This window comes from Oryza glaberrima, chromosome 7 (assembly GCF_000147395.1).
Source record: "Oryza glaberrima chromosome 7, OglaRS2, whole genome shotgun sequence".
Classification (NCBI taxonomy): domain Eukaryota; kingdom Viridiplantae; phylum Streptophyta; class Magnoliopsida; order Poales; family Poaceae; genus Oryza; species Oryza glaberrima.
The window spans coordinates 18456386-18518501 of NC_068332.1; the positions used below are offsets into that span (position 1 = coordinate 18456386).

Here is a 62116-nt window from a genome sequence, read left to right on the forward strand (position 1 = left end):
TTTCAAGCAAACTCGGTTCGAGCTCAAGTTAAACTCGAGCATATAATAATGTATATTAGTACCTGGTAAAAAAAATAATGTATATTAGTATTCTTTATAAAATAAAAAAGGTTAATCATATTAAAAGAAAAAGACAGGGAGAATATATATATATACCAACATATACTAGTTTATTTTGTTTCCCATATTTTTCTAGGACAACATTTTTGGTCTACACTCATTTGCGGATCATAGGCAAATGCAACGACGTCTTCATGGACTGATCAGGATCCTCTACTGATGAAGGCTGTGTTTAGTTCCCTTCAAACTTTCAACTTTTCCGTCACATCAAATGTTTCGATACATGCATGGAGCATTAAATGTGGACGAAAAAAACCGATTGCACAGTTTACAAGTAAATTGCGAGACGAATCTTTTGAGCCTAATTACGCCATAATTTAACAATGTGGTGCTATAGTAAACATTTGCTAATGACAGATTAATTAAGCGGCAAGGCAGCATATGATCCAAACATTCGCTCGCCAGTTGTTTCAATCGCTTCTTTATTTATTCTCAAATCATCACCGGCAGGTACCGATAAAATAGTCACTAATGCCCTTCTTGATCATAAGTTGCCTCTCTTTGTTTAATCCCATGGCCCCTTGTAGGCCATCTCTATTTCGTAGGTTTGACATAGTCCCTTTATGTTCGTACCTTCAAATGGAAAAGGCTTGAGATGCCCATTATCGAGCGATATAACAACGGTTGCACAATTTGCCTCTGCTCTCGATAAAACAAGTCAGAATCAATTGGCAAGGGGTCGACAATTACGAGAATTGCTTAAACAATCCCAATCAAACCCTCTCCCAGCGGAAGAGCAGATAGCTCAAACGAAAGTCAAAAAACCTCTAGCTCATAGTTCGATTGGACATGTAGGTTATATTCGTACTGGTTTCTCATGTAGAACCATAGAAGGAATTCAATCACTACTAATTGGTATATTTATTTATGCATTAATGATGATAGATGCATTCGCCATAGTTCCAGCATTACGGCAAATCCGTGTCAAATATATAGCGGATTTGGGCGAGGGCCGGCGGAAGAAGTTCTAGATACTTTTCTGTAATAGATTCGTCTCACAATTTATAGACGGAATCTATAATTTATTTTGCTATTAGTTTACGTTTAATACTTCAAATACGTACCAGTACACGTCAATTTTTTTATCAAAACAACTAAATACGGCCTAAGTCACTGGATTTGATAAAAAGACCGTGCATTTAACCTCAATCCTTCGTGGACACGGCGACCGATCAGGCGATGACAGCAGCTAGCAGGCCGAAACAATGGGCTACGGCGCTATGCCACGCAGGAGTACGTACTAGTAGTGCGATAGGGACGTCGCCGCTGATCGCGGTCGGTGTGTGTGGGGGCGGGGGCGGAGGCAGAAAGCGGCCGAAGTCGTCGTGCCGCGCCCATTATTTTCCTCCCAAATCCACAGGCCGCGTTGAGGTCGGCAGGGGCGGCGGGAGATTGGCGGTTTTCAGACGCGCGTCCGCGTCTCCGCGAGGTCTCGGCGCTGACTGCCGCAGAAACGGTGCGTCTCGCTCCACGTACGGCGCCCGCGTGTGAGCTCACCTGCAGGCGAACACGGCTGCTGCTGCAGTGCTGCTTGGGCGCAACGCGGCAGAAGAAGCGGCAGATTTCTGTGCCGTCGACACTGCATGCGGCTCAAGTCTTTGTTGCCTTGGGGCCAGGCTACCGATGATATCCTCGTGGCTTCACCTGATGTTGTCATGACATCAGTTGCTGGAAAAATGTCTTGTTCAACTGGCGAGAGGGATGTTGAGGTATTGGGGTCTGGGGATTTGGGGGGTGTAAGCTCGTGACGGAGGAGTTGGATATGACCGGAGACGTACTCCGCGTCATCCTGTGTGCCAACCGCTAGTAGTAAAACCTTCGCACTTGGCACTTTGGCAGGGCGGGCGCAATCGAGAAAAGAGAAAAAAGGAGGATGCTGATTATGCAATTGCAACCGGCAAAGGTGATAATGTTTTGTTTTTTGCCACTGTTATATTTTACTGCAGCTCCTTACGTAGTCATAGTTGAAGAGCTCAATTCAGCGGCAGCATAAGATTTTTTTTTTCATTGTTTTGTTTTTACTGAAAATTTTAAGACAGAATTCCTTCTTTGTCACAATTGAGCGACAAAACTATACATTATTATATTTATAACTGTAAGGCACAATATTGTTTGTGCGATAATATAGATTGTATTTTACGTAAGAATTAACATATTTAGGAATACGAACCTTTTAAGACTTGGCTAATATACTCTTGGAGTCTTGGAGTTAGAGGGGCTATCTCTACAACTTTCAACACCTTGATGTATTTACGTACTAACGCTAGGCTTAAAATATTTTACCGGCATAAATTATTATTGACTTAAGAGAAAAATGTGCAAAATTATGAGGTTGGAAAATACACAGGGTTGCTTCCTGACCTTTTATTTGGCACAATACATACTCTATCCGTTCTAAAATATATATATGTATCTATATTTTACTACGAATCAGAAACATATTTTAAAACGGGGGAGTAGTACATAGCAAACAATATTTATTTATTTATTGAATTACTAATCAACAAGGTGTAGTGATAATTTATTCTAGAGATACTATCATCTTAGCTACCGTGAAATCTAGGACATGTCAAAGATACCCTTGGAGGAATATAGGCCGTCCACTCGATTCAATCAAATGGACTAAATCTCTTTCTACATCCCACTTGTAGTATGTGTAGTAGAGATGAGCATGGGTACAAAATAGTAAAGAAAAACTAAATATTATCGGTGGTTAGATGGAATCGGGCACAAACTGCGTATTGAGAGTGCAACAGTGACGATGGAACTGATGGACAACCCATTTGATTCGATAGAATCCGCGTCAACATCGTCGATCGTCAGGCAGCTGTCGCTCTTGCACCGCCGTTGATTGCCATATCACTGGTTCGACGCATCGTGGCCATCGCAACTAGATCTTGCCATCAGCTTAATACATACCAACTTGATTTTATGTGGATGTACATGAATTAACTTGTTGACGAACAGTTGATACCCCGTGAACTCACGCTTGCTGAGTTGATGTATTGAAGAGATTTTGTTCCTAATTAAGACGTTTCATTTCTGAGATGGCGAGAAAAATGATAAGAGACAACACATGACCCAGTCTCTGACGCGACAGTTAGTCATCGACTGAACACACAAGAAACAAGGCCAACACCCTTGGCCCCGACATCATTCAGCCATATTTTTACCACAAACGCACAAATGCTGCTACAGGGTTGAGGCTTCTCCGGCCACGAATTTTTCAGCGGCAACATTGGCAACTAAAATCTTTGACAAAAATATGCCTACGTTTTAATTGATGGAGGAAAAAAACACAAGATAAATCAATGGTTAGATTTAAATTATACTATACTACTACCACCAAGTGTACTATAAAAGGATCCAAAATTTAAGTTATATATTACAGTATCGAATTACTAAGTCTTGGATAATACTCAACCTTAGGACCTCACTTATACTTGGTATTAAAAAACATCACAAACTTCACTCTGTCACAACTGTGTTTGGCCTACATGACTTTTGAATCACGGAAACAACATATATGTGGGTCCAAGTCCAATTATACTCTCCAATAGAACAGGCGTATGCGTATCCATATCTAACGAGCCGTGGAAGAGAGGACACATGAACGACGAGTGTATCAGCGGAGCAGAGCCCTGATTCCCTGAAGATCCATAAAACCACCCGCATCCAATCAACATGGTGACGGGCTGACGCACTGACGCCGGAGGCCAAAACAAAGAACGAAACCACCACCGCTGTACGACCCGTGCAAACGCACGCTGTCCAGACCAGATTCCAACGGCAAGCAGAGCAGACGCCGAAAAACCAGCTCGATCGTCTGGAAACACCAATCATTTCTATTCATTCCGCTAGTCGCCGAGTCCAACCCCGGTGGCGCCCGGTCGGCGTCCCACGTTTTTCCTCTCTTTTCACCGTCGTCTCGGCCATAAAAAACGCCGCGCGCCTCACAACCCCACCCAAACGTCGTCGGCTCGTCGCCAACACGAAGCGAAAACGAGAAGAAGAAAAAATCCCTCTCCTCGTCGTACGGTCGTCGCGCGTAGTAAGCTCAAGCTCAGTAGGGGAATCGAGGATGTCGTCGTCGTCGTCGACGTCCCCGCGGTTCGGCTCGATGATAAGCGCGAAGCTGGCGTCGCCGCCGCCGTCGCTGCTCCTCCCGCCGTCGCCTCGCCTACAGGGCCGCCGCCTGACGCCGCCCTCGTGCACGCCCGGCACCCCCGCCGCGCTGCCGAGCCCGGGGCCGGACAAGGAGCCGGAGCGGGAGGCGGCGGGGTCGGGGTCCGGGTCGGCCACCACCCCGCGCTCCCCCGCGCAGCTCGGGAGCTCGCAGCTGCACCGGTGGTCGCGGGCCCGCGCGCACCGGTCCGGGCGGCGGCTGGAGTGGCCGACGATACGGGACCGCGGCAGCGGCGGGGCCTCGTCGCCGCCGACCCCGACCAGGCCGCACCCGTCGTCCGACGAGGCGGCGTCCGCGGCGGCGAAGGTCGCGGTGGAGGAGGAGGATGGCTACGGGGTGGTTGGGAGGGACGAGGCGGCGAAGTCGATCTACATGGTGTCCGACGGGACGGGGTGGACGGCGGAGCACTCCGTCAACGCCGCGCTCGGCCAGTTCGAGCACTGCCTCGTCGACCGCGGCTGCGCCGTCAACACACACCTCTTCAACGGGGTAAAGATCCATTTCTTTCTCCTTGTCTCTTTTTTTTTTATTTTTTTTGCCGCCCTCTATTGACTTGATTCTTCAATTTTTGGGATATATATGGTCTCCACTGTCCAGCCAGATATGTCTGCTTCGTACAATAGTTTAATTTTTTTCGTTCTTGCTGGAAAATCATGATATGCCAACATAGTGCATAGAAACTATATCAATTGTTCTGGGAATAAAGGGGATTTTGGATTTTAGCTGTAGATTTGTGCTGTATAACATAAACTGTTATCCTTTACCGATGATCGGTGCACATGTACACTTTATTCTCTCGGATTGGTTGCTGCATACCTGTCCCTTGCCTTGCTGTACATTATCAGGATTGGCTAATTGGGGATTTGAGATACTTGATTTCACTGTTAATTATCAGCATCTAGCTTTCGAAGAACCAGCTGAATCTTCTTTCACAAGCTAGACTATAGTTTAATTGAAAGCATAATTTTATTTGTTATACAACTCTTGGGTTTACTCTGAAAATACAATTGTATAATAAGAGCGATGTTCTGTATATATATGTCTGATTAATCTACACCATAATCAATGGTGTGGAGATAAGTCTCCTGCTTCTTTTCAGCTTGTTTTAATAGCCTTATACATCAGATTTAGAGTAAGGTCAGTAGCGTGTGAGTACTTGGGATTACTTCACATTATATTTGCTTGAGAATGGAAGAAATAAAATTTATTTCATGCTATCACTACTAGATGATAATGGCTGCTATTAAAATATGCTCGCAGTTAGAAGCACAGGTTGCTTGTGTTCTAACGGAGGAAAGACTTTCCAGTTAGAAGCACAAGTTGCTTGTGCTCTAATGGAGGAAAGACTTTCCACATGGAACTTAAGATGAATATTGATGCGGCATACTTTTATTAAATAGTGATGCAGACATTGACATTTTTGTGGATCATGGAGTTGTGTATGGCTAAAAGTTGTGTAAATTGAGAACTGAATGGTTGGTTACTCCTTCATGCACTTCTATTTGTTTCATCGGTGAAAATTTAGTGTTCACTTGTTTGCACGTATCTTAGGACACAGAACAAATGAATACCATAGTACTTTGGATATTCAGGCATGGAGGTGTGCTTATTGCCAATTTGCCATGATCATTCGTATGTCTGGTTGAATCACTATTGCACAAAAGGAGTTATTCTGGTTTCCTAGTTTAGAAACCTCGCGTATTAGTCACTGACCCTAATTTGCACTTGCATTGACTGATAAATGAAGTTAGCTGTGTAGTTTTCTTGATATTGATTATTTTGTCTTTTGCTACAAATTTGCTTTAGATTGATGACATGGATAGACTTATTGAGATAGTAAAGCAAGCAGCAAAAGAAGGAGCACTGGTTTTATATACTCTTGCTGATCCTTCAATGGCTGAGGCAACTAAGAAGGCCTGTGAGCTTTGGGGTGTTCCATCCAATGATATTCTTCGTCCTACTATTGAAGCCATAGCTTCCCATATTGGTGTTGCTCCATCTGGAATTCCACGAAGTTCTCCTAGCCGGAAGGGTCAACTTACTGAGGATTACTTCCGACGAATTGAAGCTATTGATTTTACCATCAAACAAGATGATGGTGCTCAGCCACAGAACCTTAACCGTGCACACATTGTACTTGTTGGTGTTTCACGTACTGGAAAGACACCATTGTCAATATATCTGGCTCAAAAAGGGTATAAAGTGGCAAATGTTCCAATTGTAATGGGAGTGAATCTTCCAAAGTCCCTTTTTGAGATTGATCAAGACAAGATTTTTGGATTGACAATAAACCCTGTGGTTCTTCAAGCAATCAGGAAGGCAAGGGCCAAAACTCTAGGATTTCATGGGCAAAAAAGCAATTATGCTGAAATGGAACATGTCAGGGGGGAGTTGGATCATGCCAATCAAATTTTCGCCCAGCATCCTATATGGCCAGTCATCGGTACGATCAATTTAATTGTCTTTGTGGAAACACTTTTCTTTGTACTTTCATATGTTGAAGTGTAGTTTGTTTTGTGTTTGTGCAGAAGTCACTGGAAAAGCTATAGAGGAAACAGCTGCTGTCGTTGTGAGGATATTCCATGATAGGAAACAGAAGTGCGCCATGCCACGCATATCAAAACGGTACTAGCACCACGTTCTATCTCTTCTGCGTCTTGTAAAGTACATGCGTTTTGATAAATGTCAAGAGTACCTTAGCCCGCACTTATTTTTATTAACTCTTAATTTGTGTTACCACCTTCTAGGTGGCTTCTGTATCTAAATGAATAAGGCATAGTGCACAGCAAATAAATGTATATTTCATTGTCTGAGTTATTCAACAGCAGAAATTGTTTTGGTCATAAGTTCATTGCTAATTAATCAGGTAAAACACTAGGTTGCACTGTCCAAAATTTGCCAGATAAACTAGACTCATAATGCTTTCAGAGAAATAAGTAGCCATCAGTAAATATGTTTACATGTGGACCAAATATCCTCCATGACGAATTTCATTGTGATGTCTTCTAGTTTTGACCACTAGGATCTTTTGTTGAAGAATCACTCTTGGATTAGACAGGAGGGATTTTTAGAAGTTGCCGAAAGTGGGTCTAGTTTCCAATTAGGACACTTGAAAGTTGAAACTAACCTGTGCTACTTTCACTCTTCTTTTTCTTCTTTCTGTTGTTTATTTCCCTATCATTTTCCTGACACATGTTGCATTCATTCCGGTGGGTGTTATTGTTTGGAGTGACATCTATTTTGTGGCTGCTTTTCGCACTACGCAAATTATCTTGTGGATATGTGGTTGTAAGTACCAGAATGGAGCTCTGGTAAGATGTGCTTCAACCAATATTGTAGTTTGTCTGCTAGACCAGGGCCATCCTGAACCATACCTCCAGTCACTGAAGTCTGGTTGAGCTGATCAGAAATCTGGTTAGATGGAAATTGCAGCAGCAGCTCAAGGGGAAAATGTTCCAAAGATATAGTCCTTGTTGCACACTTGATACTATGTTTGCGTCTGATAAAAAGTGGGAATAAATTCACAATTCAGTCTTTTCAAATGGCAAACTACATACGTTTATCATCTATTTCCTGAGTAGTATGTAATGGCAGCTGTGGCTGTCAATCAACTGCATGGTTGCATCCTGAAAAATGCCGGATATAGTCATTGTTATTTTCATTGTGTTGAAAAATCTTCTGGAAAAAAAGCGTTCATTTTAGGTTGCTAAGGTAGGTGTCCTGAATTTGTCTGCATTGAGCTGAATATCTTAAGAAATCTGTTTCTGTTCTTGCAGGGTGGCTCCAATTAGAATCTACGATTATCTGTCAGAGATGGTTAACACTCACGTTGAGTATCAAAAGATTTTTGCTAGGGACTTTTAAGTCTATTCTGCAGCTGTGAAGTGAATCCAAAAGTCTAAAAAACTACCCACTATCCGGCATTTTTCACGTGTCCCATATTAGGTTAGCATCACCTGTGCATAGAGAGGGTTTTAATTCATTTTGTAGATCATCACCACCTTGTGAGCTGTGTGTCATATTCTTTGTTCGTTCGTTTAACTCTTTGTTGAAGTCATGTACTACCACTCTTACGGAAATGACATATGAGTAAAAGACAATTCTTTCAAATACATCTGTGTCCATTTGTATTTTTGATTGTTTGTGTGTCTGCAACAACATCAAGGATGAAAAATCTAGTATCATCGCTTCAAAGCGACATGTATGATGTACCCCTTTTTATGCAAAAAAAAGAAGAGAAAAATAACTGAAGAAATCATGACAGCAACAGAGAAGAGAATGCAACTACCATCGCATACTTCACCATCAGACCCCATTCAGCCTGATCTCTTCACTGCCATTCACTCTATATTCTTCCTTGACCCTTAGAAGAGCATCAGTTTTTTTGATGCCTGGGTCTTTGTAGCAACATCATGCCTCCTTTACAGATTGCATTGAGGTTTGAGAACAAAACGAAAATTTTTCTTCAGTTTCAACAGCCGGCGTTTCACCGAGCATCGCTGCCGCCGCCGCCGCTGCTGTCGCCGCCCATCTTGCTCATGGAGAGTGTGAAGTAAAGCAGGATCAACGTTCCAACGCTTGACCTGCAGAAAAGCAGAAAACCTACATGAGCATTCACCATCTCTGAAGAGTGCAGTACTGATGAATGAAACGATTTCGTAAATTCAGAGTTCTACCTACAAGATCAACCAAACCAAACCAAAAAAAGGAGGGTTGATAAATGTGACGATGGCCGCTCCATTATCTGACTTACCGAATAGGTACACATTGATAAATCGCTCGATAACTAGTCAAGTTGAATAAAAAAAATCAAACCAGAAGTCAAACTTTTTGGTAAAATTGTTCAACTTTATACTGTTTTCGTCAGTAAGGTTGAGTTTGCTAAAATTGTTCACCTCCATACTTAGGAACTACACCTTCTCACACGAAAACGGTGTTACCCATTAATACGTGATTAATTAAGTGTTAATATAAGAAAATTTGAAATATAGATTAATATTATTTTTTAAGTAATTTTCTTATAATTCTTTTTTAAAAAACACATCATTCCATAACATGAGTGTGGAAAAAAAAAAGGTGAGTTGGCAAAAAAAGGGGAAAGAACACATGTAACCAAGGGGTTATCACAGTTATCAACAAAATCGCTCGGAAGCAGTATTCAGTGACTTTTAAAGGTTCAGTAAACCTTGTCCAAAAGTCACTCAAAAAATGAAGGATTTTCTTTTCTAAAGCAAGGGTCATCATACTGTACACGAGAACGGTTGTTCGTCAGTCGCCGTCTTTTCTCCCGTATATCGCTGTAACCAAACCGGAGCTGACAACTAAAACTAGTTCTGACACGTAGACTCGCCAACGAGAAACCCGGCCGCTCTTTGTGCAGCGAACCTACTACGATCTGAAAAGGCTGCAGATTAATGCAGCCGCTAATACGAGGCCATGTTCCACATTTTTTTTGCGTTGTTGGGGACAACAGGACAATTAAACTCTTGTGCCCTACGGTTTAGGAAATTCGTCAATTATTTTTCTTTAAGTACCACGGTTTTCGCCTAATCACTAGCAAGAAATTAGCAAGAGTGTACTTGTAGCAGCTCAAAAGAAATGGTTCTACTTCTAGCTATTGGGAAACTGCACAACTCGTAAATATTTTATTCAGATATTTACCGTTTTGAACTTATTCTTTTTCTTATACTATCAGTATTATCACTTGTAAATGATTAGAGCAAGTACTATGGACTTCTTAGCTCTTGCATCAAGATACTATGAGAATGGATAACATGATGAGGTGGAAAAGATAAGTGGAAAAGAGAAGGGAAAAAAAGGAGAAGTCATCCGGACAAATTCTATACAAACTTACAGAGAAATAAGAGAAACAGACCAATGAATTAAGTGAAAACAAATAAAGAAAGAAATATTATGGTAAATTGGAGCAAGTGTATTAGAGATAATTTGTTGTATTAATTAATAATAAGTAAATGACGTGAACAAAATTAGAGATGAGTATCACCTCTGCTATACAATTTGCTAGAAGTGGCTATTGCCAGTTGACTTACAGTGTGGCGAAGAAGAAGACCACCCTCCGGGGATCGAGCCACGGCGCCGCCGGCTGCCGCCCGAGCCGCCGGGACTTCCCTCCCGGCGTGCCGGCCACCGGCGTGTGGACGAGCCGGCCGAGGCCGCCCATGTCGTCGGCGGCCGCCACATGCACGAAGAGCGGCGACAGCGGCGGCCTCTTGCCTGTCCCTGCACATGAGAGTGCCAAAAGTCACACACGGCCTCGATTAATCCTGACCCGTACGTAAACTAATTCGCCATAGGTGTCACTTGTCAGCTTGGATTACTAGCTAAATCCTGTGACAAGGTAACCGATCTGTCACTGTCAGGATCGAATTCAGTATTACAAAATCTCCATGGAATTGAAAAAAAAACCCAACAAATGCCAAGCGAAAAGAGAAAACTCTGAAGATATTGATATCAAAAGTGATGAAATCTTTGATTGGATGAGATTTATAGGTGGACTGACCGGCGGCGCCATTGCCGTCGCCGTCGGCCGGCTTCCTTTCCCCCTTCCTCGACAGCGACCTCACCACCTTCTGTTGCGTCGCGTCCGCGGCATAACCACACAAAGAGGAAAGAATCAATCAAATCTTTGGAAACGAACGGAAGAAACGGAGGCTCGTATGTATGTACAATTGTACATCGCCGACGTCGCCATCGCCGCGCGCGCTCGCGTCTATCCAACTTACCGGTGTCCGTGGTGGCGCCGCCGTGGTGTCCGGGCCGTCGCCGGCGAGCGAGGAGAGGGCGCTGACGTCGAGGGCGATGAACCCGCCGCCGCCGACTGCTCCCGCGCCGGCGCCGGCGTCCAAGTTCGATTGGCCAAGATCGCTCGCCGCAAGAACCTGCAAACACCCAACAAAAAAATTCAGCAAAAAACACACAAAGCAAAATCCTCCATCCTTTCCAGTAAACACAAGGTCAAAAAACTCGTTCACCTCTCGCAATTAATCAGGACGAAGAACCACACAAAGCAAAACGGCAAAAACCAAGATGAACTTACAGGTTGGTTGGAGGCGGCGTCGCCCATGGTCGTGTGCTGCTGCTGCTTCTGATGATTCCTTTGCGTCTTCTCTTTTGTTGTATCCGGGGCTTTGGTTAGTTCGTTGGGAAGTGGTAATAGGAACAATGGAATACTACCAAAACGAGGAACCGGAGGGAAAAGCACTGCCACTTTGCTCTTTTTGAAGGGCAAAAAGATTCTATCTCACACGGGCACACTCAATCTGCCGCGAGCAAATGGAGAGCAGAGGAGAGGATGGGGAATGGGAGAGAACAGGTTATTTATACATGATGGATTTTTCACAGAAGCCCATGGTAGTTATATGGAAATTACAAAATGTTTCCATGTACTCCATCATAAGATATTCATTTTGGAGGAATTTTAACACATATGAATAGGAAAGTGGAGGAATAAGAATGCCACACTTTAATTCATAGGAATTTTTCAAGATGTTTGAGTGGATGAAAAATTTGCTATGTTTTGTCTCTGGGAAAGAAAATTTTCATTTGGTTTTTTCTATATTTCTACCTTAGCCCCATAATAATTGTATTTCTAGGTTTTGAATTTGTCCCAAAATAGTTGTCACGATAAAGTACCAATGGTCTCGTTAATCACTTCTCATTTAAATTTCTCCCTATTTTACCCTTTACTACCTTTCCACTCTTACCTATACACCATTTAATAAGGATATTATAGTCTTTCTTATGAAATCTTAATATATGCTAAACAAACTAGAATTACATTTTTTTGGACGGATGTATATTCCTATGAACCGAATGATACTCATAAGAGTTAATTCTTAGGAATCCAAATCTTTTGGTTTTTCTTCAAAATGAATAGACCCTTAAAATATATACCCCTAAGTTCTTCACAAAGATTAAGGAGGAATAAAAAATAAATTCGGAACGGTTATGAGAAATTTTAAACATATTTAGAAATAGATCGAGTAGAAAGATTTAGCATAGAAGCTCAAAGTTTGTGCGGCGTCTTTTTTCCCGTGGCTGCCCATACTGCGAAAGGATATGATTGAAGCAACGGGAATGACTTTTTTAAGACAAAACATTTTTATAGAAATTTAAAAGTCGAGATTAAGCGAAGAAAGTGAAAAAAAAAGTAATCCTGAAATTTAAAATTGGTTATAACTTATAACCTGTAGCTTATCCCAATTTCATTTTGAGCGGCTAATACTCCTACCTTACTAAATTAAGCAAGAAATGAATATTTAGTGAAGCATATACGATGTTATTCGTATGAAACATTGTATACTCAGATGGTTTCCAAGACGTTGAAAAGTAATTTCAGATCTGCAAATTCCAATGTTTGTTGGGGACTGATCTATTAAAAGAGTCAAAAGAGATAATGCACTTATTTTTATGGGTCCGAGGGCGTTCTCGGGAGAAAACATTTGGCACTTTTGGCAGGCAAATATCCTCAGGCATTCGATGGCTACCACTTTTCCAGTTTGCCTGCCATCACTTTTCCTTCAGCAAGCGTGTGAGTATTTTCCCCAAACCCACCAATTTCCCCTTTTCTTCTCTCACTTTTCCAGGATGCAAAAGCAAAGGAATATTTGATTAATAAGAAAACATTAAGCGCATTATGGATATGAAACACCACAGTCAAGTATTCGAAATAGAGATAAATAAATTCAGTAAGGTTAAAGAGTTACCATTGATCTCTATGACTCTATCTCTTTGACTGTGTGTTAGGAGACAATTATTTGAGTGCCAGGTGTATAAGGGCAGTCCCAACCCATAATGTCTATAAGCAGTGTCTATTGTGCCATGTCAATAAGACATCACAATAGAAACTACACTCTACAATCCATGGTTTTTTAAAATGGGTCATTAATAAATACATCATCTCTCTTCTCTACCAATCATATTTATACTTGATAGTGTCTAGTGCATAGGTTCTCGTGTTGAAGCTGTGTTTTCCATGAGACCCAGTTTCTTTCTCTCTTCACTCTCTCTTAATTAATATAGTGTCACATAAGTTAAAAGTCCTACATGGCAGTGTAGTTAATGCCATATATATCATCCTAGGTGGAGGGTTGGGACTGCCCTAATGGTGTGTGCTTATGTGTTTTCCTTCTGATAGAAGAATTAATGCATGTATGTACTATCTAGTGGCTAAATTGGTTTGAATACAGTTAGTTTTCTTTATATAAAAATACACTCTGGGACACTGCAATGTCCTCTACATGGATTAGCACAGGACAGCTTTGAACATGGATTAGGAGGTGACCATATTTAAGAAAATTACTAGAGGAAATTAATTAGATTGACATGCAAAATTGGTACTTTATCATGTTCTTTTCTTTTCTAATTAAGATATAGATTTTTCCTTATTTCCGTTAGCACATTTTTCAAACGGCTAAACTGCACGTCTCGTACGAAAACACTTTAAAAATATAAAATAAATTCATTTTCTACATTTAAAATAATTAAAACTCAATTAATTATAAGCTAACGATTTTATCATTTACGTGCACGGACTTCTTCTCCATCTTAATAAAAAAAGAAACACCTATATGCCTATATCATCGTTCCAACGAATGAAGTAAAACCGTGGCCGAGACCTACATGTACATTTACCAATTCATGTACTAACCAGAGGAGTATGCTAGGATTGCAATATTTCTTCCTTGCCGCACGCTTGATCTTTGCTCTGGTCTGACAGGCTTGGTGGCATTCTCAGGCGTGCGTTCCCTGAAGAAGAGGGGAGGATGTTTACGTTCACTGCACTTGCGGATTTGGTGGGGGCCATTCTAGTGCACCCCAATATATCCACCATGGTGGCGCTCTCTACTTGGCCATTCCGATAGCGAAATGATCATGAAGGGTCATCTTATCCCCATCACTAGCTTTCTGATAGCCTCCATTGCATTTTATTAATATATAGTACAATATCCTAAAATACCTGCATTTTATTATTTCTTTTTCTCCCCTGGCTTCAAAAGCTAATTAATATGTGCACTTTTTGTTAACTTGTTAGGACCAATACCAGGCATGTTATGCTCGTAGCAGCAATTAATCTCAGCATCTCGTGCGGCACTCATCACGGGGGCTAGTGCCTCACAGGTTAATTACAGGGAACAATTGTGTGTGCGCTTTACAACTGTAAGATCGAACAGACAGCACAGCTCAAATCCACGAGCTAGCTAGCTGCGTACATACATACACCCTCCATTTTTTAATACTTGATGTTGTTTGACTTTTGAACACATATTTAACGATTCGTCTTATTAAAAAAGTTACGTAAATATATAAAATATAAATCATGTTTAAAGTATTTTAAGTAATAAAATAACTCAAAACAAAATAAATTATAATATGTAATTTTTTAATGAGACGAATTGTCAAACGTATGACAAAAAGTCAATGATGTCATCTATTAAAATAATACGGAGGTAGTACTCCTATATAAATATTTACTGTATATGATATTATGATAATAAACATATGCTTAATCAAAGTGGAATGTATGAAATGCTCAGATGCACATGCGTACGGGGCCACAGCGCTCGTGATCTTAGCGTATAAACTTCGCCGCATCTCGTGGCTGGACTGAGAGGGCCTCTGGCCTTTGACTTCTCTTGCAGTTCAGCTCAGTTCAGTTCTGTGATAGTGTGATAATGATATGCAGTTCAGTTCAGGGAGGAAGACAAGAGGAAATCGCAAATGGAAGCTATCGATCTGTATCGTCTGTCACGTACGGGTTAATCATTGCCAGATAGGCGACCTCGATCTGATCAGGATTCATGGAGATTATTGATTCTGAAGATGAGATATAAAAGTATTCAGGGATCTCTTGATCCATCCCAGGGATGTGGACAAACAGAAGTAGTCTGTATAAAACTCTGCTGAAAGCCAACACATATCTTCATCTTCTTCATTAATTTATATGGAATTACATATCGCCGGCCTCTATACTGGAAGGAATTAAATTTCAGTTGCTGAAATGCCTGTATGTATCTTCTGCTGCTTTGACATGTCATCAGGATATGGATAAAGGTGAGCTTACACCATAGGAAAGAATTGATTTTGGAACTCTTTTGAGGCGATGTGCATGGACAATTACGTCAGTGGATTAAGCTAGCATGCAGATCGAGCAAGTAATCTTTCACCGTTAATTTGTTTTCATATGCATGGCTGCTGTCACTTTCTGACCTTTTCTCCTCTTATCTAAACCATGAGGTGCCCTCTTTTGGAGCTCACATAATCACATTCTCTTGGACTATTGTCATATTCTGGAATCAATCCCAGTATCTTCGGCTTAAAGCTGACTCATCACCGTTTACCTCATACTAGTATAGGATTCTTGATTATCTAGTGTTATCACATCACCATTTCCAATAATTAATATGATTGCTTACATGATGGCCTTCCAAAACAAACATAGGACTACGTGGAGAAGTCGTAGAAACGTGTGCAATAAAAATAATCCCAACTCCACAGAGCCAGTCTATGGGTCTCTAAGCACATTCAGCACATCAACAGCTCTGTTTGAGGTTTCGTCTGCAGTACACCACCAGTTTACCAAAGAATAAATAGAAGGCCACAGTTAGCCTCACAATCTGGTATAATAGCTTGGATTCAAAGTGTAGTACTCCCTCCGTTTCACAATGTAAGTCATTCTAGCAATTTCCACATTCATATTGATGTTAATGAATCGATTCATTAACATCAATATGAATGTAGGAAATGCTAGAATGACTTACATTGTGAAACAGAGAAAGTAGCTTTAAACTTGTGCATAAGTATTAATAAATTAGATCAATTGGTGTTCTTGCTCTTTAGTAAAAGCATATGCTAAACTCATTTATTCATGAAAGAATAGCGTAAACAAATTAAACGACTTGAAATTTCTGGAATAATTCACATTTGAAGGAGTTGAGAAGACTAACTCATATTTAGAACCAGATGGAGTAGTAGAATCAGTAATAATAAGCCAAGCCTTTTCCAATCATAGCTTTACCTCTTGGTACTTTCAGTCCATTTTGGAGCTAGGATTTTTCCTGGATTTTCGCAGAGATAAGAGACTGTTTCCAAGGTCATTTCCTGAAACAGGCCACACAGAACACAGTGACACAGATCACTCCATTACTTTCATGTGCTACACACACAGGGTTACCTGGCATATGTAGCAGTGAGCAGTGACTGTTTACCAAGTAAGCGGCCGGTGTCCTCCAACGAATCCTAGTGCTCCACTATGGCCATATGGAGACAATTCAGAATTCGACCGGCCAGAAAGGTTCAGAGAATCTGAAATTGTAGGTCGACTGATAAAACCAACGCCTGGGCGATCGAGGTATGCTCATGGTGCCTTTCTTTCATGGTGCTTTTCGTGCAGCACGATAACGAAACCGATCAACGAGCACGAAATGAATGGCACTTTTGCAGTGGCTTTCTGCTGTCTTTCTTTATCATGGAGCCAAAAAAGAAAAACCCAAAAGGGATTGATCTCAAGTGGTCGTTTCAACTCTGAATAATAACGTGCACCAAAGAGGGTGGTAGAGCAGCCGTATCTATATAATTCTTAATTCTCGTGTTCATCATGCTACTAGCTAGCTGCTCTTTTATGTCCATGGCTGAGAACTTGGTGGGGTGTGAGGAAATCGATTGTGACACCACTATCTATCACCATGTGGCATGATAAGAGTGCCCTTGCTCCAACTGCACTAAGCTTTATTCAGTCGGAAAAAAGAATGGGCACTTCATAGAAAATGAAAGAAAATAGAAGTGGCCTAAGAGCACAGAGATATATAGGACCAGTTTGGCTGGGCCCCTAAGCTTGCCCGACGAAAATTGGTGAGTGAAATTCCCTTCACTAGTGGAGTACAGGAACTGAAAATTACTTGGGAGTTCAGGAACTGCAAATTACTGTGGAAGTGAGAAGAATGGGATTAAATCCATGTTCATCCACATCAGTCTTCATCACCTGGAAGATTTGGAAAGAAAGGGGACGATAGAGTGTTCCGTGATGAGGAATCCACAACGGCACGCATCATTGACCGGATCACGAAGAAACTTGGGCATGGTAAACAGGAGGTTAAAAGGATTAGCAAGCCTACTAACGGGCGAGGGTGAGGATATTTGATTCCTGAGTAATCGCAGTAATATGTTGCAACTTTATTTTGACAGGAGCATATGCCAAGAAGACTGACTCCTTGTTATTATGTACTCTTTGCTTTCATCTATGATATAATCCCAACCAAATGTTGGTCAGTTTCGAAAAGAAAAATGGAGCCTGAAAGTTACTTGAAATTTTGATCAGATGACTGATTTTGCAATTATGTACTGATCGTTTTTTTTCCCAACCATTAGATCACCATACAAGAAAAAGAAAAGAAAGATAATATGTAGAAACTTTGGATCAGATTAAGCAATAGTACTCAAACATTGGTGGTGGAGGGAGGATACGTGTTTCTCAAACAGCTCTGTTGGCAATTCCTTCCTGTAACTAAATTGGTATCTCAAGAAACTTACGTAAAGGCGTTCCAAGGCATCCGAATTATTCATAACAGATATCTGCATAGATAATCGAATAATAATGGTTATGAGCCATAAAAGGAAAAAAATAAAATGGAAGAACTCAAGAACATATGCTAAGCGTTAGTTTCAGAATACAGAAGGGAAAAAAAATGGAAGCATGATGCATGATGCTTGCCCCCTGTGCGGGAGGAGCGCGGCGGTCGTCGTCGTCGTCGTCGGCGGCGGCGGCGGTGTGCGGAGCGGGAGCGTGTGGCCGGTCGATGGCAGAGAAGGATGGTGAAATCATGGGCCGGGCCGGGATGGGCCAGGCAGGAGGGGTCTTCCAAGTTAAAGCCCATTAAACTTTATAGGCCCAGGTTGACGTATGCACTTGCCTGACCTGCTCAAAGTTTTATGGTGGGCCGGGCCGAGATATTGTGGAACCGTACGATCCGAACTTTTACAAAATACGCCCTGTTTTGTAGGGAAAATAGGTACTCCGTAGCGATTAGCTCTGACCAAACTCAAGCCATAGAACATGAGAAAGGAGTAGTTAGGAGTCCAAGTTACAACATAGTGGCTCATCTCGCCGGAGAGGAATAGAATAATTTTTAAAGATACAAGCCAAAGTGAAGAGCAGGTTGATTTTGCAATTATGCCAGAATTAGACGCTCACGGCCTGGCACAAAGAAACTACTGGTTCGAACACAACTTTTGTCTATGGCTTTGGCGAAAGATGTTTTGTTGTTTCTTTGCACTGCATGTAACAGATATGTAAGACTGTAAACCTTTTTTTTATCTCCTCCTATACCAATATAAAACGACATAAACTCAATTCCTTCCTTAAAAAAAAAGGTCATGTTATGTAGGGAAAATATATAATGCAAACTTTATATATGGTGTAAACATGTAAACTACCGTAGGATGAAATGGTAGTTTAAAGGTTTACAATGTATATACTATTACATATTTACACTACATATAGGGAGTTTACATTACGTATTTCCCATATTTTGTATCACAATTATTGGTAGCGATCCAAAGGTTTGCAAAAAGACCCTTAGTTTTGCATTGTAACCAGTAGTGAAATGAAATTTTACAAACAAACCCCTATTTAGGATTGTGATTAGTGGCAATAATCCAAGATGTAACGACGTTTTCCTCGTATGGATAGGAAAACTTAACGTTGTGTATCTTCTTTATCTTGTCCCTCTATAGGTTTATTCATATTTTATTTATGCTATGTAATGTATGAGTAATTAAGTGTGTAATATAAATTTATAAATTTTAAGTGAAACTTAAAGTTAGTATTGATATAGTCCAATATAAATTTAAGGTTGCTTCATTAATTCCGTTATTGGAGCTTATATCCGCTACCCATACACTAATATAATATGCTATTAGCCCGCTATACACTACTTTATTACCTTGCTACATGAATATATTTCATGCCTATCAACCTATATCTATCTTTAATTTTTTTCGTGAAAATTGAGATAACTTTTTAGACATGACTTTCACAGGGTATTTCACTTATTTGAAGTTATCATTAGATATTTCCCATATAAAAAACACAGAAGGAATATGCTACTCCCTCCGTTTTAGGTTATAAGACGTTTTGACTTTAGTCAAAGTTAAATTACTTTAAATTTTATAGATAAATATAGTAATATTTATAATACCAAATTAGTTTCATTAAATCAATAATTAAATATATTTTCATAATAAATTTGTCTTGGTTTGAAAATATTATTATTTTTTCTATAAACTTAGTCAAAGTTGAAACAGTTTGACTTTGTCCAAAGTCAAAACGTCTTATAACCTGAAACGGAGGTAGTATATATCATCACAGATACCAGTACAAAAATGTACATGTGCACGCGTACACATCTATTAGTATATACATATCCCCTAATTTCTACCTCTAATATAGCATGATACGTACGTCCTACAAAACTTAACTAGAGCAAAAAAAAGATACAAACAAGATCCAAAACAAACAGGCAGGCCAGCATGCATGCAAAATCGGTGAAGAAACATCCACCGTCCATCTCCAGATGATCGATCCATCTGACGATCTCACGCTCATCTCCATCATATCCTCCTCCATGGCTGCTCCTGCTACTCGTCCATGTCTTCCTGTATCGGCTCCAGCTTGGACGGCGACGGCGGCGGCCGGCGGCCGCCGCCGCCCTCCTCCGCCTTCACGGGCTCGACGTGCACGTCGCCCATGCTCATGATCTCCGCGACGACGTCCTCGACGGCCGCCCCCCTCCCGGCGCCGGCCAGCAGCCGCCGCAGCTGCCCCTTGGTCATCCGGATCTTCACGCGCCTCGTCGGCGAAGAAGAACCCTCGCCGCCGCCGCCGTCCTTGATGATCTCTTTCTTCCTCGTCGACGGTACACCACCTCGCGCCCCGCCGCCGCCGGAGAACTCCGCCGCCGTGGCGCCCCAGAATTCGTCCTCGCCGCCGTCGCCCTCTTCCGCGCCCCACGCCGTCACCTTCGCCCTCGCCCTCTCCAAGCAGTTGCAGTTTCCCATGGCAAAGAGACCAAAGCTAGCTCAGATCGAGCACACTAGCCACTACAAGGAGACGATCGAAGGAGATGATGCGTTGACGCGTGGTGCCTAGCTTTGAGGTTTTCACTTGGTTTTTCTAGCTTTGCTTGCAGTGGAGACGAAGAGTATGGTGGTATACATATTTATAGCAGGGTTTGTTTGCTGGAGCAAGTTCTACGAAAGCGAAATGAGACGGCAGCGTACGGACGAACAGTGCATGCCGTGTATGCTTTTGCACGAATTTTTATGAAGATGGATTAAGAGGATCGGAGGAGCTAGCTAGTTTAATTAAGTATATTTAAGTGTACATGCTCAGGCTTTGACCAGGATAGATGTTTCCTCGCGGGAGATTAATTAATGTGGTACTGTATGATTAAATACTTTCATGTCGGCTGATTAAGCTGTGATTATGCGTACGCTTGCTGCCTGCAGATATATATGAAAAATAATAGATGCTTAGCTAGTGAAAGTAATGTTGGGTGTAGAAATGAAGGGGTGGCAGAGGATCGGAGCAAGATTAACGTATAGTACTAATTTTGTTGTGTCGCCGTTACTTCTACGTCCTTCTCACCAATGTCAATGAGCACCTGCTTGATATATAAAAATAAACTTTGAATTAAGCTAAGCATGGATAACGTTATTTCACGTACGTATGCAATATGTTAGTTATATTATCAGTAGATCGGCTTGCAACTGGAAAGATTAGAAAGAAGTCATGGTTTGCAGCGAGAGATAGTACTGCTGCTGTTGGATGAGTACGTTTTAATTTGGTCTTGCGTACAGTATTGGCACTGCCTGTTGGATACTACTCTGGATTCGATCATATCGATCGTAGATCGAGCGGCAGAAAACTCTCACAGCACACGCTTCTGAATTTTTTTAAGATAATGGAAACTTTATTAAAATTCAGTTAAATACACCAAAATGATACATTCCAACTGAGTTCACCTCCGGCCTCTGCATAGAATGTACACAGCTAAAAAACTGGACCTAAAAACATTTCCTCATCACAAAACACAGAAACTAGTGGCTATCAATCGTAGACTAGATCGCCACCCATGCTCCTAGGTAAAAAAACTCCTATGCCACCTGATCTAAACGTTACGATACCACCGCAATAGTATCCCGAAATCTCAGTTTGTGGAGGATGGCCCAGGTGACACGCTTCTGAATGGACGTACATGTCATACATATGCATCACTCGCCTTGAAAAAGGTTCCTTGTCGACGTTCATTATCTAGTCGTGATCGATGTTCGTGATTACAGCTGGTTAGTCGCACTTACCCACATCAATTTTCCTGCCATTGACAGACATGCCAGTCAGGCCTCTTGCAAGTGGTAAATTTGCTTTCAGAAGGTGTGGTAAATAATCAAATCAAAGCACACATCAACTTTTTCAAAAGACCTATACTCCTATAATCTGCTAAAATCTCTTACTATTAGATGAGACACATCCTAATAATATAAATTTAGATAGCCCATATATCAAATTCGTAGTGTTAAGATGTATTTCATCTATACCAATGTTGGTATATTTTGAGACGGAGATAGTATATATATTATTATCCCCATCTTATAATATAGTATCATAAGTTCAGATGATACTTAACATGTACTACTATGAATATGGACATATCCTATGTTTATATTACATTCGTAGTATAATAGGTTAAGTTTCATTCAATCTTAGGTTACAAATTAAAATGGAGAGAGTAGGGCAGTAGTAGCATGAACTCGATCGCCCATAGTAAGCGATGTATCGATCGAATAATCGAATGCCGTGTGGTCTCAGAAATTCAGAGAACCAATTAAGCTTTAGAAAAAAAGAGCCGGTGCTAATGTGAGCAATGACATCGGCAGTTGCATTGCCGTCGCCCGCGTGAACGCAGAATGGCAGATGAAAACCAGCCTGGCTGACCTCCACTTGCAGCTAAATTATTTCATCGCTACAACTGTTTGATCACCCACAGTTAGTTCATCCCCCCAACCGAGGCCCGAGATCCATGACCCGTGCGTGTCCGCCACGCGCCTTTGGAATAATTTAACGATAAAATTCTCGCTTTTTCAGAGCTACTCGATAGATCAGGTGGATCTGACCGACCGAACTGATTCTTTCTGGACATTTGTATATGAAGCACTAGTTTCCCAGCAGGGTCGTCGTGACGTCGTCTTGCATTGCCGGGGGGAAGAAGACGACTTGGTGCCCTCTACTCCTCTCTACTCCAATGTCGGCCGGGCAGCTGGCATTTCTGGCGTGTGTGCTGTTGCTCAAGAAAGAGACTGATGATTCTAAGTGTGTGTAGCTTTAAAAACTATGGAGAAAAGTTGTACGATCGACGACGTCTTTGTGTGTAGCTATCCGAATTGGTCTCTTGTACGTCTCACTGTTCATGCTCAAGACCTCCATCCATATAATAAGAGAAGGATGGCACGGTTTGCGGCTACATCCTACAGTAGCATATTGTTAATTAATAACAGTACATGTTGGATATTATGATCAAAAGACATACTGATTTATTGTGTATACATGTAGGGACGGCAGTGGGGGCAGTGAAAACCGTGGGAAAGATGAGCTTACAGGACAAAGTGGTTTGGTGGTGGAGCTTGACAGGATCAGCTGCAACTGCAATAGTAGAGGAGAGGTACATGCATGTACGGCATGTCTTAAAACGCCTCTACCTGGGCATCAGCAATGTATACTATCTACATGGGTATTAGCGTGGTCCCAGATAACAGGCAGTAATAAAGAGAGGCGTGCTTCATATTGCTTATTTCTGTGAGTTGACAGTAAGGTGGGGTCCATGGGGTAAAAAAATCGCAGCAAGGACGAAGCATGCATGCAACGGTTGGGAGAAGCAATGCTTTTGCTGTCAGAAAATACTGTGCACATGCATATTCTATTTTCTTGCTTCCGGCAGTAGGGGTATGACCCGGTTGCAGTTACGTACTAGTCTCATAATGTTTACTACCCGGTAGTAAGGATGTATTTATTGCTTACTATCCGGTTTGTGAGCATATTGCTGATGCCCTAAACAAAGTGCATTCATATGCTTTGGTGTAGTGAGTGACATGGACAACGGACACGAGCTAAAGATAGGGGAGAGAAGTGATGGTGGCTTGGAAGGGGCCTAACCATTGGGAGTGGTAACACGGTTTAATTGTTGGGCCTCATTAGCGCCAAAGATGTCACTAGAGAGGTAGGAGGTGGCATGGGATACAGCAAAGTAGGATGAAGGAGAAGACCGGAAGGGAGATATCTTAACTGTTTGATCTATATATCTTATACCTAGAAAATGATCGTTGACCTAGCTAAAACATTCGAGTATTTTGTACACAGTCCCATATATACTTCAACACATTCAAAAAAAAATGAGCTATGATGTTCTATCATGCATATTTTTTTCATGTAACACGAGCGCTGTGAAAAGTATTACTTCCTCTGTCCCAAAATATAAGCATTTTTAGAATAGTGTCAAGTCAAACATTTTTAATTTTGACTATTAATAGAAAAAAAAGATCAATAATATAAATTAGATGTTACTAGATTTATCATTAAACAAACTATCATAATATACAACTCCTTTTATTTAAAACATCTTACTTTTATAGATATTATTGGTCAAAGTAGCACCTCAAAGACTGTGTTGAAGTCCAAAAATGCTTATATTTTGGGACGGAGGAAGTATTATATACTCTTACTCTACTTAGTATAAGAGGCCTTGGTTACAACTTACAATAGCTCCTATCTGGCTATCTTAGTCCTTACGGTGATTATCTTATTTGGCCAACAACTTCATTCTTATAGCAAACCAACAGAGCACATAGGAAAGTCAATGATCCTCACCATATAGCTAGTGCCACCGATAAATTGAATGATAAAAAATTAGGAGACAAATTTTTAAATCTTTTGTTAAAAACCTTGCAAACACATCCGTTGTTCATAAAGATGTACATAGAGTACTTTAACCTCTAAACAATTCTAATACCACCATAAACATCACGGGGAGTACAACCGGCCAAAACCATATATCTAAATAGATCTAAGGGCAAGGCTAATATTTGTTACGCAACATATAGCATTAAAATAGGTCCTATTGTCAGTTGATCGTAGTTGTTACCTTAGCACGAAATTAAGTTCTCGATAAATAATATATGTAACTCATTCATAAATAAATAAAAACTATCCAAATAAGCCTTTTATTAGGTGGAGAGGGAATGGAGCAGAGGGAGAAGAGAGATTCTCTGATCTTTTTATTCGCTAGCGACCAATCGCAAACTTATGATTATTTTTTTTGTTATGACTTAGCTTCAATGTCACAATAGCTATATTGTTCACCTTAGAGACTTTAATGTTACTTTTTTTTACAACATTGCGATGTCCTAAACATCTAAAAAATTTATTCCAACGAAACTACGAAAACTAGCTAGAGATCAATATGAGATAGACAGGAACTGACACGGAGCGCAAGTGGTGCAACAATCTCGACGCACAAGTTGTGAAACTGAGAGAAAAACTTTTTAACTCACATTATAATTGATTAGCCTTTCTCCAAAAGACAATTAACTCGATCTGTTTCAAAAATAGAAGATAATTTGCCGTTTTATACGGTGTTGTTCTGTACTAATTTTTTTTAGACAAGTCACGCGGGGGCCGGGGGGGATTCCCCACCTGAATTTTATTGATGTTACAAAGGCAGTTCTACACAACATTTAGAGGTTGGAGGGAAGAGGAGAAAATGTTCTTCCAAATCGCAATTACAAAGCAATCGTTGCGCTTAATTCGTTCTAGCCATATCCCACACTCTTCAACACACTTAAGCAAAACCAACTGAAGTTAGGGGGCTGCATTTCGAAAGACAACATCATGTCTATGGTTCCAGAGCGCCCAAAAATATAACAGGAAGAAAACTTGAAAATGGAGCGCCGGTAATCCCCTAGAGGGCTTAATGTTTGCCAGGTTTTTGACGTCCTGACCCATCATATTCACGCTGATTATTGTCCTGACCCGAGGGCAGTGCAGGCTGAAGTGCCTGGTATTCTCCGAGGCATTGGCACAGATATCAGATGTATCAACTGAAACAATTCCCTTTTTGATGAGATTATGCTTTGTAGAGAGTCGCTCTTTTGCCAGAAGCTAGGCGAAGAATTGCACCTTTAGTGGCGCTCTGTTGTTCCAGACGAAGCTCCAGTTTGGACGGATTTAGTGCAGCATTATCCTGGAGTCATAGATTTGTTTGGCCAGGATGATTTCAAGATGGGGAGTTCCTTTACTTTTCCTTTTGTTAGGGCAGCCTTGAAGAATGACCTGCTACAATTCCACTTGAAGTAGAGCTAAATCATACTGGGCTACTAAGGACAAGCGAGGAACAAGACAGGTGGCTAGTCCTCTGCGAAGAACAGTCCTGATAGTGGCTAGCTGATCCACTGCATGAGAGAAAAGGGCAGCGAGGCGAAGCTTGAGAGGTTGATTGCAGAGCCAGGAGTCGCACTAGAAGGACGTGCGGAATCCATCCCCCACCTGGACGCTTGAAAGGTCTTGAACCGCCGGGATGAGAGATTGGAGGGAGCGCCAGAGGGGTCCAAGGTTCAAGTCATCCGCCAACGATTTGTCCCTAGCTTCCTACTAGAGCCACATAGACCACGACGAATTTGAGCTATGCGGATGGAACAACATCTTGATTAGTACTGTGTCGTTTTGCAACCTGGGAGCTTAGAGGAAAACATAGCATAGACTGGGATATTGTTCAGGACTAAGTTGATAAGGACTATGTGCTCGGCATATGAGAGCAGGCTTGCCTCCCATCCAGCTAGGTACTTGTGCACTTTAGCAATTGTTGGATTGAGGTCCTGAGCTCGCAGCTTATGGGGAGAGACAGAGGTAGTCCTAGCTAGGTACGACAAAGGGAAGCTTTCCTTCTTGCAGTTGAGAATTTCATTGATCTGGCACCTGTGACCCAAGCATTGCATATGATTAAAGTGTCGTCTGTGTATTGTATTGTCACACAGGGGCTGTCTGGGCACATCGGGTGTGAGATTCTCATTGTGAAGGAGGAGTCTTTGGAGAACATCAGCTACAAGAATGAACAGGTATGGCGATAGAGGATCTCCTTGTCGAAGACCATGCTTGCAGTTAATCCAGCGTCCCGAGACTCCGTTGAGAAGGATTACTGACTTAGAGGTTGAAAGAATATTCTGAATCCATGTATTCCAAGTGGTGTTGAAGCCCCTGGCGGTGAGGAGTGAGGATCTGGAGGCGGCTATCCCAGCTGATGGAATCGAATGCCTTGGCAAAAATCCAGCTTGAGGATTAGGGTTGGGTATTTTCTGACAAAGCAGGTTTGCATCAGTTCAGTCGCGAATATGAAATTCCTAGTGATACTTCTTCCTTTGAGAAAACCTCTCTGATCGAAATGGATTAGCTCTTTCAGAATACGATGAAGTCTGTTTGCCAACACTTTTGTAATGATTTTCATCGAGCAGTTTTGTAGACAGATCGGCCTGAAACCATCTGGTGTATTCTCTTTTCCAGGTTTTAGAATCAGAACAATGTATGGCCAATTTATCCTTTCAAGATAGACATGTTGTAGCGAGAATCTTTCAAGGAGATTCATCACTTCTGTGCTGAGGAGATGCCACGTTGCTTGGTAAAAACTTGGCCCGAAGCCATAAGGTCCAGGGGCGTTGTTTCTGTCCATCTGCCTGATTGCAAAGAGTGTTTCTTCCTTAGAGAAGCCGCCCATCAGACTGCTCAAGGCTGAAGGCTGAACTGTGTCGTAGAGCATTCCAAGCTGAAAAGACACTACTACAGAAAAGCCCTTCAGTGCCGGTTGAGAAGCTTCCAAAGGTGCCGGATTTTCCAATCGACACCCCGGAGGCGGCACTGATATGGTGAATCAAAGGTGCCGGTTTAGGAACCGGCACCTTTGAGGTTCCACGATTGAAAAAAAAAAAACGTCGGCTCGACTGCAGTTGAGCCGATAACTGATTCCATCAAGAACACACATTCCATCAAGAACACATATGAACATAAAAACACAACATGAACATATGCCTCTTCTGCCGTCGCCGCCGCACGTCCCCTCCCGGTGGATCTGGCGGAGAGGGGGGGGGGGAGGCGCCGACCCTCCCACCCCCGCCGGGCCGCAGCCGTCTCCACGACGTCCTTCCCTCCGCTAGATCCGGTGGGAGGGGACGGATGGCGTGGAGGCGGCGGAGGTTGCCGGCGACGGCGGCCGGGACGGTGGAAGAGGCATATGTTCAAGTTGTGTTGTTATGTTCATATGTGTTCTTGATGGAATGTGTGTTCATGTGTGCCTTTTTTAAAAAAACCGGCACATGTAATATGTTATAGATACCGATTTTTTAATAAACCAGCACCTATAATATATTATAGGTGCCGGATTGTTTTTTAAAAAAACTGGCACCTATATTATTGATGTTGGTTTTTCTCTAAAATCGACACCTATATTCGTTTAAAGGTATAGTGCCGAATTATACGTTTCTTTTTTTTTTTAAGTAGTGAGACCATTGCAGGGATTCAGCAGATCCTAGGATGAGCGAGTAATAGTTGAACATGACTTGTGCCTTGCTGTTGTGGTCAGAAACTTCGGTGCCTGCCGCCTTGATCGATTTGATGGAGGTTCGTCCGAAGTTGTTGTAGGCATGCGCTTTGAAGAAAGCAGTGCTATCTAACCCGAGCTTGAGCTTTTTAACTTTCCCGCGCTGTTTCTAGTAGGCCAGTTTGTCGTTGATAGAAGTGGCTAGTTTGTGCTGTACTAAGGCTATGTTCGTTGCTGTGTGTTGGGAACATATTTCTGGCGCGAGCCGAGGCTGGGATTTTTCGATGAAGTCGAACAGATCAATAACAAACTTGTAGTCATTAATTTTCCCCTGACTCTTTTGAGCTTCAGTTGTTTCATCCAAGTATTATTCGTTTTGGATACGTCCGCCATTTTGTAACATCAGCTAGGCGAGGCGAATCAATTTATTTTGTTGAAGTTGCAGCACGAATTGGAGCCTGCCTGCATGCATGCACTTGGAGGATCCAAAGTCTCGTATGGCAGTGGGCAGTGGCACATGCACATGCACATGTATGATCATATATGCACTGGCAATACGTGAATTCGTATACACGGATCTCGTACATGCATAGCCGCATGGGATAAGCAGTACTCAAATATGTCATCAGCGATGACTAAACGAAATTTATAAGATCATGCGTGTAAACTGATCCGTACGAGGCATTCCAGAAGAGTCTACACACTGCACTTTTTTACTCTGCCGTGACATGTCATTATCTTGGGCTAAAAATAAAAAAAATAAAATAGCGTCAAATAGAAGGCACACACTGCTGTGCAAGAGTGCGTGCACGTGGCAACCACGCGCTCGGGGTCAACTGTGCAAGTATTCGGACCGGACTGGCATTCCATATGCATGCACTTCGAGCTGGCCTCCATGTTCGTAACAGATGAGTCCAAAAGGTAAACCATAAAGACAACAAAGTCAGGACAGCGAAAGAAAGTGCAAGTTGATACATATAGGCTGCAAAATACAGCAATATTGCAGCTTCTTTGTAAAGCTTAATTTGAAAATGGAGCCAATGGAGTCGATCCTAGCTTTGTCGTACACTGGTATGAAAATACTCACTCTCTCTTCCAAAATATAATAATATAATATCACATGAGACATCTTAGCATAAATAGAAAGCTTGTTCATGTTCGTAATATTATGATATGTCTTATCCGATCATAGGTTCTTATATTTTTGGATTGAGATAGTATGGGCTGTTTGGTTCAATGCTTCAACTTGCCACATCACACTTTAGGATGCCACACCTCCTTAGCCTTGTGTTTGATTCATTGCCATAGTTATGGCAAGCCACACTTTCTTATCATCTTACCCCACATTTCATAGACTCAATCATTTGTCTAACTTTACCACAAGTGTGGCTTATAATTTGTAGGTCACAAAAAAATGTGGCAAAGCTACACTTGTCTAACATTGCCTAAAGTGAGTTATGGCAATGTTAGTTAAGAACCAAATGACCCAAATATTTTGCATGTGGTCCGTAATTCATTACATGGGTGTTTTTCAATCGGCCTATAACTAATGGCATGTAAAAATCACATGATTTTTATGGACGCATTCCACAACCACCCATGAAAATTGATTTTCACTGGCAACTCTCTTAAGGAATCACATGTAAAAATGAATATCATGCTTTTGATTTTTTTTAACTGTAAAAAAGAACCCCCCAAAAAAAATATTTTAGATTTTTGTAGGCATCTATAGAAGCAAAATTTTACTGGCTTTCCCTTATGTGAACCGACCATAAAAAATATTTTAAGGGCGACTCTTTAAAATGTCTGCTTGTAAAAATCATTTTAGGGTGTTTCGTTAAGAAGTCTGCTGACAAAACCCTTTTTTCTTTATTCTTTGATATGACTAAACTTTACTTTTTTTAGAAAATTCATTTTATGTCCGATTAAGGTGAACAGAAGTTCTCAACCTTACAACATTCTGGGTCGATGTTTCCTTAAAATACTTCTTTTGATATGATTGTTCACTTATGTCCTGTAGTCTCTATATGTTGATATATTGCATAATGAATGGGCATAATAAAAGAAATATTAAGTAGCTCATATCAAAGAAAATAATAAATAAATATAACAATCTATAAAACTTTTGGTTTACCTCGATTGGGCCAAATATGAATTTTCTAGAAAATTTCAAACTTTGAACTTTCTGAACAATTCCCCGTAATAATAGATATATCAAAGCCTGTAATGAATATTAGCCACCTGAACGATCTCATTTATAATAGCTTTCAATAACAAAGATATAGATCTGGCCGAGCTCAATAATTTCAATATAGAACATTTCTCCATCCAGCGTTGTTTGGAAAACTAAAAAGTAGTTACGAGAATAGTAACAAAAAATTTGCCACACTAAACAACCTAAAATGAAACAACTTTAAACTGCAAAGTTATAGGTTTCATCAAGACCTACAATTTTCATATTAAGTTTGTCATCATCCGACTTCACATGAAAAAGTTATAATTTTTTTCGTATTTTAGTGGGGCTTCTAGTTTTAACGTCTTGTACAGAATGCATGGTCCACGAAAATAGATTTTATAGGTGGATTTCTTTGGGATCCGCCTAAAAAGTATACATATTTTTAAAGGGGAATTTCAGACCAACCCGTAAAAATAGTTTTTTTTACAGGCGGTTATGACCCTAAGACGACCTCAACCATTTCCACAAGTATTTTTTCTTTTGGATCGTCTATGTGAAGATAAAAGCCTAATGTCCGAAAAAAAGACTTTTAAGTAGCATCACTAATTAAGGTGTAGGGTTAATTCTTAAAATTATTTGATTTTGTCTTCATGATCGACTAATAATTCTATTTTGCATATAAAAGTCTAACTAATTGATATAATGCGGTATTTGGTTGTTTGTTCACAGCTAGAAATCCCCGGATATATGGACCGAATCCCGTACAGGGATCAGAGAAGATAACCATCAAATGCTATGAAGCCAAATTGCTTTGAAATGTTTTTGTTGGCTGCTTGCTAAAGAAGGTCCAACACTGTATAGTTTTTGCATTGTTATTATGCATGTGCATGTTACTATTTCTGTTATAGGGTGTAAACTACATCTTTGTAAAGCTTTGAAAATGGAGCCAATGGTGCACTACTTCCATCAGACTAGGGTTTCATGTGGCCATAGGATGTGTTGGTAAATTTTGAAAGTTTGATTGTCACTGAATGTGACAACAAGGAATAAATATATTTCACATCTAAAAATAATAATAGGCACTTGAGTTATAGAATAGAATCAGTTGTTAACCATCACATACTTACAGCACCAGATCACGCTACCTATAACGTGGTTTTTGATGCATATGGCTTGCTAAAGCATGTCCAACAATTTGAGGATTATTTTTTTTTATTATTAGGCATATGCACATGCATGTCATTGATTTTTCCTGTGCTATCTGCATAAGACATGGTGGATGAAGAAAAGAAGAGAGAGAATGTATAGACATGATAATAATTTTGATTCAGCTGGCATCTTTGAGTTAAAGTAGGTAGATTTAGGAAGGGTAAATTCTATTTTTGCCCTGAACTTTGTTCGATCTAAAAAGTCTATCATTTACTTTTAAGTACAAACTAGTTATTTTTTCACTCTCAATTTTCAAAACAGGACAAAAATAACACCATAAACCATATTTCAAGGTGGCTTTGATAAGAAATATTGGTGTGTGTACATGTGTTTTTTTTTTTTTGCAAACATGAAATTCAAATAGGTAAATTTTATGGTTGTCGACCTAATTGATATCTACACGGGTAAAATATGTATAATAAGAATATAAACTAAGAAATCCACCTTCATTTCATCCAAAGCAACAAAAAATGATATAAGGTGTTACAAACGGTTCCATTGTTTAGGGTAAAAATTAAACCTCGAGGAGTTCAGGAACAAAAAATGGACTTTACCCATTTAGCAAAAATCTGATATACAAGATATTTATATAGTCAGACAGTCAGCCTCCGTTCATCCTTTATCCTTGTGATCTAAGACGACTATTTAGACGATATGCAATAACAAGGAAGCATTCTCTCGAGAGATTAGAATCCATTTCCCGGTCGATCGAAGTGCTTGCACTATGGGATATATAATAATTCAGTAGGTTTTGGAACGGGGCGCTGTCAAATGTGATTCTCAATTTGCCAATTTGCTTAAGCTGTTTGGTGAAATTTCCGAACAATGGAAACAAGAACAATTAAGGATTACTGATGGGACTGCTCATTTATACCATATTTTTCTCCTTAATTGCATGAATCGTACATGATTGTAATACACGACCCTATCCATGACTCCATGTGCCTGTGGTTGCCTTACTGGAATCAGGTAGCTAAAAACTTGGTGAAGGAGGCAAAAAAAAAAAAAAAGAAACTCTACAGTGAAAGTCAAAGCCTCGTCCAATTGCATCCAGCTTCGAGCAGGCACTTGGACAAAACTTATAAATAGCTCTGCCAAGCATGACAGAGCATATTCATCGAGAGATCGAATTCGGTTCTCGTCTCGATCATCAGTTTGGCCTGTCGATCTCTGTCCATCTCTGACGACGCCGACGGCCATGCAGCAGCTGCTCGCGATGAAGCTGATCCTGACGACGCTCGTCGTCGCCGTGCTGGCGCTGTCCGCCGGCACGGCCACGGCCACCTGCGACACGCTCACGGTCGGGCACTACCGGCAGTCGTGCCGCGCCGCCGAGACCATCGTGCGCGACACCGTCAAGCTCTACTTCTCCAAGGACCAGACCGTCACCGCGCCGCTGCTCCGCCTCCACTTCCACGACTGCTTCGTCAGGGTAAAAATTACTAGCATATACTCTCTCCGTACAAAAACAAAACTCAACTTATTTGAATTTTATCTCACAAAAACTAACTTCTACCATCTTATCTATCCTCAGCACGTAAAACGAGAAGTTTTATTTCTTCAATACCCTTTACCTACCCATCACTTTTACTACTTTTATCAATGATTAAAAGTATTTTAGTCATTCTCTATCTCTACTACTTCTATTTTGGAATGCTAGGATTAGATTTATTTTGTAACGGAGGGAGAATATCAATTATCAAGAACAAGTTAAGCTATCAGCTTGTAATTGACAGCTGCAAATGTGGATGGAGAACTTACCCAAGTTTAAAATTATTATTGGCAGGGATGTGACGGATCGGTGTTGCTGAACGCGACGGCGGCGAGCGGGCCGGCGGAGAAGGACGCGATGCCGAACCAGAGCCTGGACGGGTTCTACGTCATCGACGCCGCCAAGGCGGCGCTGGAGAAGGAGTGCCCCGGCGTCGTCTCCTGCGCCGACATCCTGGCGCTGGCGGCCAGAGACGCTGTCTCCATGGTTTGAGACTCGCTCCACTGATGAATTCTCCTGTTACTGTAGAGACGATGAGCAATGCAAAAGCTGATGCTGATCTGATCATCCGATTCTTGCTGTGCTCTGTCTTTTCAGGCTGCCGGGAACATCAATGGCGCGAGCCTTTGGCAAGTCCCGACGGGGCGGCTCGACGGCCGCGTGTCGTCGGCGGCGGAGGCCGTGGCCAACCTACCGTCTTCTTTCGCGGATTTCGCTAAGCTCAAGGAGCAGTTCGGTTCCAAGGGCCTAAATGTGCAAGACCTCGCGATCCTATCAGGTATAGTAGTGCTAACCATGGACGATTCTAAAGCTACGTGCGATTTGCTGTACTGTTCTTGCTGTATGCCGTGTCAGAGTCAGGCACAATCTTGGTCTTCAGGTCGGGTCAAAATGACAGAATGAACTGAACCTCAATAATGACATTTCTGACTTTTTTTCTGTATGGAGTTGCTTTCTTGCTTTCTTATTAAACATTTGCGTGTTCAGAAATCATAGAAATGTTGAACATCTTTTAACCTTTTTTTTTCAAAGCGTCAAGTCACATTCCGATTAAGATATCATTATCCCTGGCAATTTCTCGAACCGTAAGATGACACTGACAACAAGGGAGACAGTAATTAACACAGTAAATTATATTAATTCCTTTACATCACTGTTTCAGGTGCTCACGCCATAGGCAATTCACACTGCGTCTCCTTCGCCAAGCGGCTCTACAACTTCACCGGCAAGGGCGACGCCGACCCGACGCTCGACCGGGCGTACGCCGCGGCGGTCCTCCGCGCCGCCTGCCCGCCGCGGTTCGACAACGCGACCACCGTCGAGATGGTGCCGGGGAGCTCGACGACGTTCGACACCGACTACTACAGGCTGGTGGCGAGCCGGAGGGGCCTCTTCCACTCCGACCAGGCGTTGCTCCAGGACAGGGAGGCGGCGGCGACGGTGCGCGTCATGGCGAGGTCGAGCAGGCAGGCGTTCTTCCGGCGATTCGGGGTGTCCATGGTGAGGATGGGCAATGTCGGGGTCCTGACGGGAGCCGCAGGAGAGATCAGGAAGAACTGTGCTCTGATTAATTGATGGGCAGAGATTTGATCTTTGATATAAGTTATTACTAAGTCATGTACTAATGATGTTCTATTGTTTGGTGTCTAATTAAGTTATTACTACTACTACAAGGTAAATTTCATGAGGGAATAACTTGCTCGGCATTGTTTGATTTGTTTTATGTTAATCATCGACTTGTTAATGTACTCTTGCACTGATCTTCTCCATGTATGAAGTGGCAGAGCCGCTGCCACCCTTCTCCAGAAAAAAAGATGTTGGCCATGTTGACATTTCTTCTTTATTTTTTTGTCAACATTATGAGCTTGAGAGGATGAGCTATATACTTGGATGATTCTATACCTTTGCTGTCTGCCTGTCTTGCGTTCAAGCCCATGTTGGATACATGTTCAGTTTTCAGCCCACCCAAGGGACGATTTTGGGCCCAATATTCACAAGGCTTTGACACATGCAGACACAAAAGTCCACAGCATAGAAAGGGGAAAACTGCTTCCGAAAACACTTTACCCGACTGACTTTTACTGACCACTTTAACTCCCCAACTACCAAAATATCACTTGACACTTCACTCCACATACTTTGGTTAGAGTACAATATTTTACATTAACTCCATCCTAAAATTTTAGCTATTTTCAATACAATACTTTGTCTAAAATGAAACTATTTCTTCACTTATCTTCTTCTCTTAACCAATTACAACAATTCTCTTTTATCTACTTTCTCTTCTCAACCAATCACACATTTCCTCCAATCATTTTCATATATATTTTTAACCCATATTAACCTAAAAAAATACTTACATTTGAAGTATATACTAGTCTCCTCGGAGACGTCTTATAATCTTATCTTTTTGCTTTAGGGCAGTGTTCTTGTTTATTTTACTTTATCCTGCCTCGCTAGAAGAACAACCATTGTCCAGGAAGTAGGAACCAGTGCAGTTTAAGGTTCCCATGGTTTCTAACGAATCATGGTTTTGCAGCATTCGCCTTTGCGTTTACCCACGGGCGAAGTTTCGTCAATTGTTCTCATCCGGATATCAGCAAGAACCTTAAGCAAAGAACCCAAGAATAAAATACAGAAATATACTCCTAGAGAGCTAGCTTCGCTCATCACTCATCAGAGTACCAATCCCCTTTATACCTGAACCTTTACAACATACACGATTACCGAGCCATCCATCAGCCTGAAGAGAATTTGATCCCTATTTGAGTTTCCGTTTCACTTTCCAGCACAAGTCCAACGGTCAGGGTTCGATCAACTAGCCAGGAATCACGCAGTACTCTGCTCTGTATATCGAATGTTGGCATCTCGATCGCTTTTGGGCAGCAAGGCAAGAATATTACTTGCCTTCCACACCCTTAATCACATGCACGGCCCCCATACTGATGCAGCTATAAAACGTCGTGACGCCATGAGAATTGAGATGTCCAAATCCAAGAGCAGACAAAGACTAGCTTAGCTAGCTCGAACAGCACACACTACTGAAGCTGATCAGAACGCCGCCGGCAATGCCGCCGTACCGGCTGCCGATGTACCGGGAGAGGCCGGCGGTGAGGTGCATCAACTTCCTCTGCGCCGTGCTGCTCACCATGGTGCTCGTCGCCGGCATCATCATGTTCGTGCTGTGGCTCAGCCTCCGGCCGCACCGTCCCAGGTTCTTCCTCGACGACTTCACCATCCCCAACCTCAACCGGCAGTCCGGCGCCGTGAACCTGCCGGTGAGGTTCACCGTCGACGAGCGAAACCCCAACCAGAAGATCGGCATCCACTACGGCACCATCTACGGGTCGGTGTACTACAACGACCTGCTCGTCGCGTCGGGGCCGGTGGTCCAGCCCTTCTACCAGCAGCCCAAGGGGGACACGCCGCTGCTCGGCCAGCTCACGGCGTCGGGGCCGACGCCCGGCGACCCGGCGTGGCAGCGGTTCGCCGGCGACGCGGCGGCCGGCAGCGTCGCGCTCCGGCTGCTGCTCAACTCGACGGTGAGGTTCCAGGTGCAGATGTGGGACACCAGGGAGCACCACATGAAGGTGGACTGCGAGTTCGGCCTGCGTGGCGACGGCACGCTCCAGCAGGGGGACAAGAACAAGCAGTGTACGCTCTACTTCTAGGGTGGATGGACCGTATCTTAATTTTTCCTCGATTTTTCTTTGTGAGTGGTTTTATATTTTTCATCGTTTGGATTTTCGAGTGATATTGATTATTACTTTTTACCCCTTGTTGACAAATGTAATTTGTTTGTAACTGTACATTAATTTTATTAAACTGTGAATTATTAATGTTGTAGCGCGAGTGTATGTGCCAGGTTCTTTGTCTAATTATATGGTACTATAAACGATAGACTACTTGATATTGAGAGAATATTTTGAGGGTACAAACGGATTAATGAACTATTACAAAGTAAAAAAAAAAGCTGTTTTGAAGTACTACTCTTAAGAAACTTGTGTATATAAAACTTTTATAAAAATCATACCGTTTATAAGTTTGGAAGAGCGTGATGATGACAATGAATAATATGTAAAGAGGAAAATAAAGGGGAACAGAGAAACGATTGATCGAAAATAGCTGATTGTTTTTCAAGGTTTCACTGGGATCGGAGAAGGGTTTAATGTCCAGTGTAACGGTTGAAGGTATGACAACTAGACAATCTACCATTTTTGCTCATAGTTTTCTGCAAGCAGTCAATTGTACAAAATAGTGATGTTTTACCCCCAACTTTATGGGGAGATGTACTTCTTTGTTCTACCGATGGCTCAGTATAGTTAAGGAATCATTATTAACATGGACTCAGGAAAGATTATTCACAATGTATACCCATGAGATGATGAGAATGATCAGGGCATCAGGCAGAGGGTAAGTATTAATACATCATTTGGGAAGGTATAATATTTATGTGTTAACCCTAACCAATCGTAAAATCTTGGCTAATACAGGCTATTAAATGTTGATTCTGTCAAGCTGCAAACAATTTACAACAAAACTGCAGTGGTAATTTCCACATACTCCAGAGACCCAGATACACACTAGGACATTAGTAACCTGGACTCACCAATGAGCACCAGAGTTGATTGATATCTGTTTAGCTTTCCTCCAGTCTCCGCAACACAGAGTCAGCAAAGATGCGCTGCCTGAAAATTGAAAACCTTATTAGAAATTCAACTGCTTTTAGTGAGAGAGAGAGAGAGAGAGAGAGAGAGAAGGAAGAATCACGCACTTCTCTTCAGTGTGTTTGGGACTAGGGCGGTTGTGTTTCAGATACCCGTCCCACGGAACCTTCTTAAGACCAGCTCTAGCAGCTATCATGTCTCTTACTCTGTGGAAAGCATTGCATTAAGTATGAAAAAGGCAGTATGTTTCTCATAAAAAAAACTAGAATCCAATTTTATGCTACCTTTCAGCAAATTCAATTGCTGTTTCTCCATCCCTCAGATACTGAGGCTCCAAGTACCATACATCACACACAACTGCCCATGATGTCATTAGCCTAACCAAGTGCATTGTAAATGATTGCCTGACAAAAATTACGAGAAGATATTAAGTGAAATACAGAAGAAGATAAATGTGAACAAAGTAAATTTGTGCAGTTGATTGTATTCCTCACTTCTTACTATTCCAGAAGGCATCAACAAATATTTTATTGTATTTGATAGCTATTGGGCATACAGCACAGCCAAGCTCAAAAGCACCCTGGAAAAACATAATGAGAATGAAGACAAATCATCATTAGTCTGATCGTGGTCAATTCCAGCAAATGTTAAAACATAACAAGAATGAAGACAACTCATCATTTGATAGCTATTTAGAATATGACAACTTTCTAGCATTTGCTATCTTTTAAACATGTCAGGCATATGATTGGCAATGAGCCTGTTTATATATGTTCGTACCACTACTAGAAATACTCAACTACTCTTATCTATCTGCCAAAATATTTGTGCTATCTGCAGTACCTCTTTCTTTTTGCATTCTCTGTCCATATGTACAGCTGTGAGTTAATTTTAAGTGAACTCATGCATTTTTAAATATAAGGACAGTTAATTCTACCCTTTTTAAGTTTGAAACTTGCAGTATATTTATTTACGACCAGTCACAATTCACAAAACACACTTACTTTTTAAGTTTGAACTCATGCTGGTTTTCTGCTTGAAGCTTGTTAAAAATGAACCAAAATTTGAAGCCTCTCTTGAAAGTTAGTTACACAAGGATGCATATTTGGTCATTTATTCAGTCACTTCAAAAGAACATATCAAGTTTACAACTTTACCTTCTTGAACATGACAGTGTACTGGTTGTTAACACAAGTTCCTTCAGGGAAAATCAGGAGAGGATTGCTGTCTGGATGTTGAACATGATCTCGTAACCTGTTGACAGAGTTCTCTTAATAAACTGAACTATATATAGTAAGTAATGCATTGGAAATGAAAAATTATACTTTTTTGCAACCACTTCACGATCCTTGAGATCATTGCGATTAAACCAGATGCAACCAACACTTTCCAAGATAGTCTTCTGAATAAATCCTGTACAAGGGAGGAAAGCAAATTTTATCAACAATCTAGCAATGCAAAAGGTAGAGATCAACAATCCATCCTGAAGAATGAGAACTGACCAACCCATCCAGGATGCTTTTGCATAATGACAGCAAATGCTGTCATCTGCTCCAGAATAATGAAATCTATCATCGATGTATGGTTTGCAACAAATACCTGTGGTAATTAGAATTTAGAAGAGAGTTGCAAAGGATATCCGTCATTCATTAATGGATGAACATGAAATTAATTAAGTAAAACATAATGAAGGAATGACAATGTGTACCTAAAGAATGGTTTCTGCAAATGTTTGCATTTAAATTGGAATTATAGACCTTGTGAAACATGAGGAGATTTTGTGATAGAAAGGATAACTTTTCCTGAATTATCCAGGTGAGATTTCCGGGGAACAAGGCTAAGTTAATAACTATGATGTTTGGCAACAGTGTTGCGCACCACATGTTCCTATAAGTGCATAAACTACTTAACATGGGTTCTAAGAGAAAGAAAGTTTGTAACCTGATGAGGCCGCGTGCTTGGGCGAGGCCCATGATACTTGATCACTCCAGTCCAAGAAGCAACAAAAACACTGCACATCATTTCAACCAGCTTTCTCTGCAAAAAAGATTACAGTGTTTTTGAATAAACAAAGAACCTAAGTTGCAAAATATTATGACATATTATGGCTGCATATGAACATACACACATCTACAACCAGAAATTGACATAGATGGGAGATAAGATAAGTCACCTCTATTTTACTTCTCATCTTTTGACCTTTCAATAAGAAATGTACAGGAAAAAAGGCAGCAAAGAATGCTAACCATCCAACTAGAAGAGTTAGGCCCCTGAAACATAACATGGTTACAGTTATCAGATGAGAGTGACTCAATATTCGACAAAAGAAAAGAATATAAGCTAGATCCAGAGACAGAAAATAACTTTTAGTAGTAATACATACACAAAGATACCGAAAAAAAAATTCTCTCCAACATTTCACACAAAATTCAAATGAGTTTCCTGAACAAAGTTGGTCTTGAAATATTCTGATTTCTGACGTTATGTGGAAAGTGATTGTAACTGACCAAAAAAACTCATAGCACATGGTTAAAAACATCTACTTCATTGCCAGTTTGGACAAAGGTTTTACAGATCAAATGGGCTAGGATACCCTTGTACTACAAAATATCAAGTCAACAAAGAAGGATACATTGCAAACACTTACAAAACAAGTAAACTAATTAGCAAAACTGCCGCCCTAAATATAGTGTTCAGATTATAAGGATCCAGTACCTCAGCGGAAATAGTATTCCGTATCTTATCACTACTCCCAAGCACCACAATGGGAATAAATAAATGTTCCAATTCCATGGCTCTGGAGAATTTGACTTAAAGCAACGTGTGAATGAATCCTGTATCAGTGTAAACACAAGCAATGAGAAAGCTAGACAACATCGATCACAACAAGAAGAATTGCCATAAGAACGACTGCTATTTATCCCACACCGCATCACAACTGAAGTTACGTATGCACAGTAGTAAAATGATATGAAACAAAGATGCATGAGATGTCAAGTCATTATCTTGGTATACTCTCACTAACAGGTTATGGAAGTACCCATATACTTGTCTAATACGAACAACATTATAAAGAAAATGTTATCATGTTCCTGTTTTAAACCTTAACTAAGGGAGATTTACCGCTCCTTTAACTTGAAGTTTTGAAAAAAGTGTCAAAGACAGACATCCTTTTCTTGTTCCACCGATATATACCCAGGGCTTAGATGACAACTTTGTAAAGAACATCAAACTTAGGGTTAATTAACATTACAACATTAATTATATTTTGATTCTTATACAAAATTGATTACTGACCACAAGCAAAATACTCTTTTCCTCAGTAATAAACGAGAGTGTTCAAAGCGCGAAACAATCCAGAAATTGTCCTCAAGGGAGGCCATAAAATAGGAAATTTAAGGTAAATCTAACTAAATGCAATATTGACGAAATTGTACATATGTTCGGAGATTTTGATGCAAGAACAGAGTATGAGAGTAATCATATGAAAACCGTACAAATTAAAAAATTTGAGCGAAGCAAGCCTAGCCTTGTTTCCACAAAAGGATTGCTCTACTCCTTTCACTAAACCTCACAGATCAAAGCCTATAAACGTCCTATCTGCTCTTGCCATCTCATAGAACATCACCATCTAATAACCTGAGAACGCACGAAACGCGGGGGGGGGGGGGGGGGGGGGGGGGGATTTTAAGACCCGGGTAAGCCACTCACATCGACGATGGCGCCCGCCGCTTCAGTGAGCACCGGCGAGATGTCCAGCAGATCGCGCCTGCACGATGGCAGAAGAGAGTAAAGAATCGCCTAAAAAATATCTTGCCAAAATCCCCCACATAATCCCAAGCTAGGGTTAACGAGCGAAGAAAACAAAGACGGGGAACAGAGAGGGGGCTAGGGCGCGATTACAGATGGAGATTCCTGGGGAATTCCTGCGGCAGCGAGTCGGATGGGAGGTAGTCCTCCAGGTTCGGCCGGTCCAGCTCGATGTCCCCCGCCACCGACGAGGTCGCCATCCCCTCCGTCGATCCCCTCCGCCGCCGCCGAGGAAATCTTCGCGATGAAGAGCGAGAGCGAGAGAGATGGGCGCAATGTGGCGTACGTCCAGCGAATCGATGCGTGGGTGGATCGGTGGACCAACAGACAGCGAAGGGGAAGAGAGAGGCTCGTCACCGGGTGGGCCCCGCACACCGACAGGTGGGCCCACTGCAGCGCCTACATGGGCCGGCTCGGGTGAATTAGTTGGCCGAAACTGTCGGCCCATGTAAGGTCCATAAAACCGAGGTTTACCCTTGCGCGTCGCCGCCACTCGCAAGCAAGCAGCCGCCGCCATGGCGCCGCCGGGCAACTCCGACGAGCTCGCGAGCTCCAAGAAGGTGAAGAAATCTAACTCCAAGGAGGAGAGGAAGCACAAGAAGGGCAAGCATGAGCGCCCCGCCGCCTCCGACGAAGCGCCGACTCCCCGCAGCGACGCGAAGGGGAGCAAGGGCAAGAAGCGGAAGCACAAGGACGGGGAGGGGGAGAAGGAACACGGGAAGAGGTCCAAGGAGAGGAAGGGGGAGGGCGAGGCGGCGGAGGCGAGGCGCGGGGACGACAAGGTGAGGCGGGCGATGGAGGACGAGAGGTTCGCGGCGGCGCGGACCGACCCGAGGTTCCGGGCGATGCGGCGGAAGGAGGCGAAGGTGGAGCTCGACTCGAGGTTCACCAGCATGCTGACGGACCCGAGGTTCTCGTCGTCGTCGGCGCCGGTGGACAAGCACGGCAGGAGGCGCCGCAAGAAGGGTGGCAGGGAGAACCCGATGCTGCAGTACTATCTCAACCAGGAGGAAGAGGAGGAAAAGGAGAAGGCCAAGTTGGTTGAAGAAGAGGAAGAAGAGGGGGACGCAGAAGAGCAGCAAGGGGAAGAAGAGAGCTCCAGTAGCGACGACGACAACGACGATGAGGACGAAGAAGAGGACGATGACGACGAGGTGGTACTTTGCTTACAATTTTTTGATGGTTTGGTTTATATTTCATTCAATTCTCTCGCTTGTAGCATGGAAGTACTTTATTTACTTTATACGTCTCTTCCATTCTACATATTATATGGTAGATGGTAGTGATTAGCTCCTCCAAGAACTCAATTGCATATATCTTGTTTGGAGCATGATTTGTAGGGGACTACTTTTGAGTCTGAGTTTAGTTTTAAGAGCATTAAGTACTTCTTGTTTTTCTATCAATATATGGTCATGGTCATTTGTAACCACGGTATGTTCAATCTGATGTTACAAGTGTTATGAACTGTTAAACTTTTTTTTTTTGGCCGAAGTGTAGGTTATAGAGCTATGTGGTTGTACCAAGATATGCGTCTTTGTAGCTACGCATTTTTAATAGTCGACTAACCAAAAAAAACAAAGGGCATGTGTTTGTGTTGTGGTATTTGACACAATCCCTTCGAATTGCTTGGGACTCAAGTGCACTTTGTTTGTCCAAATGTCCAATTGAAGGGATTGGACATAAACCCACATGTCAAAGACCCTACTTTACTCATGTACTCAGCTGACAATGACATGCCACTGTTAGTATTTTTATCCACCATCCTGCCACTTAAATCTATTTTTTGAGTTAGCCTTGTAATTTTTGTATTTTGTAAGCATTGATTAATGATTGCAATATTTATGTAGTTTTCGCCCTTCAAGAAAAAAAACAATGTTTTGCAACATTATTCTTGCATTATATCTAATACATGGTCCTTTTTTTTCACAGTACTCTGTCGGCAGTGACATTGCGCATTATTTGATGGGCAGGCATGATGATACACCTATGATTGACAAGGAAACCCATAGGCTTGCTGTTGTTAATATGGACTGGGATCATATTAAGGTGTGTGATGATTGAAAATAATTATTTTTTTGTCAAGCAAACCTATTAGCATAAACAATTTACAGAAATATTAAAAAAGGCTTTGTTACTGGATGCTTAAGAATTACCTTGAAACCAATAATTTTACTGAAAAAACTTGTTTATTATGTGATTACATTTTTTTAATGCTTTTGCTTTTATGAGCGCATTGGTAGCTTCTATCGAACACTTTTGTGCCATTGGGGTGATGTTTGGAAAAAAATTGTCTGCTAGGTGGCAGCAGCATTTACAGAGTATGTTTTATGGCTGAAAGATGTTTATGTTTATTTCTTATGTTCTGTTTAAATCAGGTGAAATTTCTATGTGTACTACTCTCTTCTCTTTTAGTTGAGGACCTAATAGTCCACCATATAAATTCACTTATTTTATCAAACATAGTTATTGAGGATGCTAGTTCTTGTAAACAAATGTAGTTGCATCTAAGTTCTTGTAAAAAAATGTTGTTGACAGAGCAGTGCACACTGAGGCACTTGGCGAACACATATCCAAACTCTAAAAATGCTTGGACTTTGGAAAGTTTAGAGGGCAAATCCAACTTAGCAAAATCCTGGTTGTTAAATGAAGATCTGAGTTGTTACATTGTTATTTTGTCTCCTTGCAACTTTCAATTGATTAGTTTTGTTCATCCTTCATTGTACAATAATACTATATTTTGTTTGCGTCCTTCCAATAGGCAGTTGACCTGTATATGGTGATGACATCTTGCCTCCCAAAAGGTGGGCGAGTCTTATCAGTGTCAGTCTATCCATCAGAATTTGGACTTGAGCGCATGAAAATTGAGTCAACTAAGGGCCCAGCTGCCCTTGTTGATGTCAATGGTAGTGATGGTGAATATAGTGGTGGTGATGATGATGACGATGATGAAGAAGAAGAAGATAGTAGTGACACTGAACATGATTCTGAGGCTGAAAACAACAAGCTACGTACTTATGAGCTAAACAGACTGAGGTTAGTAACAAAATGGAGAAGGATTTTTTTTTATCTGTTTTTCGGGACTTGTAGACAGTCTTTAACATGTTCAAATCCTATGTGTAAATATCTGTTTTTCTGCTTGATGTATTTATCACTGTCTGTGTATGAGGAGACATTCTCATCTATTCAATTTTTTATACAACAATGTAATACCAATCTTATGCGTACGCTTATCTTGTTGTAGGTATTACTATGCAGTTGTGGTGTGTGATTCCAGTGCAACTGCAAATCACCTGTACATGAATCTTGATGGTACAGAATTATTGAAAACATCAAATGTGTTCGACTTGCAGTTTATTCCTGACTCTATGGAATTTAAACATCCTGCTCGTGATGTTGCTACAGAGGTATCTTACTTTACTACATTGTATCATCAGCAATTTTGGTATATAATAAGGTTGAAACATGAAACATTGAAATAAAACTGATCCTTTTCCTTCTTCAAAAGTGACTTGCCATGTTATTTTTCCATTGTTCAAGTTAACATCTTTTAAGTTTAGTATAACTTGCTTTTCAATTGTGCTAAAAGAATTACTTTTAGTTTGTCAGTTATTTGTTTGATATTATGCAGGCACCTCCAAGTTACAAGGAGCCTAATTTTGAAACTCGTGCTTTGCAACATAGCAAGGTTAAGCTCACGTGGGACGATGATGAACCAGAACGCAAAAAGGTCTTGAGGCGAAAGTTCACTGATGATCAGGTTCATTCTTATATAAATTATTTTGTTTGTGTTACGAGTTTATAGTTTTTTGGTAGGTCCAATAACATGATAAACAATCATGGAGTAACATGTCATGAGCTGGGCCGCTGGCACTAAAGTCAATAATATTTTGCAATTCATCTCCCTTTTTATGTGAAAGTTCTTTCCCTGTGAACGGCTATGAGTTATACTGGTTTGTCTCGATGTTTGCCTATCGTGTAGGGATGATATTTTCCTTATTCGTTTTTATTAGGCACATATTGATTTGGCACAATCTTTTAAATTGAAATGTGACCATACATTTCTTTCTCAATATATTGTTGCTATATAGAAAAATCATGTCCATATGTAAGTACATTGAAATACAAATCTAGCAGGTACCGCCTTTGTATCACTAAATAGTTATTTGAATGTCCTAATTGTTGGTCAAAACTAACGAAGTTTGAATCTTAAAATTTCTGTGCCTTATGAGTTGAATGGATATAGTACCTTTGTTGTTGTGTCCTTGTCCTTTTATTTTTGTTTTGGTCTACAGTTTTGGTAACTTTGTTCATGTTTTTGCTGCAGTTAGATGATCTTGATATGTACTTAGCAAGTGATGACAGTGCATCAGACGATGAAGGTGCAGATAATCATGGTGACGAGTCTCTACAAAGTGGAGCCAAAAGAAAGTTAACAAGGGAGGAGAGGTTGGCTCTTCTACTACAAGGTGACAAATCCGAGGAGGAACAAACTGATGGCGAGGACATGGAGATAACATTCAACACAGAGCTTGAGGACCTCAGCAAGCGTATACTTGACAGAAAGGTCAACAATGAGAAGACTGTCTGGGAGAAGCACCAAGAGAAAATGAAAGAGAAACGTAAATCTAGGAAGAGAAGGTCAAAGGATGATGATGATGATGGCTATAGCAGCGAAGATGGCCTGGATGAACATGACGATTTCTTTGATGATGAAATGTCTGATGAAGAAATTAAGCCAAACAAGAAGCAGAAGGCAAAGGCCAAAGATAAAGGAAAGGGGAAAGGAAAGGACAAACTCCCAGAACAACATTTGGAGGATGAAGCAACCAGAGAAGAGTTGGAGCTTTTGGTTGCGGCTGACAAGGATGCAGGCAACGGTGCAAAGGGTTATAACTTGAAGCGCAAAAAGGGTACGAAGGGCAAGAAGGGTAAAGAGCAATCTGTTGAGGACGAACTTCCCGACATAGATCTTAGCAAAGATGAGAGGTTCTCAGCCATGTTCAATTCTCATTTGTTTGCGGTGGATCCTACTGATCCCCAGTACAAAAGGTATACTATGCGCATTCGCCCATCAGACTACTTCAGAATTCATACTACTAGTGTAGCCTACATGATCTGCAATTCTGCATCTTCTTGGTTCAGTTTTACACATGTTAAATTGCTAACTGTTGCTGATGGTTACTTACAGGAGTGCGGCCTTTATGCGCAAGCAAGCTGGGACAAAGGGAGCACATGAACCATCTCTGGGAGGTAGAGGTAGTGGTAGAGGTACATTGCCACCTGATGATGTGCCTACCGATACTCATGACCAGAAACCTGATGGCACATCCACGGAGAAGCTGGAAACAATGTCTGCAGTCAAGTCACTAAAACGGAAGCTTACTGCATTAAAAAACACAAGCAAGAGTGACCGATAGAGAAAAGCTTTGCTTTATCCTGATGACCAATGAACAGGCTTTTTTTTTATTTGTCTATGACGAGAGTTATTTTGGCTTTAGAATAGTTTTTAGGTATGTTATTTATGTTTGCTACCTACCTATGAAAATGTGTCAAAATTTGGGTTTTGGGCTTCGAATGTAGTTATATTATTTTCAGGCTATAAAATTAAATTATGATGGTGGCTTTGTACCAACATTAGTGGAATATTAGAAGCCACCTTCTGTTTTTTTGGCCTTCTAAATATAATTTTAGAAATAAACCCTCCAAGAACTAATGTCAAACCTGAAATTTTTGGTCATGTAGAATGATAACGCTGCCACATGGGTAAACCTGTTGTATGCCAGGCTGCAAGCCATGAACTGGTGGAGCTATAGTAATTGGCATGTGCATGTTTATTTTTTATAAGAGTTTTTAGATAGTAGTTTATTTTTAAAATTCAAACAAAAATGTTCAAGAAATTAAGAAAATCCATCAGACAAGAACCGTTACAGCACGCGAGCAGGAATCCTCTCGCTTAGCTCCGACGAAACTGAAAACGAGCAGAGAAGTTTTTGTGCTGCGTGAAGCTGCAGCATTTTCTGTTTTTTTTCTCTCTTTTTTTACTATTCTCCAAAGCTGGAGATTTTACATACAAAGCATGCCGAATTAAACACAAGATTCACCAAACTCGTGCCATCCCACCACGTTTGGAGTGATCAGCTCGGCATGCCGAATTAACACACGCAGGAACAGAAATGCAGGATGCAACTAAAACAAACTTAAAAACAACAATGCACACAAGATTACAATGTTGCCATCAACACTGAATACACTGAATACATAAAAGTAGGAAGAACATGAAGGCCTTACTTCATCATCTTTTCATCTTTATTCATAGTAGAAGAAACTGTAATAGAAATACCATCTTTTCATCTTTATTCATAGTAGAAGCAACTGTACCATCTTTTCATCTTTATTCATAGTAGAAGCAACTTTACCATCTTTTCATCTTTATTCATAGTAGAAGCAACTGTAATAGAAATACCTCCCAAGTTCCTTTCATCTTTATTCATAGTAGAAGCACTGTAATAGAAATACCTCCCAAGCAGGAGGAGCAGCATCAACAATCTTATCCTTGACGATCGAAGGTAATTTGAGCGTGAAAGTAATACCACCATTGTTGTGTTCACTGACTTTGATTCTCAGGTAGTTTGAGCGTGAAAGTAATACCATTGCTGTGTTCACTGACTTTTCTTTTCAGTTTTTCCAGATTCTGCGGGTTGCACGTTCCCCCCTTGAGTTCGAGGTGTGTCAGACTCTGCAGCTTACGGACCCCTGAAAGCTTCTCCATGTGAGTGAAGGACCAAACTATCTTTTCAAGCTTATCAGGGTTTCGGTAACCAAAGGTGACGCTGATAATAATATCATCTTCAATGATAAGGTCCATGAGATTCCCAAAACTCCAGAACCGGAGAGCGCCTTCTGCAAATGAATGGTAGCAAAGCCTGAGATAGCGTATGCCATCGAGCCTGCTAAGTACATCGAGGGCGCCCTGATTCAAAAAGGTGTCACGTAGAGTTATCTTGGCAAGGTGATGGAGCTCCTTGATCCTGGGAGGCAACCTGCTTCTGATGCTACAGATGTGTAGGCTCTCCAGAAGCTTTGGAGGTCTCAGTAAAATAGCATCAATAGCATCCCAGTTACCCGGTGGATCCATTCGGATTGACAAGGACCGAAGACATCTATGGAGTTTGTCAACCTGAAGGAATAAATCTATCAAGCTAGCTTTCGTGCCAGATAGAACCACACCCAGCTTCTTCAGGTGCTCGAGTTTGTCACCAATGTTGTTCAGTTCTGTAGCACTGTTGGAAACTTTGACATGGGACAATATCTCCATCTTTTCCATAGTTGCAACAGCACGAGGCACGCAGACAGTGGAGAAGAATTCCTTGGACTTGACAATGTCTTTGCCTGGGCAGACAATAATGCAACCAGCAAGCAGGTGCTTTAGCATTGGCAGCGTTGTGTGGAACACCTGTACCCTTGTTCCTCGGATGTCAAGTGTCTCTAAGAGCCTCAGCTGACCTATTTGCTTGGGCAGTTGGGCAACATCTGTGTTCCGGAGACTTAGATACTTGAGTTTGTGAATCTTGCATACGGTATGGAGGTCGTTTGCCTTGAGGCCCTTACGACCTTCCAAATCGAGTACAGTCAGCAGCAACCTTGAAGTGCTGGAAAGTGAGTTCAAGAACCTTGTGATATTAGAGTTAGCCGGATGGAGTTGCATGCCGTTCCGGATTGAGTAGAGGAGATCCAAGTCAAGTGGCAACTGGTTGTTGAGCAATAGGTCCTCAACTGTCGAAGACTCCCTGTCTATCAAATCGGCAACCACAGGATGCACAGTGCAGCTCTTTACCTTACGTGCACCGCTGAGTCCAGAAGGAACAATAAGCTTCTGTCTGAGCATGGCTTCGAAACAGTGCCCAGCTTCAATCTCTGCACTCGACTGATCCACTTGGGTAATCAAGCCTTGGGCAACCCATCGTCTTAGTAAACTTGCTCTTCGGACGCCATCAGGCATGCTGATTCCACGGGTGAAAACGGTTGAATACCATAAGCAGTTCTTGTAATTATTTGGCAGTGCTTGGTAGCAGAAGGCCATTATTCTGTCCTGCCTCCCATGATCTGTATATTCATTACCAAGGCTTGTATTCAGGACCTGCAACTGGTGTTCCGTCGTTTCAGGATTGTAGTAGAGAGCATGGAGGAACATCTTCATACAGAAGACATCAGGGCAGCATTGGGTGAGGATATTGCACAAAATTCCTTTCAAGTGTCTGTCATCGTATCTGTGGGGAAGCAGGGCGAGCGCTCTGTTGAGGTAAATATCAACGAGAGAGTAGATTACCGGAGGCCCACATTTGGCAGAGTCACAGCAATATTTTGCCATCTTACTATCATTTGTGCAGAGTATTACTGCACTGTCAGAGCAGCCCGTCGAGCTCAACAATTCCAGGACCTGATGCCATAACACTGGGTAATTCAAACCGGAAAGAACAAGCAGCACATTTTCATTGCTCAATTTCTTGGCAAGCCTCTGCCTGTCTTCCGCCTCATTGTCTGTCTCCCTTTCTTTCGGGTGTCTCAGCTTGTCAACCATGGCCTTTGTAATCTCCGAGAGAATCGGAGGTCGTTGGACAGAAACGTGGAGCTCCTCATCATTCCATGGATTACGCCAGTGACTCTTGTAACGCTTGAGCATGGTCTCTCCAACAGCAGCTTCATCCATGCCATCTTGCACACTGATTATGACGACCCTGATATGCTGCTGCTTGTCGCCGCCGTCCGACTGGGGCAGCAGCGGCTGCTGGTCATCACCATCCGACTGGGGCAGTTGCTGCTGCTGCTTGATGCCGCCTCCCGACTGCGGAGGTGGCGGCTGCTCCTTGCCGCCACCCTCCGACTGCAGAGGCGGCGGCTGCTCCTTGTCACCACCCTCCGACTGCAGAGGCGGCGGCTGCTCCTTGTCGCCACCCTCCGACTGCAGAGGCGGCGGCTGCTCCTTGTCACCACCCTCCGACTGCAGAGGTGGCGGCTGCTCCTTGTTGCCACCCTCCGACTGCAGAGGCGGCGGCTGCTCCTTGTTGCCGCCATCTGACTGCAGTGGCAGTGGCAGTGGCAGTGGCTGGTCCTTGTCATCCTGCTTGTCGCTGCCATCAGACTGGAGTGGTGGCTGCAGCTTGACACAGCCTCCTGGTTGCACAGGCGGCGGTGGCTGCTCCTTGTCATCATGCTTGTTGCCGCCATCCAACAGAGGCTGCGGCTGCTGCTTGTCGTCGCTGTTCAACTCCTCCGGTGGCTTCACCTCAACGTAAAGATATTCTGTGAACGGCTTGAGCCGCGAGAGAGCCTCATCCACGCTGCCGTAGTCGCCATACCAGCCATCCTCGAGTATGGCACGCCGGGAAGGATTGTTCCAGCTGCCAGCATTGGTGCGCCTCTGGTTGCGCGGCCTCACACTAGCATCCCTGGGCTCCATTGTGGTGGTCACCTCGACGGGAAGCTGGTGATGAGAAACGGCAATGCCGTACCTCGCCTGCCTCTCACTAATTTCGCGTGCCCGGATCTTGAGCTCGCGGATCCGGGTGACGACCCGGTGGCGAGCTACCATTTCCCAGGGCAGCCAACCGCAACGCGCGCTACCAGACTGCGTGTAGAGCTCAACGCAATTTCTGGAATCGAATGCAAGCTCCATGACCTGCTTCATCCACGGGCGGAGCTGGTAGTCACCGGCAGTGGTACTCCCCTTGTTGGCCACGATGTGGCGGAGCACGTTGTTCATGCTCTCCATCTCTTGCATGATGAACTGCAGGTCCTCACGGACCCTGCCAAGCAGCCGGGCCTCGTCCTGGATGAGGCCCAGCACCAAGTTGACGGCGCCAAATGCTATGTCGGCCATCTCTTCTTCTTAGCTCTAGCTAGCTTATCAATGATCCGCCTATCTTCCGATCGATCAACAGTGGCAGCTGGTAGCTGCTACCATCCGGCCATGGCATGCAATGCAATAGGAGGTAGGAGCAGGAAGCAATTCCCACATATGGTTGATAACCCTCTCCTCTCGTCTCACGGCAGAACAAAACAGGACTGCTTTTGTTTCTTTGTCAGCAGGATACAATTTGTGTTCCAACATTATTCCAGCCTACGGGCCATTTGGAGTCCAGCCATCTCTCTTGTCATAAGCTCCTTGTGCTATTGCCTGCATCTTCTCTGCCCCTTCTACAATCATTTTATGCTTTGCTTGTGATCTGCAAAAGAGCAATTCGGATGGTATCTAACAGCCGCCTGCCCCTGAAGCAAAAGCAGCAGCATTTCTTGCTTTCCAAAGATACCAGCATACAGCTGAACACCCAACAGATAACTAGTCCGGCCCATTTGGATATCTTCAGTTAGAGGCAGAATCTTGAAATTTGATTAATGCTGGGATCAGTGTATTCTTTCTTCCAGCATTAGGCTGTGTTTAGTTCTGCACTAAAATTGGAAGTTTGACTGAAATTGGAAGTTTAAAGAAAAAAGTTGGAAGTTGGTGTGAGTAGAAAAGTTTTGATGTGATGGAAAAGTTGGAAGTTTGAAGAAAAAATTGGGAACTAAACAAGGCCTTAATCAAGTTCATTTGTATTAGTGTATCCCAGCATCAATCAAAATTCATCTGTATCTATTGACAGCTCACTCTCTCCTTCTATGTCTCAAGCTCCTCTCGTATTTATTTTCCAAGGAAAAGATGTTTTGCAAAGTGAGATTGGGTGTCAAAATCAGGGAAAGGGTCATACTAATTCTCATGCTAGCACTCTTTTACTCTTTTAGCTGTACCTTCCGTGAGGGAAGAGGGCATCTTCGCTCTTCTCTATTTTGATCTTCTCCACGAGGTCGCCACTGAAATGTCCACACAAGGAGGAGATGCATTTCCCTATTTGCGCCTCCTTGTGATTCCAAGCCTTGCATCTAGGTAAAGAACAAGCATCTCAATAAAAGGAGCATTCCACGCTGAGTCGCTGACTGACATCCCAACCGCTGCCTCTTACGTGCTGATTACCGAACAGCTCAGTACTCATGTTAATAACACCAAGGTGAGTTGGCTCCTCCAATTTTCATAGCTTGCACATTTGACAATTTGGTACCACGCCGTGAGGATTCCTCATCCGTTGAAGGACCTAAGAACTGAAATCACAAATTCATTGTGTGCAACAAATCAATAAACAGCTCGAGTCACCGATCCCAAATCTTCCCGAATCAATTGGAGTAGAAGAGAGTCTAATCTACTATGTATAGAACTATAGATTGTTGAATACCGACCTTCCTCTTAGATCCTCCATCTCCATGCCCCCTCGGTCCGCGCCATGGCCATGGGACAGTAGGAAGGCCGATGACGGGAGATGGGAGGGCGGGTCACCCCTCGTCGCTGGGCCAGCGCCCGGCGGAGGCCCACCGGAGGTGTGGAGGCGTGGAGAAGGACAGCAGAGCGAGCGACGGCGAGGGCGGCGGCGGCGACCGGCGAAGGCCTGCACGCCTGGATGCATGGATGGAATGCAACGCTAGGGGCTGAAGGGTAGCGGCGTCGCCGGAAGTCGTCGGGATGGCCGAACGGCCGAGCCGCCGCGCCGCCGAGGAGCGCCGCTGCCGCATTGCGTGTCGGCTGTACCAGTGAGCGAGCAGGTCGAGAGAGACGAGAAGTTCGCGAGCTGATAGACTATGGGCCGTGGGCTGGATTGATAATTTTAAAGTCTATATTAGGTTCCTCGACTATGGCTGATAGGCTGAGCTCGAATTTTCTCACCCAACCATAATAAAATTTTAAAATTCAGATATGCCACATAAGTCACATCCGACGTGGTGCCATGTAAGTGCGTCCTAGGTGGCATGATATTGGGTAGATCCACGTCTTTTCATATGAAAAAGAGAGGAGATATATAGAGAGAGAGAGGGAGTGCTCGCAAGACATGACATTCGACAGTGTGTGAAGTAAGCAGTGGTCCATGTCTGCCTACAATCGTGTTCTTTGGATCTAAAGTAGTGACGGAGGACTAGATCCGATGACGCTTCACGGGCTCAAGAGGTGTGAAGACTGAGACCCGCATTTCATGAGCTCAGGTAGCACTGCCATCGAGACCCGCACTAAACTGCCAAGATATGTATACCGCCGGACCCTCATCACTGCCTTTACCCAATGCACGTTGTCATCCGACAAGCTATCGTCATCCTTATCAAATTAATTCTATGTATCTCATCCTGCGTGATGCATATCTCAGGCCTGGACTTTTTGTCAATCGTTCACCCATTTTTTATGAACGGTTAATTAGTTGTTGTAAGGGTTCACCCATTTTTTTTAAGAAAAAAAATACCAATGGCATGAGCTTTGACGAATATATTCAGAAGAATAGAGTTTACATGGTTTTCATTTTTTATATGGTTTTCATTTACATGTTGACCGTGGCAAACTAATCTTCGAACCATTTTTAGGCGTCAGCATCAAAGGAGCAGACAAGTATTACGGCACACAGTTTTTGCATCTTGTGTGGGATGTTGAAATGTGTGTTCCTATGATCAATTGCATGTGTGCCCAGCGGATTCTCAAGACAATCCAGCGAGAGTACAACTGTCTAGTGTTTTGAGTTGAATCCTAAGAACGTGACGAGCAAGCCTATTAATTTTCAACTCTCAACACAACAGTAATATGAGAGACTAAAATATCATGAGTAGGAAACTAGATCATGGCACTCTTGGCATTATTTTGGTAGCAGCGTGTCCTTTTTCTAAAATAACTGAGCTCTTCCTTTATGACAATGAAATAATATTCTGGGCTCAGCTGAATGGGATCGTTTTCACTAAATTTTTTTTGATACGGAGTTCTGGCCTCTGAATAGGTAAAGAGAAGTTCTCGACGGCAAGGAAGGGAACACTGAACTTTCTATGATTTTCAACTAGTTTAACCTATTTAAAATCAGACGATCGAGACGGAACATGCATTTCATATTTCCATGTGAACTCCAACAACTCGACCAAAACGCATACAGATTACAGAATACAGCAGTGGATTTCAGAGCACTACTGCAGCCAACGATCGACCCAGAGATTCACATGAGCAGTATAAATAACATTGCAGACTGGAATTCCTAATCAAACTTAAACCCACAGCCATGGCAGAAACTCCTGCTGCAGCAGCAGCCGTGGAATTCGGGACTCATCCTCGTGACATGTTGACGCTCGACGGGGAACTTTTGCGAGTGCTCATCACCGGCGACAGGGTCCGCTTGGAGGAGATTTTGAGAGAAGCGGGTAGCTATGGTGGCGACGGTGAACACCCTGGGGATGGTGGCAATGGAGGATCACCACCTCATGAAGTTCCTCCATTGGTGGACGGGCACCGCGACCCTCGAAGGGATGGCCCGGAGCTGATCGCGATTAACTTACCCGATCATGCGGCACCAGCCGTGGTGGTGGAGGCAGGGTTGTCGTTGAGCCCAAGGAGATCTTACGGCTATCTGAAGAGGTGCATTGCTGCCTGCAGCTGGAGCTCCATGGCACGCTGGTGTCAAGCCCGAGATGCTCCCGCTCCCCACCCAGCCCGCGGCCGCGGGGTACATCCGCGGCAGCCGATCGCAGTGGCGCCTGCAGCGCGGCACGGAGCGGGCTGCCTTCTCGGAGTGACGAGCAACGGGAACACGGCCCTGCACCTCGTCGCCAGCCGCGGCCACGCCGAGCTCGCGGCGCTCATCCGCGTGAGGGCGCCCTCGCTCGTCGCCACGCGCAACCGGTGCCTCGACACGCCGCTCCACTGTGCGGCGAAGGCCGGGCACCGCGAGGTGGTGGCCCGCCTCCTGGAAACGCCCACCGGCGTGGCCGAGGCTGAGGCGGATCAATTAGCGGCGGCGGCGACGGCGGAGGCGGCTATGCGGGTGAGGAACTGCCTGGGCGCCACCGTCCTGCACGAAGCCGTCCGGCATGGCTACACCGAGGTGGTGCATCTCCTCATGTCAAGGGCGGGCGCGGCTGAGCTGGCCTCCGTAGCATCCGACGACGGCGTCTCGCCGTTGTACTTGGCGGCGACGACCGGCTCGGTGCGCATGGTCCAGGAGCTGCTGCGCATGCTTCGCCCGGCGGATGACGGGAGACGATCACCGGCGTTATTCACTGGCCGGGAGGGACGTACGGCTTTGCATGTTGCAGCAACTAAAAGCGCAGGTAATACGTCATGTACAACTTCTCATAGCTTTATTTATCCTCCTTAAAATTTACTACTCGGGCTTACTACTTATATGCTTTCAGCAGTTATCCTCTCCGCACTTGGCTACCCAGCGTTTACCGTAGGCACGATAACTGGTACACCAGAGGTGCGTCCTTCCCGGTCCTCTCGTACTAGGGAAAGGTCCTCTCAATGCTCTAACGCCCACACCGGATATGGACCGAACTGTCTCACGACGTTCTGAACCCAGCTCACGTACCGCATTAATGGGCGAACAGCCCAACCCTTGGAACCACCTACAACTCCAGGTGGCGAAGAGCCGACATCGAGGTGCCAAACCTTCCCGTCGATGTGGACTCTTGGGGAAGATCAGCCTGTTATCCCTAGAGTAACTTTTATCCGTTGAGCGACGGCCCTTCCACTCGGCACCGTCGGATCACTAAGGCCGACTTTACTCCCTTGTACTCCCTCCATAAAAAAAAAAGACAAATCCTATGTTTTCGTGTCCAACGTTTAACTGTCTGTCTTATATGAAATTTTTTTATAATTAACATTTTCATTTTTGTTAGATGATAAAACATGATTAATACTTTATGCGTGACTTGTCTTTTTAATATTTTTTATAATTTTTTCAAATAAGACAAATGGTTAAACATTGGACACGGAAACCCATAGTTTGTCTTTTTTTGGATGGAGGGAGTAGGTTATAAGGCGTCTATTTTTTGGTCAAACTGATTGAAGTTTGACTAGGTTTGTAAAAAAAATATATTTTCCACCAAGACAAATTTATTATAAAAATATATTCAATTATTAATTTAATGAAACTAATTTGATATTATAAATATTACTATATTTGTCTATAAACTTAATTAAACTTGAAGTAATTTTACTTTGATCAAAATCAAAACGTCTTATAACCTTGGAGGGAATAAAACGGAAGATGCGCATGATGACTGAATACTGATGTCCAATTCATTGGACATTTTGCACTGGCACGTATAGAAGAGCTCTTTTTTTTTTTGTTATTTCAATTACGACAGATTTTTGGGCTGTTGCTTTTGCTTTTCTCACTGAGAAAGTTCCTCCAGAGCTCTCTGAAGAAATATTGTCCTGGGAACCAAGTCTGCTGACAATAATTGATTCGGCCGGGAGGAGTCCCCTTCATTTTGCGATGCAATACGGGAAACTCGATATCATCCGGCTATTCCTAAACAATGAAGCTTCCGTAGCTCGCATTTGTGATAATAATGGTCTGTTTCCTCTGCACCATGCTGCTATCTTGGGGAGTACAGTGATGATCGATGAAATCATGGAGACATGTCCGGACTTCAGTGAATTGGTTGACAATAGAGGAAGAAATTTTCTTCAGTGTGCTGTTGAGCATGGTCAGGACAGTGTAGTTCGCTACATCTGCCAAGACGACAGGTTTGCAATGCTGCTGAATGCCACGGACTCGGAAGGGAATACACCGCTCCATTTGGCTGTCAAATACGCATGCCCAAGGGTTCGCAGTTCACTGTTGCAGACGGTGAGTGTGGAAATACACATTGTCAATAAGGATGGTCTAACTGCTGCAGATCTTGCTCATCGTGCATTGCCTTGCGGCCGGTCGTATTATTTCCTGGTAAAGCATTGGAGTTATCCTTTTCTTATGGGTAATTTTACTATCTTTGAGAAGGTCCCAGTAGATACCATATTTTTTAAGTAAAATACCTTTAGGTACTAACTAGCTCATGTTATTAAAAAGTTTAGTATAAACTCTTTGATACCTCCAGATACTTTCTCAAAGATCGTAAAATTTCTCTTTTCTTATTTCTTATGCTTAGTTGGAACTCTCGATCCTATCATGCATTTACAATAAATTAATCGTGCTTATTTTGATTGTTGTAACTTCAGTAACTCAACTGAGGGTATCCTCAAATATACTATGTGATTCTACGCGCTTTGCTACAGGAACTACTAAGTAATCATTAATATGTTCTCGTTGTCAACAATTGAGCTAGAAGTAAAAATATATTAGCTATTAACAATAAATAAAATTGGATTGCCAAACCACGTTTGAAGAGAAATAAATTTAATAGACTTTGTAGGAAATCATAGATGGAATATTAGATTGTTGGCCAAATTTTGCATCGCAAAAGGTGGAAGGTAAGAAAAAAATGATAAAAAGTTAGGTTTTATTAATAGTAGTTAGGAAAGAAACTAAATAATATCCTATGCTTTGATGCCTATGGATGAATATATGTTGAGTATTATAAATATGATGGATAGATATGTTAAAATATTTTGAAAATAATGTGGGAGGTCATGATGGGATATGCTTGTATGTTGATTTGTACAATTTAGTAAATTAGTTGTAGATCATGTTGTATGCTTGCATGAGTTTTTATATGTAATTATCGCTAGTGGATGATGAGGTGACATATTTACATGTTGACCTTTAGACTTAGTAGGTTGTAACTTGTCGACGAGCTATACCCACCTATGGTATTTGTAAGGTATGGTGATCGTTGAAAACATGGTATATACGAGATCGAGATAAAAGAGACGGGAGATAGGGATTTTTATAAAGGTTCGAGCCCCTTAACTGATAGGTAATAACCCTACTCATGTTAACCCAAGTCGGTGTTGCCTTTATATATCACTCTCACATGAGTACAATATTTGGAATGACCTAATTTAATCTATGTCGACTTGGCCGGCATAGAATTCTTACACGTAGTCAACGGATAGTACAGTTTTCTTTCTTGAATATGAACTCGACGGGATTAGAGATATCTCTAGATCACTCGTGTCAGCTTCTATGGCTTCTATATTAGGTTTGTCTAGATTTGTATTGGCTTGTCTTTGAGTTTTATAAGAAATTAAGATTAAGATGAAATTACTTTTGATTTTTTACTCCTTGAATTTGGCATTCCATTATTCTTGGTTGGGATGAGAAATAGGTGGGAAAAGTAAACGAGGGGTGGTGAGATAAAAAGTAGTACACCAAAAGTATTTATATTTATGGATAAAGTTTAAATGCTAGAAATGGTTATATTTGTAGACGCGGGGCAAATTAAACATCGAGAAAACTCACATATTAACAAAGATTTGACAATTGGTTATATTTGTTGTATTCGTGACCGTATATTGTATTCATAATTCATATTAAATAAAACATGCCGTTGGGAATACCATGGAGTCCTTTTAGTTTTTTTATATAAAAACTAATAACTCTGAAATTTAGGATTAATAAATATAGAACTGTATCCAATTTTTTACTCTCAATTTAGTATATTTGATCCTCTGTTTCATATTATAAGTGGTTTTCACTTTTCATATTATAATTTGTTTTGATTTTTTTCCTAGTCAAACTTTAACCAAATTTATAGAAAATATATCAACATTTCTAACACAAATCAAACATATTATCAAAATATATTAAATATCACATTCAACTAAACTAATTTGATATTATAAAGGTTGCTAATTTTTTTATAAATTTGATCAAATGTAAAAAGGTTTGCTAAAGAAGTCAAAGCAGCTCATAATATGAAACGGAGAGGGTAGTTTTTTTTTAAAAAAAGAATCAGCACGAGATTGTGCTATTTCATTGGATATAGAGGTAAAAAAATACAGCCCCTAGGGGCAAAAGGGAAACTGTACACAAATACAAAGAGGCTATTGCTACGAAGGGAGGAATTCTCCAGGCCGCCTTGCGCCTGCCATGATTCAGATTCTTGCCTCTTTCTTTATTTTCTCCATAAGATTGGGGGCGCTATTTCCTTGTGCTCGAAGATCCGTTGATTTCTTTTCTTCCAGATTTCCCACACAATGAGTAGGGTTAAGGATCGCAGTCCTTTCTTGGGGACTTCCTTTTTTTTTGTTGTTTAGCATGTCTCACCACTCTTGGACGCTTTGGCATGGGTCCCAATGGTTCGGATCCAATTGCTGATAGGCAACCCAGCAGAGAGTAGTAATTAAATTCCGAATTGATTGTAACTTGCAGTGCTCACTTGTTTTGATGTGAGTACACGTACGTCACTGTATTGTTAAAAACAACCAACACATTTAGCATATAACTAAAAAACAAATATTGATAATATCAGTAAGAATAGCTCGTACAATATCCATAACTAACCATAAATATGAATGCATATCTAGTTAGAACTTAAATTCAAGTGGACAAGTTAAAAGAAAAACTAACCAGCTAAGCTATACCCAGTTTCTGACAATGAGCTGCCATAAGGAACTAACCCAAGTGCCTTCTCTAATTGTTTTGGATCTCAACTTTAGAACTATGTAAATTAAATTACACTAAACATTAATTTGTTATATTTGTTTACAGGATCCGCGGGCACTAATGTTGAATTGCATGCACTGGGTGAAAGCACCCCTCACAATAGATGGAAATTCCCCACATGTGGACAACAAATCTGGCCAAGGAGAAGAACCTCAGAAGGAACAAGATGACATGAGGAAAACCGGGACAATCGCGTCGGTTCTGATCGCCACAGTGGCATTCGCGGCAGCTTTCACTGTCCCTGGGGGCTTCATCGCCGACGACCGCCCGCATGCCGGGACAGCGACTCTGGCGAGGCGGTTTGCGTTCAGGTCGTTCGTCATGTCAGACACCATGGCATTCGTCTTCTCCATCGTCGCCACCTGCTTCCTCATATAAGCCGGTGCAACGGAGATTCCACGCAGCCACCGTCTCCGGTATAACTCACTGGCGTCCGGTCTGGTGCCGCTGGCGGCGCAGTTCATGATCGCCGCGTTCGCCTTCGGGTTCCACCTCGTGCTGGGCGTGGCCAATCGCGGGCTCATGATCTTCGTCTATGTCGTCTCCTCGGCTTCAGTCCTCTTGTGCTTTCCAGGCATCTGGATTCCATGGCAACTTGGGCTCGGAAAAGTGATATTGCGGCGAGTCGGATGGCGAGGTCTAGCCAGCGTGCATTCCCGCCCGTCCAGTCTTGGACAACTCTACGATCATCTCCGCTGCAGCTTTTTGCTCGCAAATATCAGAAGTCCATTGTTCGCCGTGCTTATTACTGCCACTTTCGTCATTGCCATCGCACTTGATGTTGCTTTGCCAAACTACTAAACCGAAGAACCTTAAAAATGTACGATCATTGATGTGATGGTAAAATTATGGGTGTATAACTCCACCCAAATGCACAAACAAATATGATTGTCAGATTGTGCACGTTAATTGGTCTAGAGACTGAAAGTAACACTTTTGTTGTGTAAAAGGATTAATTGGGTCAATGCCATTATTAAAGTCTCGCACTAAAAAAATGTCCCTTCAAAGGGTGCCACTAAAACTCTATAAAATTAAAACCATGCCATTATATATATATATATAATATATATATATATATATATATATATATATATATATATATATATATATATATATATATATATATATATATATATATGCCTCAAGCACCTTTGTATTTCGTTTATCATACGATATTTTTGTATGAACCATATTGATATTTTTGTTTTTTTCCTCATAATCGAGATGTGAATCGTGGATTTGAGTATCAACTACAAAATCCTACATCTAGTCGAGAGTTAAAATTTTCATATAAAACATATCTCGATCTAAATTTGTATGAAAAAGTTAAGTTCACATGTCCGAAACCGACACTAATATAACCAGGTCATCGGTAATGGTTCATAGCTAGAGCTAGAAGAGATGAGGCACATATCAGTGCCAGTAGTTTAATTAGGGTTTATAGCTATAACTGGCACTGTTATAGCAACTAACCATCACTAATAAGTGGGATAAGAGCATCTCCAAGAGACTAGCCAAATGGTTCTCCAAGCTAAAATTTGGCTAACTTGGACAAAAAATCAACTCCAACAGACTAGCCAAATGGCTCTCCAAGCCACCTGGCTGGCTAAATTCCCCACCTCACTAGACAAAGTTGGCCAGCCAGGACGGCTTGCCATCCGGCATGGGTCCCACCCCCCCTCTCCTCTCTCTCCCCCTTTCCCCATCCCGTCCCGGCTCCCACCTGCTCGCCGCCCCATCCGCCTAGCGCCGCCGCCGTCGTCCTCCCAGCACCGCCGCAGTCGTCCTCCCGGCGCCGCCGCTGTCATTCTCCGGCGCCGCGTCCAGGTCCCACAGCCGCACATCGTGGCGCGGTGTCTCAATGACCACGTCGTGGAACCTGAACCCCACCACCGCGTGCTTCCCGGGCGTCGCCTCCCCTCCCCCGCCTCCTCCAGCGCTGGCGGCTCGGCGTCGCGCTGCAGCGCCAGGGCGACGCGTCAATGTAACGCTCCGCTTTTCGTGAGATGTTAAAAACTAGTTTGAGAAAATCCTAATTGCGAAAAATTTTGTTCCTTGAGTGTTGTGTCTAAGTCGTGCCATGGATCTCAATTCAATCTCCTGTTGTTCCCTCTCATCGATATCAAAATCCTCCACCTCAAGATTCCAATTCCGACTCAATTAGTCCAAAGGTCAATCGCCCCCTTTGAATCATCGCCAAATACTTCCCTAGATCCAAAATATCAAAAACCCCATCTTGAAAATCCTCCGTCGACTCCTTCCTCTCATCCAGATCCCAATCCCGAAGTCCAAGTCAAATTCCAAGTTCAAATTCTCTTGGAAACAATATCCTCAACAAAAGCCTAATTTGCATCCCTCAAGTTTT

The 62116-nt window shown here is 42.3% G+C and overlaps 8 protein-coding genes and 1 pseudogene across 8 annotated transcripts; 5 read left to right on the plus strand and 4 right to left on the minus strand.

Moving 5' to 3' along the window:
- The first annotated feature begins 3860 nt into the window (after positions 1–3860).
- Positions 3861–8416, plus strand: LOC127779469 (probable pyruvate, phosphate dikinase regulatory protein, chloroplastic). Its single transcript, XM_052306252.1, has 4 exons — positions 3861–4795; positions 6113–6749; positions 6835–6931; positions 8083–8416. Exons 1-4 carry the CDS (start codon positions 4202–4204, stop codon positions 8168–8170), a joined length of 1416 nt encoding a protein of 471 aa, XP_052162212.1. The 5' UTR covers positions 3861–4201; the 3' UTR covers positions 8171–8416.
- Positions 8417–8485: 69 nt separating this feature from the next.
- On the minus strand, positions 8486–11632 carry LOC127779470 (uncharacterized). The gene is made up of 5 exons (XM_052306253.1): positions 11364–11632; positions 11050–11205; positions 10827–10896; positions 10357–10546; positions 8486–8889 (listed from the first exon to the last, which is right to left on the minus strand). Exons 1-5 carry the CDS (start codon positions 11388–11390, stop codon positions 8793–8795), a joined length of 540 nt encoding a protein of 179 aa, XP_052162213.1. The 5' UTR covers positions 11391–11632; the 3' UTR covers positions 8486–8792.
- An 8060-nt stretch (positions 11633–19692) lies between these two features.
- LOC127780805 (uncharacterized) lies at positions 19693–20472 on the minus strand. Its single transcript, XM_052307779.1, has one exon. The coding sequence runs from the start codon at positions 20378–20380 to the stop codon at positions 19961–19963; it is 420 nt and encodes a 139-aa protein (XP_052163739.1). The 5' UTR covers positions 20381–20472; the 3' UTR covers positions 19693–19960.
- A 12005-nt stretch (positions 20473–32477) lies between these two features.
- On the plus strand, positions 32478–34642 carry LOC127779753 (peroxidase 39-like). The gene is made up of 4 exons (XM_052306647.1): positions 32478–32774; positions 33129–33320; positions 33432–33612; positions 33997–34642. Exons 1-4 carry the CDS (start codon positions 32541–32543, stop codon positions 34407–34409), a joined length of 1020 nt encoding a protein of 339 aa, XP_052162607.1. The 5' UTR covers positions 32478–32540; the 3' UTR covers positions 34410–34642.
- Positions 34643–35802: 1160 nt separating this feature from the next.
- On the plus strand, positions 35803–37039 carry LOC127779754 (NDR1/HIN1-like protein 2). Its single transcript, XM_052306648.1, has one exon. The coding sequence runs from the start codon at positions 35903–35905 to the stop codon at positions 36503–36505; it is 603 nt and encodes a 200-aa protein (XP_052162608.1). The 5' UTR covers positions 35803–35902; the 3' UTR covers positions 36506–37039.
- A 197-nt stretch (positions 37040–37236) lies between these two features.
- LOC127779752 (glycerol-3-phosphate acyltransferase 9) lies at positions 37237–41611 on the minus strand. The gene is made up of 12 exons (XM_052306646.1): positions 41405–41611; positions 41213–41270; positions 40217–40335; positions 39675–39771; positions 39443–39538; positions 39004–39100; positions 38827–38914; positions 38659–38755; positions 37996–38081; positions 37786–37905; positions 37609–37707; positions 37237–37522 (listed from the first exon to the last, which is right to left on the minus strand). Exons 1-12 carry the CDS (start codon positions 41509–41511, stop codon positions 37474–37476), a joined length of 1113 nt encoding a protein of 370 aa, XP_052162606.1. The 5' UTR covers positions 41512–41611; the 3' UTR covers positions 37237–37473.
- Positions 41612–41798: 187 nt separating this feature from the next.
- LOC127779750 (pre-rRNA-processing protein ESF1) lies at positions 41799–46927 on the plus strand. Its single transcript, XM_052306645.1, has 7 exons — positions 41799–42465; positions 43241–43357; positions 44070–44344; positions 44553–44715; positions 44940–45068; positions 45636–46360; positions 46500–46927. The coding sequence occupies exons 1-7, from the start codon at positions 41827–41829 to the stop codon at positions 46726–46728; spliced, it is 2277 nt and encodes a 758-aa protein (XP_052162605.1). The 5' UTR covers positions 41799–41826; the 3' UTR covers positions 46729–46927.
- Positions 46928–47242: 315 nt separating this feature from the next.
- LOC127779749 (disease resistance protein PIK6-NP-like) lies at positions 47243–52950 on the minus strand. Its single transcript, XM_052306644.1, has 2 exons — positions 52580–52950; positions 47243–52444 (listed from the first exon to the last, which is right to left on the minus strand). The coding sequence occupies exon 2, from the start codon at positions 51186–51188 to the stop codon at positions 47916–47918; it is 3273 nt and encodes a 1090-aa protein (XP_052162604.1). The 5' UTR covers positions 51189–52444; positions 52580–52950; the 3' UTR covers positions 47243–47915.
- Positions 52951–54420: 1470 nt separating this feature from the next.
- On the plus strand, positions 54421–60552 carry LOC127780270 (ankyrin repeat-containing protein At5g02620-like; annotated as a pseudogene).
- The last annotated feature ends 1564 nt before the right edge of the window (positions 60553–62116 follow it).

Coding starts and splice junctions, on each gene's coding strand:
- LOC127779752 (XM_052306646.1), bottom strand. CDS start 41,511: ATGGCGACCTCGTCGGTGGCGGGGGACATCGAGCTGGACCGGCCGAAC. Junction 38,082..38,658: donor ACACTGTCATGTTCAAGAAG/GTAAAGTTGTAA, acceptor ATGTTTTTCCAG/GGTGCTTTTGAGCTTGGCTG. Junction 37,708..37,785: donor GCAATTGAATTTGCTGAAAG/GTAGCATAAAAT, acceptor TGCTTTCCACAG/AGTAAGAGACATGATAGCTG.
- LOC127779749 (XM_052306644.1), bottom strand. CDS start 51,188: ATGGCCGACATAGCATTTGGCGCCGTCAACTTGGTGCTGGGCCTCATC.
- LOC127779754 (XM_052306648.1), top strand. CDS start 35,903: ATGCCGCCGTACCGGCTGCCGATGTACCGGGAGAGGCCGGCGGTGAGG.
- LOC127779750 (XM_052306645.1), top strand. CDS start 41,827: ATGGCGCCGCCGGGCAACTCCGACGAGCTCGCGAGCTCCAAGAAGGTG. Junction 42,466..43,240: donor AAGAGGACGATGACGACGAG/GTGGTACTTTGC, acceptor TTTTTTTCACAG/TACTCTGTCGGCAGTGACAT. Junction 45,069..45,635: donor GAAAGTTCACTGATGATCAG/GTTCATTCTTAT, acceptor TTTTTGCTGCAG/TTAGATGATCTTGATATGTA.
- LOC127779753 (XM_052306647.1), top strand. CDS start 32,541: ATGCAGCAGCTGCTCGCGATGAAGCTGATCCTGACGACGCTCGTCGTC. Junction 33,321..33,431: donor CCAGAGACGCTGTCTCCATG/GTTTGAGACTCG, acceptor CTGTCTTTTCAG/GCTGCCGGGAACATCAATGG. Junction 33,613..33,996: donor AGACCTCGCGATCCTATCAG/GTATAGTAGTGC, acceptor TCACTGTTTCAG/GTGCTCACGCCATAGGCAAT.
- LOC127779469 (XM_052306252.1), top strand. CDS start 4,202: ATGTCGTCGTCGTCGTCGACGTCCCCGCGGTTCGGCTCGATGATAAGC. Junction 4,796..6,112: donor ACACACACCTCTTCAACGGG/GTAAAGATCCAT, acceptor AATTTGCTTTAG/ATTGATGACATGGATAGACT. Junction 6,750..6,834: donor TCCTATATGGCCAGTCATCG/GTACGATCAATT, acceptor GTGTTTGTGCAG/AAGTCACTGGAAAAGCTATA.
- LOC127779470 (XM_052306253.1), bottom strand. CDS start 11,390: ATGGGCGACGCCGCCTCCAACCAACCT. Junction 11,206..11,363: donor ACGCCGCCTCCAACCAACCT/GTAAGTTCATCT, acceptor GGGTGTTTGCAG/GTTCTTGCGGCGAGCGATCT. Junction 10,547..10,826: donor CGACGGCAATGGCGCCGCCG/GTCAGTCCACCT, acceptor TCTCATGTGCAG/GGACAGGCAAGAGGCCGCCG.
- LOC127780805 (XM_052307779.1), bottom strand. CDS start 20,380: ATGGGAAACTGCAACTGCTTGGAGAGGGCGAGGGCGAAGGTGACGGCG.